Source organism: Tetrao urogallus, assembly GCF_951394365.1.
Source record: "Tetrao urogallus genome assembly, chromosome: 9".
NCBI lineage: Eukaryota > Metazoa > Chordata > Aves > Galliformes > Phasianidae > Tetrao > Tetrao urogallus.
This window is the reverse complement of record NC_136822.1, coordinates 16,579,640-16,651,728: the sequence shown is the minus strand read 5'-3', so window position 1 is coordinate 16,651,728 and position 72,089 is coordinate 16,579,640. Positions and strand designations below refer to the sequence as shown.

The 72,089-nt window shown below is 39.5% G+C and overlaps 2 protein-coding genes across 2 annotated transcripts; one reads left to right on the top strand and one right to left on the bottom strand.

Moving 5' to 3' along the window:
* Positions 1-23,753: 23,753 nt before the first annotated feature.
* Positions 23,754-32,319, top strand: TTC14 (tetratricopeptide repeat domain 14; the record flags this gene model as incomplete). The annotated part of the gene is made up of 12 exons (XM_079539716.1): positions 23,754-23,917; positions 24,001-24,125; positions 24,736-24,935; positions 25,534-25,618; positions 25,701-25,830; positions 26,356-26,508; positions 27,126-27,197; positions 27,645-27,764; positions 27,848-27,970; positions 28,543-28,660; positions 30,527-30,636; positions 31,347-32,319. The coding sequence occupies 12 exons, from the start codon at positions 23,754-23,756 to the stop codon at positions 32,317-32,319; spliced, it is 2,373 nt and encodes a 790-aa protein (XP_079395842.1).
* A 1,361-nt stretch (positions 32,320-33,680) lies between these two features.
* On the bottom strand, positions 33,681-50,135 carry CCDC39 (coiled-coil domain 39 molecular ruler complex subunit; the record flags this gene model as incomplete). The annotated part of the gene is made up of 20 exons (XM_079539635.1): positions 33,681-33,837; positions 34,427-34,515; positions 34,749-34,928; positions 35,067-35,207; positions 36,463-36,569; positions 37,654-37,813; positions 38,553-38,676; positions 40,055-40,263; positions 40,498-40,635; positions 41,109-41,273; positions 41,999-42,193; positions 43,771-43,903; positions 44,250-44,353; positions 45,155-45,346; positions 45,919-46,047; positions 46,131-46,223; positions 47,175-47,333; positions 48,467-48,613; positions 49,603-49,722; positions 50,025-50,135. 20 exons carry the CDS (start codon positions 50,133-50,135, stop codon positions 33,681-33,683), a joined length of 2,853 nt encoding a protein of 950 aa, XP_079395761.1.
* Positions 50,136-72,089: the final 21,954 nt, after the last annotated feature.

Here is a 72,089-nt window from a genome sequence, read left to right as displayed (position 1 = left end):
TGTTGTAACACAGTGACTAAATAGAATCACAGCAGGTTGAGGTGGTAAGAAATCACCGAGGCATCCAATTCAAGCCCTCTGCTACGTTAAATTTAAGGAGTGAAAGACACAGGCATTTTACTTAAGGATCCACACATTTTCAAAATTGGTGGTATAGAATTTTGATTTTTTTAAATAGTTTCATCACATAGGAAGCAATATCACCTTTGCTGATGATGGGAAATGAGGTTGGACATGTGGTCCAACGTGATTTTGATGGGGTGCAGAAAGTTCTTTGGTCTTTAATTTTGCCAAGACTTATGATCTCTACAACCAGAATTTTCAAAACTTAATGAATGTAGCAGTTGAATAAGCATGAAGTTATTTCATAATGGCTTAGTGAAAATGTTTATTTTAATCCCTGCCAGGGAGCCTACTTTTCAAAATTAAGACTTCTTATGGAGAAACTGTCTCTGAAATGGGATTGGTTAAAAGATAAGACATTACTTATTAGATCACTAATGAACTTATGAAGCTTAAGAAATACAGGCTTAATCTTCTCTTATTTTGTAGAAGGAATAAAATTTGAACTTCATCTCAATGTGTTACTTCTTCCCATTACCCCTGCCAAATAAGTGCAACTACACTGCAGTATTTAGGTGTTGCCAGTGAATCTGACTCAGTTTTCCTCATTGGAACTGTACGTAATGGCCAGATGGCACCTTTTTTTATACTTTTGGGACTTCATTGTCACCAATTTGAAACAATTGGCTTAAATTTGGGAAACAAATCTGATGAGAAAGCAAATTTGGATCAGCAATCGGCTCCCTGTCTGTCAGCTGCAAGTAAAAGCTTGGTTTGGTCAGAGCAGAAACAAGCCATGATCTGGAAAACCTGCAGCAGCAAATCATGGTGTGCAAAGTTACCGTTTTTAAATATCTAATTTTAGAGTAGAATTATATGAATTTATTTTGGTAGCATTTGAATGTGAAGATAATCAGTGATATAACAAGCAAGCAGTGATGAACCTGTGAAAAGGCCCAGGGGCTGCATATAATCATGTCTTTGGGAATGTGCTCAAGGCAATATAAAATAGAGTTATGCAAAGACACGGTTTTCTGAAAATGTTTCCAACTCAAAGCTTTCAGAGGAGCTGCTCACCTAAACTGTTGTCTCCAAATAGTCTCATTCTCTACGCCATGTAAACGAAATGCAGCAACCAATGCTGGACGAGGTAATGTGTTTTCACAAGAATCCAAGACTGAGAGAGATAATAAACCATGGGAAGTATTGATCATGTTTGCCTTTTCCATCTGGGATTTAAAAAGTGAGAAAGACACGTGGTCCGTTTCTATGGCCTGACTACTACTCATTACAACAGTCCTGCCTCATTTGCACGAAGGTCCAGAATGAGACAAGCCTGTGCACTGTGAAGCAAAAAGTAATCGTGGGCTATTTCCATATGGACTCTGAATAAATATTCAATTTCAATTCAAATTCATGTTCTGGCACAGCAGCATCCCAAATGTGCCAGTCACAACAGGAGCAAACAAGAAGTTACCAAGTTGTTATGTAGAATTTCACTCCTAAGAGCAGACAGTCAGAGCAAGCCTCGTAACTTCTCTTGTTATGCAGCTCGGATACATTTCCCTCTTCCTCAAGGGAAGAATCAGCTGTGCTTCTGAATGATATTAGTGGGTAGTGGGTTTTGAGCTAATCCTGGCCATTATCCGCTTACTGTTATCTCTGCAGGTTCCTACACTCAAAGCAGAGCTGTATTTTCCTACACTGTTGCACAGCTCCATGCCTGTTTTCAGTCTCGCTTTCAAGCTTGGTTGGGTCTTTGTGGAAATTCTGATGGATGCGCTAAATAATTTTGCTCGGGGAAGTGAGCCTGCTTTGGCTATTAGCTGCAATTAGCATTCACCCTTGCTGTTTCAAATGGGCACGCTGATTTGGGCTCCTTTAAAAAAAAACATTTTGCTCACTCTAGGTCTTGCTTTTCTTTTTTGTAAATAGGTACCTTGAGAATTCTTCAACAATACTTTCTATCATAGCTCATCATTCCTCAAGACTGGGAGCTTATGATAAATTTGTGCAATATTTATATAAACAGTGTCTTGCAGCTATGTAAATGACTGTCTTTTGTACTGGGATTATTTATGTGAACTTACAATTTGTTAGTGTTTTGTTGTGATGCTTTTGTAAGTATGATGGTAAGTGGTTTCCAACCATGTTACCTTGGCTTTGCACAGTGCTAAGGAGAAGCTTACAAAACCCTGGGAAACAAAACCCCCAGAGGTAGATAATGACCATTTAGAAAGGGTCCATTCTGCCACTCCAAAATTATCTTCGGAATTTCTTCATAGTGAGTGGGAATTTGAGATGGGAGAGTGCCAAAGCAGCAGCACAATTTTAGCCTTCTTCTGGATTCTGTCCTTGAAAAATGATCAGGGAAATGCCTGTCCGCCACAGTGTATTCTTTTCTACAAGAATATCCCTTTGGAGCTGTGCCAGCTCATGATGTACCAGAGCAACTTCTATCAGATGGCCTAGTGCCATGAAATCCCGCCAATCCCTAGCTGGAGACAGAAGGCAGAGTGCACAGCGATAGTTTATGGCCATTTTACTTTACCCTGAGCTGTACATGCTTGAGTGCAGCTTGGAGTGCTGAGTTGCTATAGGAACCCGTGGAAGGACCCAAGATTTCCTTTCATTCAAGTGTCATTTTCAAGTCTGTAACAAATACACATATTTACACAGAAAAATGGTAAGTGGGCTAAAAGTCTGCTGCAGTCCATCCCTGTGGGAGAATCCACTGAAATGGATTCAGAAAAGAATTAGCCAAAAGGAAGAGGGAGAAAATTTTGAGGTAGAAGAGGATATAAGAACGCGGGTATTCTCTTCTTAGGTGTTTGAAGGCAAGATAAGCTTAGTTAAACTAAAAAGAGTTTGTAAAGTGAAAAAATGTAACTTGGAGCGAAAAAGAAAGGCTGTATAGGACATGCAGTGAGCAGCAGGAAGCCAAAGTGCCTCATGACAGGTCAGGCAAATGTAAGTCATTGTTTTACTCTGAAACAGATACGCAGTGCTCAGTCGATCCATTTTGCTCCTTTGCTGTCGCAAAGTCCAACAGAGGGCAAAGCACAGAGCTGGGAGCAGTAACCTTTTAAGCGGCTTCAGAGACACAAACAAAAATACATCTGGCCACCATCAGCTGCATGCCCTTCACTCTGCCCATTGCCACCTCCACTCATTTCTGACCAGGGCACTAACATCTGCACCCTGCGCTGTTTTGGTCAGCATCAAACAGGCCTGCTTTGGATTAAAAGTTTCCCTGACTGCTCGCAGATGAAGGCTGTCTGTTGACCCTTTGGTGTTTGCACTGTAAGTCATGCACGCTCCCAGCTGTCCTCTAGGTGCTCTCAGAGCATAAGGGTAGGAAGTCTTCACATATTTTGGTAGGCTGCACATTAAGCATTTGAAACATACTTAGATTGAAATTGCTTTACATGGAAAAAACTATGCAGTTGGCAGATTATACTGGATGGAAATGCCATATAAAACATCTGGCTTGGAAGTTTTTCTCTTCTTTCAAAGCTGAAAGCACACCAGGATCAACAGGTGAAACAGATTTTGCGAATGGCCACAATCCCGCAGACTCAAGCACTGCATTCTGTTCACATAGTGGCTCTCTGCCAAGGGCTGTGGCCTACTCATCTCACGGCAAGCACTAAAGTAGGAGTAGCAGAACCACTCAGATCAGCTCGTTAGCACTTGAAGCTCTATTTAAAAGCATGTCCTCAATCCTCAAGTATATATCCAGCTATGTCTGATCTGTGTCCTGAGCCAGAATTTTGCCCTGAAACAGCTATTGTGACTAAGCTGAGGGTGGTATTAGAAGGTATTAAATATTTATTTGGGGATTCTGATGATGCTAAACATTTTTTCCCATGGAAGCTCCTATACCAGTGACCGTGAATGAAGAACAGGACTTGGGTGAAGCAGATGGCTCAGCAGATGGTGGCTTGCTCCTTTTTTTAACCAGGCTTTTGTGTAAATGGAGTGTGGCATGGATCACTGCATGCTTTTTGACTTTGAGAGTCTGTATGTGTGCTTTTAGGTTTTAATAAGTGTTTAATTATGAAACCATGTGTCACGATGATAACATGGATTTTACTGAATGTTTAAAGATTTGGGAAGCTCTTGAAAATATCATTTGTTTGCAGATTTCTGGAACAAATGCTATCTTTTGTAAAAGGCTTTCTTTGGTGCTGATTTTTAATTAAATGGGAGCAGCAGCAATCAGTGAATGTAGGACTGGACAAAGCAGGGTTTCATGATAGTTCTTAATTTTTTTGCCTTCTAGTCTATTAGACCTAACTTTTCTTTCTGCCCAGAAGCAGTAAGATTTCAGTAAAACTGACAAAAAGCCAAGAGGTAACTGAAGAAGAGTGAGATGTGAGGTTCACTCTGCAAACAGCTCTGCTGAGCTGAGCACATCTCCCAGCGCCTACTTACCATTCCTGGGCTGAAGGTACAGCCTTCTCACACCTGCCAGCATGACGGCTGGTGCATGTGCTTCCTAACCCAGTTATTCAAAATTAGATGTATTAGTGGAAAAGAACATACTGTGCAAATATTTCAGCTTATGTGCCTCATTTAGGCTTATGCAGGTTAAGGAAAAGTCATGTGAGCAGCTTTGGCAGCATATCTGAAGCAGCATAATTTCTACCACAGGAAACGATGATTTGCACTGTGGATTAGATGGAGGGTAGGAGAATATTGCATGAGCACAACTGGAACCAGAACAGAATGTTCTTTGGCTGCCTAAGAATGGTTAACCTGATGCAGTGTCTTCTGCCTCATCTTCTTGTAACTCACCTGCTTCTACTTTCATGTTATTTCATGAGACCACTGAGTGGTCTTCTGTGGTCCAGCTGTGTAAGCTGGAATGTAATCACAGAGAGTCTTCTCCATTCTCACTTTATTTAAATTCTCCTATTGCCAGGAGTTGGACTCAGTGATTGTTATGGGGCCCTTCCGACTTGGGACAGTCTCTGATTCTATGATGATTCTATGATTTTTGTGATTCTGTTATCCAACTGCCTTATAACCTTTCCCTGGGAGGTGCAACCTGATAACTTTGGAGATCTGTTCATTCCCTCACTGTTTTCACAGGTAGGAGATGATGTAGGCAGAGCAGTGGGTTTGCTGGCAGAGCTCACAGGTTTAGCAGATTGCTGTAAATTACACAAAAATATGTTTTGTTTTCTAAGCCAAAGACAACCTATTGCAGAATTGTCCAGCTTAACTTCACCTCCTGCTTGAAGGGTTTCTAAGCTGAATGTAATGCAGATCTATTCTAGGATTCCTAAGGGATTTCTTCTCAGTATCTGGAACCAATCCACGGGCTTCCACACTTTAATCAATGCAAACTCTAATATTGATTTCCTTCACAAGCCAGTAATTTGTTTCCCTTCCCAGGGGACTTTGGGTTGTTACCTTTGGCTGCAGTCCTTGAATTAATATGGAAATTGAGAATATCACTTAAGCCCAGTCTCACACTTCAGCAAGATACACATTTGCATGAAGCCTGGTAGCCCAGGCAGGGTCAGACACTGGAGAAGGCTCTGTCTCCTCTGGCAACTCAACAACCCATGCAGTTCTGTGCCCATCTCTTTAAATTTCTGTTTGTCTGAGGAGCAGAATAGCAAGTCACTTATTACTGATCAAAATATTGCCCATGTGAGGTTTCCTGTCATTATTTGGCAGTGTCAGAGTAGAGTGGCTCTCACTTGCTTTATATCACATAAAATTGGAAATGAAATAGTGGGGAATGAGATGTCAGCATCAGGGTGTTCCATGTCAGAATGACTCGAGTCAATACACAGAGGATGGGTCTCATGCTCTCTCCTTCCTGATCGCTGCATGCATGCTCTGTGCTGTACAAATGCAGGTGTGACTGACCACAAAGAAATGCATCAAAAGATCAAGATCAGTAAAATTATTCTTCTAAATGACATATGTGATTTTGTGAATTTGTCACAGTGCTAAGAGAGTTGAAACAGTTTCTCCTAGAAACAAAGACATGAGCTCAGGCAGTGATGGCAACAGGGTCACATCCAGCCTGATTTGAAGGGTAAGGTTCTTGGTGGTGTTAAATGACAATCTGTCCTGAATTTGTTGTGCCCATATGTCATCAGTAACAACTTACAAAACACACCTCTCATTGTAGATCCCAGTTTGCATCTGTTCCAAGCAAAACACGTGCTGTCTCCCTGTATATTCCTAGCAAGGCTATATTAAACACACATGAGAAAGCTGAAAGTGAGACAGGAGAAAGAACTTTCTATATTATGGAGAAATTAATAGCAAATCACTCTTACTTTTGCTTGAGAAAACCTCAGTGGAGAGAATAGCTCAAAACACTTGACTGCATTTCAATAACACATCAGTTTTGTAGCCCATGTACTATCCCTTTGGAGAAATACCTTCATAGGATTTCCAGAACATGATGGTAAACAATATATATTTGTTCTGGGGCAAATCAATTAAAAAGCTACAGAAACTGACTTTTTATGATTTGTCCTGTGTTTCACTAGTCCATCATATAGATAAAGGGCATCTTTAAATTAGGATCCAGGCTGAGAGCAATCCATTTCAGGATACTGAGATGCCAGATAGCATCAAAGGACTTGATTTATAAATGTTTTCTATTTTTAAATATGCAGCTGGACATCTAGTGGGATTTACAGAAGCATCTGACTGGCTTCAATACTTAATTTTCATTGACTAACAAGCAACGTTGAGGTGCTTCTATAAATCTCCCTAGACATTTCTCTTCATCTTTAAACACATAAATGCTCTGCAGAGCTCAAGTAGTGCCAAATTCTCAGCTATCCCGTGACAGCAGTGTCCAGATTTCAATGCTCTTTCCTGAGCATCCTGAATACATACAGCTTCTGAAAATTCACCATCATCATATGATGTGTACTTTTTCAGGAATTTTGAATTTCTAATATAATAATAATAATAATAATAAAGTAAAGTGATATTGCAGAGAAATCTGCAAATCTTGGTTATCAGCATTTTAACACTGTAATGTCCTACAGGAATTCCGTTATAAATTCTGTTATATAATTGTTATAAATGTGGAGATATCCCAAGTGTTGCCTTTGTAATTAATATTTTTCTTTTTCCTTGTATTTACAGTTCAGTGGTACAGGGTCCCACCGTACGCTAGCATGATGTTTGGAATTGTTGTTGGTGTGAATATTCACATCTTGCATGGCCTCCTTTCTCATTTTACTCTCCCCATCGTCTCTGCTTCCTGTTAGTATGTCAGCATGAATCAAAATTGGGCCAAAAGGATTCAAGGTGGTAAAACCGTGAGATTAATTACAATTAAAATAATGGGAATAAGCTCTGTGTTCTTTGAAACATTCTGGTAACTGATTGCAATCAGGTGAAATGTGCTGTGCCAAGTGATTTGCTTTCTAGTTGTTCCACAAGGCTATAGTTAGGGCTGCAAACTCCTATTTTTGGATATGTTGGTGACTACTGTAAAAGTCTGTGTGATAAGTAAGACTGGGAAGGCAAATTCACATCTTCCCAAATTAGCAACCTCAATGCACCCATTTTTCTGCTCTCTGTGCCATTTTGTGCAAGACCAGCTGCCCTTGCAAGGCTATAAAGGAAGGTACTATCTGTACACATGCAGTGTTATGGATTGTAGAATCTCTAAGCATCCAGATGGAATCCTTCAGCACATCTAATAGGATCAGGGTTACATTTAAGCCTTTTTTTGCTTTTACTAGTTTACTGTTTTTCTGTTGTTTCTTAAAAACCAGCATAAATACTCCAAAACCAAACTATATTTCTAGAAAGTTTTGGGGGAGAACTTTCTATATCAAGAGACAGTAAGAACATGGCTAAAAACCAATATTCTAACAGCAAGTTTAGATTTTTAAACCACCATAATTCAATTTCATTTTAATGAAATTCAGGAATGTTTCAAAAATTAGTAACAACTTAGTTGGCTTCTTATTGATACACCACAAATACAAATCTGACCTGATCCAGTACAAGATTTCTTAATTTAGTATAAGCCAAAAGCAAGCTAAACTCAATCAAATACATGAAAATGACTCAAAAAATGCACAGTTTAAAAATTTTCATTAAATTATATATGAAGTCATTCCAGCAGTTTGTTGTCACAGATACAACATGTAAAGGATACTACATTTAAAAAAATTGGGTGAATATGGAAAAGGCAAAATATAACTGAGACAGCTCTTAGACTCTCATTTTTTCTGTCTGATTCAAATTTAACCCAAATAAATGAAAAATAATTGAAAAAAATCTCTCAGCAAATTGAACCTCTTCCTAAGCCTTGTGCACTTGCTGAAGTTTTCTTCCTGCAGTTGGGTTTTCTCCCAACAGCTGTATTTGCTTGCTGTGGTTCTCCTTGGTGCAGTGAGAGGAAAAGAGTTTTGGGGCTGAAACAAAACTTCCCACACAAGAACGAGCCATAGCCTAATTAAACGTAACTGTCCCCAAGTGCTTCCTTGAGAATAGTTGCTCAAAGTTATGTAAGCCACTTTCTTAACAGTTCCCCCACCAAGGCTTTGTTTTCATCTCGCTTATTGGCATTTTATGTTTCTAATCCCTGACTGTGGCAGTGCCACTTTTGATTTATGTGGGAGGAATCTGCAGTCAGAATTTGGCCACTGGTCATTAAGATGAAAGCACTTTTCAGCATAGAGCTCTTCAGCCTGAGTTCTGGGCTCAGCCCTGGCCCACTGAATTCACCCGAGCACTCCATCTACCAGTGAATGAATTGCAATCTCTGCTGTTTACTAAAACTTTTTGAGAAACACCGTAGTTAGGCACTGAAAACAAAAGTTCTCAAGGACTGGAACAGCAGAATCATGACCCCAGGGAGAAGATGAAGAAACACTCTTATTAATGAGAAAATATAAGCTGCTATTTATATAAGTCCTTTTTGTTCTTGAGAACCTCATCAGTTCGGGTATGACCTTATCTTTCTCCCCATTTGTTCACCAGTTATATATTTTCTATACAGTTTCACACAATTACAGGGAGTGTAAAAGCAGAATGAGCCCCTTTATAAGTGAGCAGCTATCTGTGTGTAAATGAATAATAATCTACCTCTTGGCAAAGCATTGGAGAGGGCAGTAGAGCTCTGCAGTGTTGTGTAATAACTGTCACAGCAGAGTTCAGGACAGGAAGAGGAGATCCAAATGGAAAAGGGAGAATGTAGGTGCCTGGACAAAATGAAATTTGAACACTGCTTGGCTGTTCAGGCATTGCAATCTGGGCACTTAACAGGAGTTCAACAGAATTTTACAAAAATGTCAGAGATTTTTACCATGCATGTGCTTTCTTTAGGAACAGATCAGGGGTTTTATGAGGCCTGATAGATTCACAACCTTTCCTCATGACCACGTATTTCACGTCATTTTTATTCCTTTCAGTTTGCTGTGTCTTTAATGAGCATACTTATGTACATCCATACCTTTACATCAGAACTGCACTGGTATCATTTGAAGTCTGAGTTTAATCTAAGATGTCTGAGCTAGTGCAGAAAAAAATAGGTTTCTTTTATTTCAACTTGATTGATTTCTTTTTTCCATTTTACATTACATTTTTAGAAACAAATTACTCTGCTTTTAGAAACTTCTTACTCTAGTTAGCAACAAACTACACATTAAAATAATGAGATATGGAAAATCTTTTGTGTCAGTCTAATTGCACTGATCCGGAATCTGACTTCAATTAAATGAATGCTACTTTCTCATACAAAGTTCCTATGTATACCAAATAATTTAAAGATATGTAAAGATTTCCTTGCTTCTCTGGTATACAAAGGCTGTTTTTTCCTGTCTCATATATACACAACACTGGCCCTCTGGACCCTTTCCTAAGCAAGGCAGAATATCTGTAGCACTGCATTCTGCCTTCAAAGCTGTGGATCTGTGCATAGGGGCAATACTGCTTCTCACAAAAGCAAAGCCTGGGGCTATCTGAAGTAACAATCGCCCTCCAATATTTGCTGAGGACCTCTGATGCAGCTCATTACTGTGCTGCTGTTCCAGCTCTGCCTTGTGGGTGGCAGTTTGGCAATCGAGAACATAACGGAGAAGATTAAGTTCAGGCAGTCGTGACCCCAGACTCTCGCATTGAACACCACTGAATCATTCAGTTCACACATATATAATGAATACTATGTGGGAAAAAATGAAGATGAGAGACAGAAAGGATAAACACAGACTTCTGTATCCAATAAATTAGAAGAGATTATTTTTCCATTTGTCAGCTGAATATAGATGCATCCCACTGAATTCAATCTCCTCTTAATGTGATTCTCTTCCCACTTTGATCAAACCCCCATGAATGTATTAAGGTGAATGCAACTCCTTCCCTGCACCCCCTCTTAGGTCGTTCAGCTTTGATCTCTGAGGCAGCTGTTCTTTGAAAACTTGAAGAAAGAGATATGTAATTAACAGCAAGGGAGCCAAAATTGTGAAACTCTTAACATGTAACGAAGAGTGCTTGATAACCGAAGGATTATAATTTTAGCTCTTCAAGGCAGATGCTAATTCTTACTGATTTTGTATAACATACCTAGCACAGTAGGTTCCTCTACCTAGTTAAGGAGGATAACATGCAGTGAGAACATCAGGTGCTTGTTTTGAGTACTTGGGAACTTCAAGAACTTTTAACTTTTAGGCTATGAGTTGACCTGAATAGAAGGTCTTTCCTCTAGAATTCTTTACACATAAATCTATTGCAAAAGTTTTGAGATCTGCTTTCAGCGCAAAAACTTCAGACCCACAGGAGGATTCCAGGCAAGTGACCTCACCTCTGTACGCCTCAATTTTCCCATCCAGAAATTGCAGATAATCACACTGTTCTTTTTTATAGATTACTTTGAGATCTCAGTGATACTCAAAAGAGTACAGATCTCGCAAGTGCGAGAGAACAATATGACTTTTATCAGAATTTGCTTTGTGCACTGCATCCATCTTAACAATGAGGAAAATTTGGTTTTAATTGAAAACGATAAGCAGAGTTTTAGACAAACATAGGGCAGTTGGTGGATATACAAGATTCATTCTTTGCTGTAGTTAATTATTTTATCAATAGAACAAGATGTAATGGCTTTTAGTTGTGCCAGGGGAGGTTCGGGTTGGATATTAGGGAAAATTTCTTATCAGAAACAGTGGAAATGCAATGGCACAGCTCCCTAGGGAGTGGTGGTCACTGTCCCTGGAGGTGTTTGAGATCTGTGGAGATGTGGCACTGAGGGATGTGGTCAGTGGCCGTGGTGGGGCTGGGTTAGAGTTGGACTTCATTATGAGGTCTTTTCCAACCTCAATGATTCTGTGATTGTATGATTTCCCATATGGATGTATAGATTTATTTTGGGATTTATTGTATACAAAATCTTCTTGTAAAGTTCTCACCGCCCTTGATTGTAAATTATTGCTATCTGCAATAGGTCAGACTGTGTGTTACCCTGAGAAACTTCCAGTGATTTTCTTAGTAGCCTGTTTTTAATCATTTCAGAGCATTAATGATACTTTTAATATTTTAAAAGCTGCAGACAAACAAACAAACAAAAAATCCACAAAATGAAAATAGAGATTAAAGTATCTTAAGAAAAATATTATTGTGTGTCTCCAGCAGGCAGTAATTTCAGTCCAGCTGTAGCTCTGAGTCAGGTAAGATTTACTCCGTCCCTCTTCACAGTCAGCAGAGAGGGAACTTTTGGCTATAATTAGATCTGAGGAGCTGAGTTAAGGGTTTGCTCATGAGCAAGAGAGGTGAGCTTTTGTTGTTGCATCCTTGCTCGCATTTCCCAGCTGGGGAGCCCGCACTAACAAGGCTGTGCTGAAGATATATAGTGCCCTGTGACACTGGGGGGGTAGAAAACAGGACCACATCACTGCCAGGAACACTTCTGAGCTCAGGGCTGTGCAGCAGAGCACAGAGGGCTGGCAGCCAGGAGAGGGTCTGGCCCTTCATCCCTACATGATGATTCCCTACTCCTCCTCAGCTCTGCATGCTTTAGCTTCGGCCTCATTAGATGTGTGAGTTAAAGCATTACAGCCCAGACAGCCAGGCATGTGCAATTAGCAGTACCTTTACAGCAGTCACTGGTCAGCTACTTCATTATTGTGGCACACAGAAGGTTGTTGTGAACTCCATTCCTTGAGGCACAAAATCAGCAAGTAAAGTTGTACAAAAAATACATCTGTAGGGTTTGAGGTCCACATGCTTCTCTTTGGAGTAACATGCATTAGTTCCCCAGGGAACTGAGCGAAATTACAACTGCTAGGTTGATTTTCTTCATAGAAGACATTTAAATGCAAGCATAGAAAAAATGGCATGTTGCATTTGATGCTCAATCATATTGAAAATGTTTAGTCAGTGGCAAAATAGCTCTACATGAACATATGGAGGGCTTTTATACAGATTATTTCCACTCAAACTTTTTCCACACGTAGGCCTGTCAATCACTTGAAAGACATTTTCCTAAAACCTTTCCAAAAAGTACAGTGAATCCCTTCCCTCCCCTCCCATTTCCCCTTCTCCTTCTTTTTCTTCTCCTCCTCATCCTCCTCCTCTTCCTCTTCCCTTCTCTTTTCATGACAGCTGTTTCCATTTTGACATTTGAAAGTAGTTCAGATGTGCCATTAATGGTTTGCAAAGATGAACCGACCGGTGACTCACAAATGGCCCATGACTCTGCCGTTCTGGGAAGCAGCAGGTGAAGGGGAGCTGCAGAGGCTGTCAGGAGTTTGGCTGTTTGCTCTGCTGCCTGGCAAAATCTCCAGGCACTGTGCCTTGCTCTAACCTGTGTCTTGTTACTTGTAGCCAGAGCTATTTTTGAGTCAGTCAGCAATTATATTTTGTGTTTTCTCTTTGCTACTGATCTAATTAAAGCAACGCTGGTATGGGATCTATTGTTAACTATTTGTTTTTCTTGGAAAAATGCTTGCCCTAACTGAAATAGGAGTAAAGTGGAGGCCACGGTGTGATAGATTTCAGTCCTGCTTTGTCATCTAACACTGTGCTTCTGAGACTGCCGTTTTGCAAATGTTTCTTTTCCTCTAAGCTCCAGGTCTCAGATCCAGAGATGAGCTGAAAGAGTTGCTAACAAAAAATGTTACAGCTGGTACAGATATCCATTGGAAGTGGATTTTAGAGAGAACATTCAGGTTCTACAGAAAGAAATACTGAATAATCTTTCTTGGGTGTGAAAACAGTTTCCTGAAAAAGTTTTGGAAAATATAATTGTGGACTACAGCATTTGGACTAAATTGATGATTCTGTCAGTGTTGTGCTATCATGGAATGCTGACCTTCCGGTATCAGTATTACCAGAAAGGGAGGGAGGGACAGAGGTTCAGAATCTGTGGGGCTTTCATCATGTTTCAGAAGCCCTGGAACATGACAGAATACGTTCAGAGGATGGTCACAGGAGAATGCAGAGGCCATTCCTTATCAGTACAGCTCTGTTAAGATATCACTTAAATATAAGTCTGACTCGGAGGCTTGTGATTATACCGCCATATATTCTGATCTCTCCTTTGTTGCATACCTGATGCAGTCAGTTCTGTTTCAGCCAACAGAAGCTTGATAGCAGCAGAGGGCGCCAGCCAGCAGAGCCCTTCCCATGCCCGGTGTTATGAAGGGCACATCTCCCCCTCACAATGAAACGGAGCGCACTGTAACTTCTTTAATGCAATGTTCCTGAACTAATGCGTCTCCTCCCGTGAAGCTGTATAATGACCTCAGCCTTGGCACCACATCAGAGCAGCCACGCTGCTGTCAGGGCCTCAGCACTGCGCAGAATGTGAATGTGCTGCTGCTGGTCAGCACTGCTGATGGACTCTCCCCATGCTGCCGTGCCAAGCTGCCTGCAGGATTTACATGTAAAAGGCGTTTCAGCATTGAGAGACACATCACAGATCAGGCTGTGCGTTTTGAGTTATGTCAGAGCCCAGGGAACTCGTCAAACATCAGCTAAATCAAGCCCTAAGTCAAGGCAGGTGTTCCCAAGGGGACAGAACAGCAGGAACCCACCACGGGTGTCAGCCAGTGTGCTCACGTCCTGGGAGCAGCTGCACAGTCCTCCAGCATCGCCGCAGCTGCCTCCAGCACTGTTGAAGCCATCTGGGCGTGCTGTGCTACGGGCTGGGATTTCTGTGCTGCATCCCTGAGGCACAGCACCGGAGTTCATCGTTCGTTATTCACCCCCGCGGTTTGGCACAAATAAATGATAGCTGGAACTAAAATGGTTAGCATTAGGCTTATAAACTTTGAGAGAAAATAGTCATAAGTAGGCAAATTGAAATTAACTGAGCTGAACAACAGGCAAACCAATAGGATTATACAGGGATCACAAAAAGGGACGACTTCATTCTGTTCCATGACCTTTTATGAGGACGAGCGCGGGGAAACACATGAGGCAGAAAAGAAAAGGATCTGAGCTCTAGTTAAATAGCGATAACCAGATGTTGTTAGCAGGTGCTGTAAGCCCAAACAGTGAGATTTTGCTACATGATGTCTCATTTGTCAGAATCAAAACAGCGACTCAGTCTGAGGCCAGAGAGATGCAGGTGGCTGTGCTTCCCAACACTCAGTGCTTTCTCATATGCTCTGGCTGGGATGCAGAAGGAAAGAATTTCTTATCAGCAGACAACTGATCTAAAAATAACTCCCTCAAAAGGGCTTTCAAGCTTCTTTTGTATATAGATATTAAGCAGAAGTAATTCTATGGCTACTAAGACAAATTCTGTTATTAGACATTTGTGGAAGGTTCTTGCTTCACTGTCCAGGGTAGTTTATATTATGGCTGCAACTTACAACAATACTCAAGGCTGCAAACTTGCATGAGCTATTGCTGCTGGAGCAGCAGCTGCAGTACCTGCTGTATTAGTAGAAACAAAATGAAATGGTTTTGAGTATGAAATATAAAATTGTAATCTTTGCAGTGAATGATAGGGATTTTCATGTGTATCTGTGCATATATAACACCAAAATTGCAGATGTCTCTATTTCTGGAAGACTCCCAACTGGTACGGCAACTTTTAAATAAGCCAGGCAGTTGTTTGTTTCCTAAAGCTAGTGATGAATCAAGAGTGAAATCTAGATCCAGGTTGATAAATGGACAAATGTTGACTTGGAATAATGCGACTGACTGTAGAGATCACTGGTGTGTCCTCCCAGAATATTTCCCTGATAATCTAGGGAAAGAAGTAACTCACATATTAATGAAACCTTCTGATTGTGCTTTGGCTGTACTCTGGATGAGTTGTGACAAAAAAAGGAAAGCAAGCAACTGGGAATCAATCTGTTTCTTGGAGTTCTTAAAAAATTCATTAAATACGAGAAAAATTAAATTCAACTGGAGAAAATGACAGCAATTCTATCTAAAAGAAAATAACATTCAAGATTTACGTATTTGCTTTTTTGAGGGGCAAATCTGTAGAGCAGTGATGTGAAGGGCAGAGAAATGGTTGGATTGCCTGTGCTCACACAGCATCAGACAGGAGGTAATTTTTAATCTCTGTACGACTGCTAGGAGAACGTGTGCTTGTCCAGGTAGCACATTACTACAAACAAGCTGAAGGTCATTCAGTGCAGGGCAGAAAGAATAGTGAGGGATTTTTGAATAGACATAGAGGGGAAGATTGAAGTGGATCTATATAGCTTGGTGAAAGGAGGATCAAGTGGCTGAGAACTTCAGAACTTGCCAACGGTCTATCGGTGGGATGAGCAATAAGAAGGAAGAGGAATTATTTGGGATGTTCTGGGGCAGATGAGTGCTGAAAAGAAGAGATGAAAATATTCTGAACTCAAAGATTAAAACTCTGATACAGAAATGAACTAGACAGTGTAAAATTCTCCCAGGAAACTATTTAAGCCTCTTTGTTTGAAGACTTGGACAGTGTCTTGATTAAATGTATTTCAGCAAGTAATTTATTTCTATTAGCATCAGGACATGACCTTCACACAAACTCCCATTAATTTTGTATTTACCTTATGAAGCGACAGCAGGGACTGGGCTGCCTGTCACTGCCTGGCTTGGGGCTCAGCAAACCCCAAACAACTGCCATTCAGACCCATGACAGGACCTCATACCAGCCCACCCTTCATATGAGTTGTGAGTATCCCCAGAGTCCTTTAAACTCATAGATCAGCTCGAATTAGAATATGAACTAACTCAATTCACTTTATCAATAGCCAACTCTAAATGAGCACAAATCTGAAAGGTAATCTGTCATCCTTTGCTGTTTGTGCATTTGCAGAGCGTGACTTTCTTTCCAGATTTAATTTTTTCCAACTCAATTACTGTCTGCTCTGGTAGGAATCTCCTTCGTGGGAGCACCCTAATGCTATGTATTTATAACCCAAATCATTTGGGTTGAGTACCAGGAGGTAGCACAAAGCTACACCACCTTTCTGTTGGTTTTGTGTCCTGGGGCAGGTGAGGAGATGATTTACACTGACAGGATCCTTTTAAATTTCCAGTGTGTTTTGCCCTGTAGAAATGTCCTGTTTGTTGTTTCTCTCTAGTGGATCCTTTTTTAATGTCAGTATGGGAGTACAGTGTGCCTGAGAGTGAATGATGACTCTAAGATGATTAACATGTTATTATTAAACTATGGGACAATCACCATCCTGTCAAGTGTCAGCGCGTGCCTTTCATCAGCCCCCATCTGACTGCTGCACCCGTGGAGCTGTCTCTGATCTATGGAGAATATCCTTCATGGTCAGCTGCCAAATGTGACTGAGCTACAAGCAGTGTGAGGAAAACAAAGGTGGATAAACACTGCTAACTCACCAAAACATGTTACTGTTTTGTACCATTTGGAACAAATCTAAGGTGACTTTTCAGATGGTGAAGTTCTGCCCCTCCTGTTCCTTTGGTGCTACTTTGAGCCATGGCTTTTCATGGAGCCACATGAGACTGAAGGTAGATAGAGGCAGACTGTGAAGTTCAGATTGCAGTTCACCTGCTGATAGCATTTAATTTCTGCCATCCTGCCACTGTGCCTTTACAGCTGTGAGAGCTGAGGTGCAGGATTAGAGAACAGCGGCTTTTTCCACTGAAAAATTTGTTTGTTTTGTTTTTTGGGTTTTGCCATGGAGCTGGCATTTAATCACTAAGATGTGTCATGCTGCTAAGCTGCATGAGAGCTTGATATACCAAAGGATGCTCCCCTCTGAAAATGCAAAATATTTATGCTGTATATTTTTCCGTTTTAAGATTTTCTCCAGTGATGGCTTTCCTTTTCTCAAGCTAAATAACGCAGTTCCACTAGCAGTGAAGCTCAGTAACTTTTGTACTCTTATCTTTCTTTATAATATTTTTTCCTCTCTCTGATAGTTATTTCAAAGTATGAAGGCAATAAGATGTCGATGTTAAAAGAAAAGGATTTGTAAATGGCACAATGCAAGCTGCCATTATTCCCCATTTTTTGTGGCTTCTAACATACCCACTAAAGAGACCAAATGTCCGTTTCATCTCTCAGCTGTGTGAGACACAACTTCTGAAGCAGAATAGAAAGGATTATGGCCCGTTTTAGCTACTAACAGGAATATGCTACGGCTCCAAGTCTGCAATTACAGACTATCTTAGACTTCTCACTATAGCCCTCTTGTTTTATTTTAGTAAGTTGTTTTTATTTTAATACCTCGTTATTTTTTAATATTTCCATTTGGCCCTACTGTAGACACTATGTATTTTAACCTCTCTTTTCCCTGTCCTACATCCCACCCTTGTTTGTTTTTTGGCTTGGTTTATCTTATTGTTGTCTTGGACAGCAGTTTATTACAAGTGATTTCTCAGACTGTAGGGAGTTTCTGAGCACGTGATGCTGTAACTGTTTCTCTGCAGCCCATCACTCACAAGCAGGAACTGTTGGCTTCAGCTCGGGAAGACTTTCCCCTTCTTATTGGAGCCCAGTTTCTAAAGGAGAAATGTATGGGAGAAACCCTTCTCACACTTTGAAATGTCCAAACCTGTTCTGGGTTGCAGGGACCCAAAGGGCTTTTTGGATGCATTTGAATTTGCTGCTTTTGTAGAAAAAATTGTTCCTCGTGTTTTTGAGAGCTGACATGGCAATTCAACCACATGGGCTTGAGATGCTTGCAGGGCCAACCTGCTCCTGGATTACTGAGCTTTTGTTTAAACTGTAGTTGTAGTTGTGCTGTCCAGCATAAACCAAGTCCTACTGCATTTTTTGAAAGCACCATTTTCTTCTAAATTTTCAACTAAATGAAACGTTGTGCTGAAGTTCTCATTAACTCTCGTTGTCAGTGAAGATGCAAATTAGAACTTGACCAGACTGAATTCTGCTTATCAAGATTTTGGTGATGGCTTTTTATAGAGAGTGTGTTGACATTTTGTGCAGATGGGAAATTTAGATTCCTTTCTCCCACTTGCTGTGCTCCTACACATGTACCCACAGTCCCTCATGTATAGAGTTGTCAGTTTCAGGAAGATCGCATCACCACCAATACAAGAGGGGAGTTTTAAAGCCCAGTGTTTTACATTTGTATGTTTATTCTGCACTCACAATCAACCAAGCACAGAGTTACATCTGTAATTAGCTGTGACAGCAAACAATGCCATTTACATATGTAGGAACTTTGTGGCTCGAATTATCATTCTTTCTTAGGGCAGAATTTTCAAAGGTATTTACAAGCTTAACCTACTTGTTTGTTTTTGGAAACAGTGCTTGGCACCATCCTGTGCCTTTAGCTGCCAAATACCTTAAAAACAATTTATTTTTTTTTTCAGTTTCACAGAAAATATAACAAATAGGAGGAAAAAAGATGAACAGAACACATGATTTTCATTTCAATATCTTGTCTCAATATCCTGTCATTAGATTTGGAATATATATTAAAAAAAAAAAAAAAGATGAATTCTGCCTCTTGCTGTACTTCAACGTAGATCTCTTACTTCAGTGATTTTACCTGCTTGTGCATACAGCTTTCTTTCACATTTGTTGTTTATATTGTTCATTTTTTGTTGTTGTTTCCTTGTTTCTCCATTAGATTTCATTTGTTGAAGACCTTCTGTTTTCTGTGAATATGTATTTGAGTTGAACTGCCTTAATAAGACACATAGCTGGAGAAAATCAGCAGATGTATATTATTTACATTTCAGCAGCTCCAGCCAAAGTGCTGCACACTGACACCCAATTGCACGGATGTGTTGTGATTAATGCTTTCCTAATTGCAGACAGCAATGCAAGCACAGACGTTTTAATGATAGATTTCTGACTTCCATGGCTGACCCGAAACCTGCTGCAGTCAAAGCCAGCCCTCAAAATCTTCATCCAAAATCCATCAGAAGCACAAAACTTCCTATTAAAATCAGTGGCAGTTGTGGCTGTCACAGCCTTTCTAAATTCTCCCATGAGCAAAACGACAACAGACTTCATTTGCTGCCTGCTTTTAAAACTGTTGATGTTTTAAAATGCTGATACAAATTGGAAACCTCTCCTTAAGTTACAAACCAAATGATATTTCTAAATTTCAGAGCAGATACGCCTTTTCTTTTTAATGGAATGTGAATTTACTTGCAAATCAATTCAGCTTTCTGGATTTAATGCTGTGAGGGATTTGCCACGTGTTTAAAGAAACAAACATAATATGCATACATCATTTTGGCAGTTTGATCTTCTGTGTTGTGGGTTTGGTCTCAGCTTTTCCCAGGTGAGGGGAACACCAAACCTTCTGTCAGAAGACCAATGGATGTCTTTGCTGCACATGAAACTCACTGTTCATGGCTGTTAATTTTGGAATTACATCATCCAGAATACAAGGGAATTAACTTCTCTTTCTTTTTGCAAAGCTATTTGTTAGTCATTCTATCTTCAAACAATTCTTATAGGAAATGAAAATTAATTGGACATCATATCAAACCAACTCAGCTTATCAATTTCAATCAAAGTTTCACCTATGTATGACAACATTCAATTTTAGGTACATTTTGTTTGTTTGCTTTAAATAAAGCTATGCTCATGCATTAAATGCGAGCAAACATGGAGATAATTAATCTGTGGTGAGAAGCTGCTGACTGCTTAACTTTTCATGAGTTGAAACAGTTAATTTATTTTTAAATTTAGTGTATTTTAAATAGTGAGAAATACGAGTGACAATGTAAAGAGGCTGCTGATTAGTTTGCAGCAATGGTACAACTCCCTTCATTGTGAGCAATTAAGAACATAACTTCCAACATTTGTCAGTTGCTCTTTAGCCAGAATTACAGATGCTGCACACATGGAAGGTTAGGGCAACCGCCTGTGAGATACAAAAAGAAATGGGTAGTTTCAAGAGGAACAGGAAAATTCCATGGGATTCACATTTTCAGAATACTTCATGGACTTTTCTTGAACTTCTTTGAAAAATTCAGATATGGCATACAGCAATTTTGAAAGATGAGAACTGCTGGTGGAACAACTTTACAATGAAAATATGAACACTGCTCTACTGTGGATGAGAGGAGGATAAGAATTGAGAGTTGTATGCTTGAAGTTAAAAGTCTTGTAGTGATTGCTGACTGGAAGTCAAATATTGGCACTGTATTTTGCTATGTGCTGGAACTAAAGTTGTGGGTTTGTAAGGAATGATCTACTCTGCTGAGTGGAAAGCTGCAGAGCTGTAATGATTTACTCTAAAACTCTGAAGCCAGAATGACTCCCTTGCCTCAAAGCAGCAGATACCACCAGCGTGCGGACTCTGAGAGGCTGGGGAGTTCATAGGAAGCACAGTGATCAGCCTGCTCATCTTGCCTTCCGCCGAGTCCCTCATGTACTCGTGTTCCTCATGTACCATGGGAATTTGCTCTGTAGGCAGTATTTCCAGATACACTGCAGACTGCACAGGTGGGTGTGCACATATTGTCTGTGTCATGGTTATCACTAAATTGCTTAATTGGCGTTCCCGTTAAATAAGTAAATCTTCACTCACGACAGCCTGCTTTTCCACATGCAAGTGAAAAAATATCAGTGTCGGTGTTTCCTTCAGCAACATTTTCAGTTTCACCTGAAGCCTGCCAACGCTCCTCAGTGATCTGCAGGCACAGTGCTGCACCAACAGCACGAGCAGTACTCCCTGCAGCCTCACAAAGGCTCAGCAGTGCCTCTGCCTGCAAGTTTGACAGAAATTGCTGAAAGTCGCAGGGGGTGCTCAGTTGACATTTCTTAACTATTATTTCTTCTGTACTCCAGCAGCGCCTAATTGCTCATTCAGAGCCTGGGCAGTTTTCAGGGTCCATCTCTGCATAATTGCGACATGTGACCAAGTATTCTTTGCCTGCACAGTTCCACACATCTGAGATGTGCAAAGACCGGGACACCACAGCCAGGTGCCCAGCATACCTCCATGAGTCTTCACTGAAACCTTACTATCTCTCACAGACCATGCCAAAGTTGGATTTAGGATGAACATATTAAAAAGGGAAATGCTTGAATGTGCACAGCCTGGGTTGCACAGCCATTCAGTGTGGTGTTGTTTTCACACCGCCTCCATCATAATTTGGTGGTTCTGTCTGCAGACATCGTGTTTTTCACAAAGGAGAGCTGCTAGCTGGCTAGCAATTATTTTGCACTGAACATCCCTCCCCCATTCTTGAACTAAAATAGTATCTCGGCTATCACATCAGCTTTGAACAAACCCTTTGCTGTCTCATAAATGATCAGAAAGGTTGGGCAGCAGGACTACTTCAGGCAGAGCCTTCCCAAAAACAACTCCAAGAAAACATTTGGGAAAATAGCTCTTCATGTTAGTTGTCATCAATAACATTAATTTCATCTTCTTTAGTCGAAAGAATAAATTTAGCTGCACATTTCACTCCCATTTGGAGAAGGCTAAAATTTACCTTAAATCTGCTCAAACTTTGCAGAAAATAACACTTTGAAAAGCATGATCTTGGGAGATCTTTCTGTCATGATAAAATGTGCTTCTTGACACAAAATCCTTTCTTCTCTGCAATTTTCTTGTAAGGTTTACCACTGATATACCTGGGAACACGAAAAAGCAGCTTGACCTTGTTGCATTCAAGCTGTGCTTACTGGAGTTTGATGAAAATCTGCTTAGTGTTTCACATATCCGCTTTAAAATTCTTTCATGCTGATCAGGTTTTGGGTTGTTCACTGTAAGCTGGACCCTAGGTTCAAAGGTAGCCTGGTGTGAAAATATAAGCTTTGTGTTGAAAGAGCTGCAGGGTACATGATCTTAGAAGCAGCCTTTTACCGTGCAGTGAGCTAAGCTGACAGAAAATTTACATCTAACTCGTTTGGCCAAGGCTGGTTTCTGAGTGCCTGGAATGCTGCTCTGTCAAGTCTGTAACTTGTTCCTCCAGGAGCAGGGATGTTGTGCACAACTCTGCCTTTGTTCAGCAAGGGAGGAAGCACTACTTATTCAGGCAGTTCTAGAAGTCAACAGAACTGAGGATTGCATGCCCCAGCCCTGGGCCCTGGAATCTCTTACAGCTGTGTGCATACCCACCTTTGTTCCATACTGTCCCATTTAATGTTAACCTAACTGAAATGCGATGGCTGCTGTATCCTTCTATCCCAAGCATTTCCTATCAGCTAACTGAAGAAAAACAAGCAAAATATGGGGGGAAAAAGACCCACCTCTAAGAACATACAGAGATTTTTAATAGCACAGCAAATATCCAGGCAATAGCCCATGACAAGAAAGGACAGCACGGGCTTGTGTACATCCTGAGTGTGACGGAACTGCGCACAGAAGGTTCTTGGTAGCCATGCTTTGCTTTGGATTTCATTCCCATAATCTGAAAATGAAGAAAGAAAATGATGAGTTCATGCTCCTACAGCCTGCTATTGCAAAGCTATTTCCGAAGGTGGAATTATACAGTGTGTGTTTTGCACATCTGATTAAGGTAATTTAAGAATTTGTTGGGCCCAGGTAAAATCTAGTATAGCTAATTATACACTGGGCTGCGTTGTTGTTTTGTTGACACGCTGTCTCTAAGGCAGATGTCCCTGTGCAATGATGGTAGCATGGAGACAAAATGGTCTGCTTAAATATGAAATTAACCCTCACGTTGAGGGGCAACCAGATGCAGTCTGTGGATCGGCAGAGTTTGAATTGCTCAATTTCCTAAACTGCAATTGATTTCTGCTCACAGAAGAAAAGGTCTGTAGGAAAAGTCCGTAACACATGGGGTTCAGCTCTAGCCGTGCTTTTACACCTATGTGTATCTGCATACCGCACAGGAGAAACGCTTACGAAAGCAAAGTTTGTGCTGCAAACAGTTTGCTAAGAAGCACAGATCGACTTCCCGGACAGCGGAGCTCAGCCCCGCCCCGACAGCAGCCCCGCTCAGGCTGCAGCCCACGTGCAGCAGCTGTTCCCATGCAGCCCCCCGAGCCCGGCCCGGGAGCGGCCCCTGGCGGCCCGCCGCTGCTGCCGCCGCTCCCTGAGCGCTGCCGGCTCGGGCGGAGCGCACGAAGCCCCTGCCTTTTTGGCACGTTTGTTTCTATTTTCCGTCCTGCTGCCGGGGCACCCAACGTAGGGCCCCCGGCCCGCCGCACCGCTTCGCTCAGAGCGGCCCCCGGAGTCCTCCCGCCAGCCAGGGGGCGCTGATGCTGCCCCGTCCCGCTCTTCGCCCCGGCCTCTCCTACCCGGCACTACGCGTGCGCATTGCCCTGCGCTCTCCCTTCCGCTTCCGGTCCTGGCGGAGGCGGCGCTATGGAGCGGGAGCTGCTGCGCCAGGTGCTGAGCTACCATGGCCCCTCGCTCCTCGCCTTACTTCGCTCCGAGCAGCACGACAACCCCGACTTCCGCGGGCTGCTGCCGCCCCCGGGGACCGTCTTCGAGCCGCCCCGCGGGGCCCCCCGCTCTCCGTCCGCCTGGTGAGGGATCGCAGGGGCGGTTAGGGGCGGCGGGAGAGCCTGGAGGGGCGCGGGGCCGTTCTCAGCTCGCTCTCCTCCCTCAGGGCCGAGGAAGACGCGGAGCTCGACGCCGAGATACAGCGCTTCATCGCTAAAAAGGCGGACCTACTCTTTGCTCAGTCGTGGAAACCCAATGGTCCTATTGCCGACAACATTGAAGAAAATGAAGGTGAGGGCCAGTTCCTGGCACCACGCAGCACCACCCGAACCTTACATCTGCGAGCGTTGTCCAAACACCTGCTGAACTGCAGCAGCTCGGGGCTGTGCCCCTGCCCTGGCAGTCTGTTCTGTGCCCACCACCCTCCGGTGAGGAACCTTCCCTTAATTCCCCCTCCCCTCACACAGCTCATTGCTGTTCCCTCGGGTTCTGTTGCTGTCACCAGACAGCAGAGTTCAGCACTGCTCCTCCACACCCTTTCAGGAACTGTGGGCTGCATTGAGGCCTTTCTTCTGCTCTGGGCCGAAAAACGCAAGGCACCTCAGTCATTCGTTATACATCTTGTTCTCTAGGCCCTTCCTCCTCTTTGTAGTCCTTACTTGAACTCTCTCTAACAGATTTATGCCCTTCCTGTATTGTGGTGCCCTAAACTGCTCACTGTGCTCCAGGTATATTTAGAAGCCCAGATAAAATTTTTTGCTTTTACATTTTCTGGTCTGTGCGTAAACTTTTGCTGCTATAAATGAATCAGGTTTTAAAGCATTCTGCTGTTTTGAAGCATTTTGTGCTTTCAGGCTGTAATTTGGTCATTTTGGAACTGTGAATGTCTCCTGTGTTGCAGAGTATTACGCTGTGATGCCTCCGCTGGAGCAGTTCATGGAGGTTCCTGGGGAAATCAGGAGAGAGTTATTTTTTCGAGACATCGAGCGTGGAGACATCGTGATTGGGAGGATTACGTCCATTCGTGAATTTGGCTTTTTCATGGTGTTGATGTGTCTGGGAAGTGGTTTCATACGGCAGATTGATGACTTACAAATCAGTGTAAGATTTGACTGTGATCGTTTTACGGGTTTGCATTGTATCTCATAATGCAGTGGTACAAGTAAAGGTGAATCTGAGCTTTGGGACAGGGAGTGGTAATTGAATTTGTGGACAACTCATGATTTTATGATGCTTTGGCTGAGGCAGCAAGCACTTTCATTATACTCCATGCTCAAAATGTGTTACTTGAGAGTGGAAATGTTCATTATCTATGGATTCATAAATTGTAATTTGAGCCAAGCCATGCATTCAATTATTATGACTTTCATGTGTGGGAAGATTAAACTTACATTCCTCCATCTTAATTTTGCGGAGCTAAAAAGCCTGGTTTTGTTCAAATGCTTTTATGTAAGCGTGTGCAGTGGCTTTGATGTTGTTAGCACATGTTTTACTTCAGGGAGATAAGAGTTTCCATTTTTAAAAAAGTTCATGTACACATGGAGTATTCTTACTTTATATATAATGTCTGTTGAAAGATTGTTGAGCAGATGAAGTTGTGAGTCAATGGCAGTAACATGGAAAGTTCTGTAATGCAGCCAATTTAGCTCTGTAATTAAACCTCTTTTTTTTATGTTATTCCTGCTTTCCTGTATTGTAGGCTCTTTGTCCACTGAGAGATGTGCCTTCTCAAACCAACCATGGAGATCCTTTATCTTATTATCAAGCTGGAGATCTTATTCGAGGCAAGTAGCTGCGAGTGTAATTAGGAATCAGTTTCACTTTTGGGATCTTTGTGCTTTGTCCTAACTTGAATTGTTTCTGTAGCGGCTGTTAAGGATGTCGATCGATACCACGAGAAGATCACGTTGTCACTCTACAGCTCAGCTCTTCCACCCAATCTTTCTAGTACAAAACTAGGAGTAATTGCCACTGAGGACTTGCCCTTACATTATAGGTAAGAATATGCTGTCCAGGCTTTCTAACTAAAGATATTCAGCTTGTCTGAAGAATGTCTTTGATAGACTGTCCTTGAAACTTGTCAGGATTGTTTCCAATTTAATTTGGTAACTGCAGTCTTTTTGTTGGTCTTTGCTGTCACTTACATTTTTCTAGATTTATCAGCTGTAGTTGATTTTTCACAGTCTGTCCCAGAATGCAAGAAAAGCAAAAAGCAAATGAAGTTACGTTTGCTAAATGCAGAACTGAAGGTATCTGCCATTGTAAAACTGCTTTACTTTTTACTGTTTTTGTTGTTATTGTGACTCTGGGACTGAAATATTAAACTCCTTAAAATTTACTTTGGCGGGAAGCTCCTTGCTGTCTCTGCCACTTTCAGTATAGCTGAACAGTAGGAAAACTTATGCCTGTAGAAATAAGTGGCTTGTACGCCCATACTGACAGTGCTGCTTACATCTTCTGAGCATAACATTCAGTGTCGTGTGCATCCGTGTTGTTCTGTGTATGCTGGTGCTTTCTGAAGGCGAAGCTTGGAAGTTGCAAAAACAGGAGAGACATTTGAAGAGGTGTTGCATCGTTCCCCGGGATTTGCAAATCCGTCATTAATTGAATATTTAACAGAAAAACTAGGAATAAGTGAATCAAATCCACCATCTTTGATGAGAAGTCTACAAATGTAAGTGATTTTTACGTTGTTCCTACCCTGTCACTTTGTTATTCTAATCCCAACATAGACTTGAGTGGAAGTCATAGACACTGGTACTTCAACCATTCTTATTTCAGTTTCCATGACTGCAGCTTCTGTGTCCTTTAATATTTTAAAGGCAAACTCCTCTGGAGTAAGAAATTAGTATTTAAAATTGTTTGAGTGAGACATGTCCCCAAGCATGTTTGATGCCAAGGCTGTAGCGGGTTATTATTTCAATCTCGTTAATGTCTTTGGATTGAAATGCATGATGATTGTTAGTAAGTAAAATAAACTTAAGACATGTGTATGTATGTATTGGTATCATACACCCAAGGTAGATGTGAATATGATATATATATATATATATATATATATATATATATATATATATATATAATTATTTTTTTTAAATGTGCTGTAGCCATGTTGCAGTGTTAGAACAGTTTGGGAAAAGTGGATCCAGAAAAAATAAGTCCTGACTGAGGGAGGGAAGCAATGCATTGTAAAAGTAATATTTTAGCTTATTTCAAATGCACTACGTATTATAATTTCAATGTTACAGAGTTAAAAGGCAACTTTAACTTTTATTTTTGTTATTTTTAAAGGAAAAATATTGATGAAGAAGATTTTGCCCCTGCATTGAGGAAAAAGCAGTCTGAATCTTGGGCCCTGAATTGGTATGCAGTATGCTGATTTCTTTTCAGAGGTTACTGTAAGATTAGGTTAGGCTACAGCTCTATTTCCTGAAGGAAAACACCCATTGAACCAGTTTTTCCACAGCACACACTTCAATTTTTTGTTGAAATACTTCTTTTGAATTACTAGGTGTGAGGGGGAAAATGGGGATGAGTATTTACTATTTCTGAATTCTATGCTAGCAAAACATTTTTTCTTAAAACAATAGTGTGTAGCAGCTTCAATTAAATACATGAAAGATTATTTATGATGACAAATCTTATCTTAAATGACAAATAATAGTGTCTAAAGAAAGTTCTGAAATTTAATTCATGTAATTTACCTTTTAATAAGTTAACTGCTTGCGTGGAGCACTAATTCCTGAATTATTGGCAGTAAAAAATTTGTAGCCTTACCATCATAATGTTTTTATAAATACTTTTCTCTAGTGTGAAGGCAGGGGTTGATTGCTTCAAGGATGGGCGCCACGTGGAAGCCATGAATGAGTACAACAAGGCTTTGGAAATAGATCCACAGAATGTTGAAGCTTTGGTAGCTCGTGGGGCTCTGTAAGTCTGCTTGTCTCATTGGATTTCCTACTTTGTGAAAGAAAAACATTGTTAAAGCCTGTGCAACTTTTGTGTTGCTGTAGGTACGCAACTAAAGGAAGTCTGAACAAAGCCATAAGTGATTTTGAAATTGCTTTAGAAAACTGCCCTACACACAGGAATGCAAGGAAATACCTCTGTCAGACACTTGTGGAAAGAGGCGAGCAGTAAGTGTAGTTAGCATTATATTTCTGTTTGGCTGAGATAATTTTCTTACAGTATTTTTTAATATGGCCCTAGCTGGGGCACAGATTGGCACCTGACCTTCCTGGGTATTTATACGTTGGAAATACATCTGCTGTGGGTTTACATTTTCTGCTCTGTCCTAGTTACAACTTTTGCAAAATAGTTAATATTTAATTCTTGATATCTTTCCACAGGCAGGGTGCCAAGCTCGTTTAAAGTGCTGTGAAATGGCTGAAGACATTCCCATGTGTATAGGAATGTTGACTCTCTTATGTATAGAGGAATATATATTCTCATATATGTCTGTATATATTTTTATGAAATTATTTGTATCAAAATCATGTTTTGTCACTTATGTGAAATGTTTGTTAGCCTCTGCAACAGAAGAATTAACTTTGGAGTACTCGGGAATAGGTTTCTTAGCATCTGCATTAAGAAGAGACACCTTATTTTTGAAACTGGAATAGAAATTATGCAGAGTATTATTTCTAACGATGACCAGGACACGAGGAGATACAAATTAACTGTATATACTTCATCATTTAAATGTTAGGTTGGAAGAGGAAGACAAACTAATAAATGCTGAGAGTTACTATAAAAAAGCCTTAAGTTTGGATGAGACTTTTCAAGAAGCAGAAGAGGCCTTAACAAAAGTCCGTAAGCGTATACAGGTGATTCTTTACTTTCTCTTCATATAACTCAATTAAAATAAATATTATAAATAGCAATATAATAAATCATCATAATAATTATAAATAAAAATCATTTTAAGTCTTCTGAACAGAGAGGCTCGACAGTGATGCTTTGTCTTGCTCTCTGCTTCCCTTCTCCATAGTAAATCTTTCATAGTGAGCATTATGGCTGTACCTACCAGAAGAGAGGTACCTCTTGATGACTCCACTGTTTTGAACAGAGTAGTGAAAAAATGCCAAACAGTGGAGATGGGAAAAGAGGATAAAACCATTAACCTTAGGTAAAACCAGCCAAAGTGCAGGAAGACTTCAAGGGGGGCAATCTGTAGGTGATTTAAAGGAAAAGAGTGGGCTGGGAGGATGGGCAGATGATTTTGAAAATCTTAGCCATCTTTTTCCTCCCTTCCCTTGCACACAGCATGTTTCCCAGGTGAGCCCTGGTTAATCTTTTTGCTAATCTGTTGTCTTTTTTTTTTTTTTTTTTTCTTCCCCATTTTCCTTTTATTTATCTCCTTTACCTGTATTGTCTTCCAGGGAGGATCATAGTAAGATAAAGCACTGAGGGGCAGGCTTGGTGTGTTCTATGCTTTGCTTTGCATGTTATGAAGTAAAGAGACTAAGGCAGGTGGCCTCAGTTGACGCTTCTTCAGTTGGTGAAGCCATAATGCTGACAGGTTGCTTTGAGAGAAGGGAAAGAGGATCTACGACAACCTTTTTAATAAAACTGAACTGCATTATAGATAAACTGTTGTATGGTATTTGAGCACTATCTATGTTTGGCTGCAGTAGAAAGATCTTAAAGCCTTGGTTAAAATGAAGAATATTTGTAGCAAGTAGGAAATACTTCATTTTCTTTCAGCATTTTGTAATTCTGGTATTATGGTCATTGATGCAGCAGGTAAACATAACGTGGGCTGTTTCTTTGGTTTGCATAGCCGTATCTTCTATTAAGGGTTTCCTTTATTGTATCTGTTATGACTACTGCTAAGTTTTGAAAATCACCAGACTTGCTTCTGTTTCTGAATAGAGCTGCTCTTTAGGGGTGTAGATGGCAGAAGCCTGATCCTTACTAGATTTTAATAGGCTTGTCTTATTCGTCTGATAATCACAATCTTGCATTTATCTGCATTTGAATATGCAAGTCTGGTACTGTCACTGTTGTGTTAGAATGGCTGAAACAACACCCAAGTGTGTTTTCCTGTAATACTGATTATGTGTTTTTCTTCAATGCATTTTCTTCTGAATTGGACCATTGTTGCTGTATCTGACATCTGGTGCTGCTCATCACCAACAAACCCTTGGAACATGATTTCTTACGTAAACTATGCATCAAACTGGTCTGTGAAATTGTTACAAAATGGTTTGTATGCAAACATGGCCAACTTCAACACATTTTACAATGGGCTCTGCCATACTTTACTTGTAAACTGCAATAACAATATTTCCCCTCCAATTTTTTTTTTTTTAATTTTTTTTTTTTTTTTTTTTTTTTTTTTAACATTTTCCTGCTCTCTTCCTCCACACTGCTAACACTGTGTTCTTCTTGCATATGCTCTCTATACCCTTTGGACCACGTGTTTCGTGGTGTGCTGGATCACGGGTCCACTGCAATGGTTGGTCAAATACATTCCCAATGGATAAAAAACTGCGATATGGTCATTAACAAAAACCTGATCATAACAATGGCCAATGCCAAACTTCTTATTAACTGTCAATCTGGGAATCCTGGTAAAACATCCGTGCTGTAACTATATATTTGAATGGCGTTGGGGGCATGGGGAAAACTTTAACTTTTAATTAACACTTTTAATGAATTTTTTTTTATGATGTTTGGGTTCAAAAAAGAAATCTTTGGAATTGAGGGAGAAACAAGCTGCAAAAGAAGAGAGAGAGAAAGAAAAGCAAGTAGAAACAAGTGCAGAAAAATTGCGTAAGCTTTTAAAAGAGGAAAAAAGGTAACCTTTGTTGATTCAGTACTGATTCTTGAGCATATTAAGCCAGAATGTGAGCTTTTTTTTCCTATTAGAGAAAGCATCCCAAACCAGTAAGTTACAAACTGTTAAGGGGCCCACTGTAAATTCTAGAGTTTCTGACAGCTAACGCACGAGCTAAATGAAGAAAAATCACAATACATAAAGCAACACAGCTCCATGGTTGTGTCCCAACCGCATGCTTTTAACATGGGCTGATGAAAAATGAGCTCTGATGTGAGCAGTCTACTAAATTTGAGTCATTACCTGCATCCTGTTATTATTTCAACATTAGCCATTGAATAGGCCTTATGATTTTAAAAAGAGAAGGGCAGCAAGTGCATGTAAGTCCATGTATAATCGATTTTCAAATGAACTATGTAATGGTAGCATTTGTTAGTTACACAGCCTTTTATTGAACAGACGTTTACAAATACTTTGTAAGACTTTGTGAAGTATTGAAGCGCAGTGCTGTGTTGAACAGGACACACTTTGTGATACATTGTTCAGTGGATTTAATCTTAATTCTTTTGGTAAAGAAATGACGTTTTAAAGTGTCTTGCTAAGACAGGCCCAGTTTCTGTTCATGCCTTACAGTCCAATCTCAGCCCGACTATGGGGAGTGCAGAACTGTTTTCTAGATAAAATCTTTGCCTAATGCTGAAGATTACCTCACAGGTTAATTGTATTTTTAGGTTGAAGAAGAAAAGGAAAAGATCAGCTTCTTCCTCCTCCTCCTCCTCCTCTTCATCCTCTTCTTCATCCTCAACCGATTCTTCATCCGATGCATCAATTTCTTCCTCCTCTTCCTCTGATCACAAGAAACGCAAGAAAAAGCATCGGAATAGATCAGAGTCATCCCATAGCTCCAAAAAACGCTCTTCCAGAGCTTCCTCACATTATAAAGATCAGATTAGGAAAGAGGAGTGGTATTCACCTCCAGCTGATACCTCCGCCTCCTTCCTTAACCAAAATTTTGAAATGGAGAAACTGCTGGAAAGGCAGGACAGCTTAGTATGTCCAAAAACAGAGGTAAGAGAGAAAGACAGACACTGTTCTCTGTCGAGGACTTCAGGTGATGATGAAGACACTTTTGGAGGTAGGTCTGAAGATTCAAGAGATTCTTGTAGTTCCAAAACTCAGGCAAGTACTAGCAAAACCGAAAGATACCATAAAACAGACAGATTTTTCTCCAGTAGAAGGGGATACTCAGGTTCATGTTATAAGTCAGATGATAAAAGCAGGATGCATTACTTTAGGAGGTCGGAATGGGATGCAGAAGGGAGAAGAGAACACTATAAAAAGCACGGCTGGGGTCAGGACAGGTATTACACGTCACCAGCAGGGTCTGACTATTCTGGCAAGTCAATGGGAAAGTACAGATCATATTCTGGCACTCCTTTACACGAAGGTGATAAACGTTATGACAGTGATAGGCAGGAGTTAACTCAGCATAGAAATGAAAGTGGGCGTAAGAACAGGGAAAGAAGTTATGAGGAGATGAATAAAACAAAGGAACCAGACAGGGAGTCTACTTTAAATGATACAGGACAAACAGAAGGCGGCACAAAAAGAAACCTGCCCCAGAACTTAGTTAACATATTCAATCAGATTGCTGAGTTTGAGCGGGAAAAAGGAAGTAAGCAGAAGAAACAGCAAAATACATAAGAAAATGCTTTCTGTTGAATGTAGTTATGCATTTTTATCTGGGCTTCTTTGAAGGGAACACACACATGAAAAATGACAAGCAGAATCTCTTGTCTTGCAGAATGTCAAAGAGTTCTTAAGGTAAAGATTTTTGTGGTGGAAAGAGATGCAATGATACCTTACATAAGATATTGATTATTATTTAGAATCAAATTTTCTTATCCTCTCAAGATGTTCCTGTACGGTATGCTTTGTGTGATGGAATGAAATCATTTGATTCTCTTGGACTGTGGCTGTGGAACTTCCATCAAATACACTTTAACAGCAGGAATTTGTTTTTTGTTTTTCTTCCCCTTGGATACAACTGACTATTGCTTCAAGCTTTAACTTCCAGCCATTGAAGGTGGAATACTAAATTAAATTCATATGCCATCAACATATATAACTCGTTTGATCAATAAATTTTCTTAATTTTGTGTCTTGGTTTTTTGTTACTGTTGCTGGGCTGTTTGATAGAGGTGCAGTGGTTATTTTATGTGCAGCTCTAGTGAATTGAACCCTCCAGTGTCTGGGAGAAGACAAATGCCTTGTGCTCTTTAGGTATATCAAACACATTCTCTAATGTTTCTGTAAAAAGAAATTTATTATTATTTATTAGTACTGTAGTACTAGCTAACATCTGGCTAATGATATGTATAATACCAGTTGTATTTCATTTCATCTGTACCTCTGCAGAGTAATTCTTAATATGTCAGTTGCCAAAAGGTAGCATGTAATCTTGCAAAGCAGTGTTTTACTGACTTTGACTACACTATTGTATACCATCATCTCTTGATTATGGTAAGATGGCTGTAAGAAGTCAAGAGTGACCTGGAAACAGTGCACAACTACTAATGTCTGGGTTGTTGCAAATGTTCCGCATTGCTGTTAAGGTAAGAAAGACAGTTACAGAAATATGTGACATCTTTGTAATTAAGATTAAGCTTGATCCTTTTTACAGATTTATTGCCCCTGCTGCAGCTTTTGCAAGCACAGAATAGGCATAATGCAGTCAGCTGACTACCTGGAGTTCTGAGTTGTGCAGACTGCAGTAATTGTGAGATACCAGTTAACTAAAACTGACGTTAGTTATGTTAAAGCTATTTTCATTGAGCATGTGAATTACTGGTTTCTAAAAGGTCTCGCAGGTCTTTTGTTCAACAGCAGAATCAGGAAGATATTTAAAGGTTAACTTATGCAAAACATCCATTATAGTAAATAATATATTGCTTACTTTAAGTTTTATTTTAAAGTTATAGTGGTCTAATTGCCAGCAGACCTGCATAAATTAAGTTTCAGCTTAAACAATTTAGAAGCCTTCATCGTGGCCTTCAAAAGATTATTTAAGAGTAGTGATTTGAACTGTCAGAGTTGCTAGTTCTGCTGGATGGTGGTGAACTGGCAGCAGCTGCTTCTGCAGGAATGTTGACAGATAAGTTCAAGTCTATGACTTTGAGCAACGAAGTCTGACTAGAGGCTGAATTTGTGCTTCTGGAGGACCTGAAAAACAAAAATTTATTCATCAGTGTACAAAATCAGTGTCTGTTCTAGGGAAATGCACTACAGAAGTTTGGCAGACATTGACACTAACGGCTTAAGTAACCTGTGGAAATGCTGTTAGACCACACCTGATTCAGTATGTTTCATGCACTGTTAATCAAATGTCCGTTGGAGAGAGGAGAAAGGTAACAATTAAATAGTATAGGCCTGTCTTTCCTGATTAATTACGAAAGGGAGCTTACAAACTTAACAGCCAAGTCTGGTTGAGCTCAAATTTGTGCTTGTAAGACCACTTTGTATGTGAGACCACTTGTAAGTGACAGCACAATTAGAAGAACAGAACAATAACTGCAGAAAAATTAATTTATTTTCAACTGTGAATTTTAAACTTAATTCTGTGCTAAAAATAATCTAGTAGACCGAAAGGAGGGAGAAACTTTCATAGTAAGTGTAAGCAGAGGCAAGACGGAGAAAACCTGCAAGAGTAAGGAATTTTATCGTGTAGGGAATAATTTTGATGTTTTAGCTTTTAGTTTAAAATAAATGAGCACCTCCCCACCCTCCACAAAAGAACACTGTTAGCACTTACCTGCTAGAAGACAGTGAGCTTTGTGTGGATGGCGATCGAGAACTTTGACTACCTCCAACAGAAACAACTGTTGGCAGCTCTAGATTGAACTAGAAAATTTGGAGGAGAAAAAAAGTTGTGTAATAGGATACAGCACAGCAGGAGAGTTTATAATGCTTTGTATTTAAATGTATATTGAAAGCTGATGAGCACATTTTTTTGCTGTTGTACTGTTAAGTACTGTACTTCATTGCTGAATTAGGCAGTTGCACTTGAAAGACACCTTGTCAGTAGGCCTTGATATAAATCAGGATTTTACTGGCAGGTTAACTGGAAAGCTCACCTGGTGAAAGTACTTCTGAAAGGATGTAGTTAAATCAGGATTTGCATTTAGAACATCAGCTAGCAATTTGTTGATGGTTTTGCTGAAGTTCTTCAGTGCACGGAGATCAATGTCTTTCTCTTCCTGTGTTTCTGTTTTAGTTTTCCTTAGGGACTGAATCTCTCTGGAGAGTCTGGAACACTAACATAAGTAAGTTTAAAACATGCTGTGATGGAGATGCAGTTTCCTTGTAGAAACCTGCTGAGTTCAAGTGCTGGGGTCTTAACACAGAACAGCTGTTGACCACTAATGTTACAAGTTGTTAACCAACATACAGACCTGTTTGATAACCCTTTCTAGCTTTGGCTTCTGTTCTTCTATGTCTTTGTTCAGCTGCAATATAACAGTTTGTTTTTCCTTATTTTGCTCTTGAAAGATGGCCTCCTGCTTCAGTAGTGAATCCAAGTTTTTTTCCATGCTCTGCAAATGCATTTGAAGAGTAGTTCTAAGTTGTAAAGCAGTTCTGATGTCCTTTCAGTTTTTGTCAGAGGATCTGTTATTGCTACTACTTGTTTCTAAATGTTGCTCAAGCAAATAGTAGTAATGGTACTGCAGCTCTCTCGGACTATTCAATGGATGAATACTTGCACAAAGGACCACTAATTAATTTAGTAAATTCCCACTGACTTTAAAGGTATGAATAATGAAATTACAGGCATGTGTTTCTAGATGTGGCTGTGAGTTGCATCTACAAATGATTTATGCAGTGTAGTACCAAACATTGCAGAGCCATACTTTCCCTTGCGAGCTGTCCCAAGAAAAATAACATTCTTCATTTGTTTCCCAAGAAAAGAGATGGGATGCAGCAGCTGGAGTGAGCAAAACCAGCTCTATAAGGGTGGCTCTGTTTTCAGTTAACTAATAAAAAGGCAGGAAAGTATATTCTTTAAGAGCTCCCTAGAATTTAATGTCCAATGAAGACAAACCTAGCTTAAGAAAACATTTCTGACATCAAAGAAGAGGGACGACAGCTATGTTATGTGGAGGTAAAATAAGCAAAAAGAATGTTGACCTACAGGCTTGGAACAGTTGTGTAGGGTATAACAGCATGCCTTAGGTTTCTTCTGTTTGAGGATATATTAATTTCAATGTGTGAAATCTTAATTAAGTTATGCTATTTCTTAAGGGCCTGGCATGCTTTCTAATTATAAGTGGAACCAAGAGAAGTCTCCGTTGTGGAGCCTGAACACAGATTATCCTTCTCCTTATAAGAATCACATAGAGCTTCCTCGAGCTAAACTGTAATACTGTGTAGACAAACTGGAGCACCTTTAATACTGATAGACAAAAAAGTGCCAGGGGAGGCAAGATGGGTCGATTTTAAAACCTGCAATACTGGACAAGTTGATACAATGTGCTACAAAGATGTAACTGCTTTCTTGGATGTCAGTGCAGAGCATTATTCACCGTGGATTTGGGATTTTGGATCTGTAAGGCATACGTGACTAAAAAGCCTGCTGTTCAGTTGTGACTCAAGGAAATGCAGATAAGCAGTTTTTAAAGGATATGTAGAGCCTTACATAAAAATTTGCATATATTGATACAAAGTATAAGTTGTAAAAGAGAATGAGGCAAAAGTTGTTCCAGAATTTCCTATTCTTTTGATGAGATGGTTTGTATGGATTGAACTACGTGCTGCAGCCATGTCTGACTGGAACTTTTGCTTGTACTTTACCTTCAGATATTCCTGAAGTTCCCGGACTTGTCTTCGTTTGTATCTGTATTTTTCATCAGCAACCCTTTTCTCTTCTTCTAGTTTCAGTTTTTCCTCATACTCCTCACCTGTGATCCCAAACAATGAGGCAGAGTTGTACACAACACAATTTCCATTTCAAAATAAGTTGTACTTGAATATAGTTGCACTGCAGAATATGACTTTGTTAGTTAAAGTGTTACAGATACCTCAAGATTTAAGATATTTTTGTTACATTCCCTTACTTGTTCCAAATCACTTACTAGCTTTATGGAAGATAATGATTTTAAATCCAGTGTTCTTAGAGCTAGGAGAAGACACACAAGTTAAATATCTTCTAGGATTAAATTTATATAATCGCTCATAGTGATGCTTTTTATAAGCTAAATAAAGGAAGTTCCACTGAAAATAATACAAGATTATGACAGAAATCATAGGTGAAGATAAGTTCCAGAATTCTGAGATTTCCAATATCCAAAAGAGTTTATAGTTCATTATTTTAGCTGACACTACCTTAAAACAGTGCAGTTTCTCTTGCTTTTCTTAATCATTTTCCTGGATGAGAGGTTACTACTTTTTCCTCTCCCCTTCCACGTGAGAACCATATATGATAGCTTAGCTAAAGGATCTGCATTCACTAGGAGTGCGTGTACCTAAGCTGGCTGTAACTGAGCTAGAGTTGCAGTCCAGTTGCTCTGGGTATTTTGTGACCCAGCTAGTTCAGTTGACACCAGAAGCTGATCAGTGGCATAGTTTGTTTTGTACCTGCAATTTGAGCTGGTTACAGTGTGAGATGCAGCACTGCAGGGAAAGTAGTGCTTCTTATGTTGTGCAACTCTATCTACATACTTCATTTGTCATTCCTTTCTCCCATTAATGATTTTCCCAGTAATTATCTTTATGCTCTGCTTCTTCCAAATGTTCCTTTGCAGTATTTATATAGGCCTAGAGGATGTTCACATAAATCAGATGGAAGAATGTGAACGTTTTCTGTGGTTACTCTGCTCAGCCTTGCTGAACTAATAATAGTAGTGTGTCAATTTCACTCCCTTTTGCTACTACAAGTTTAGTCTGGCTGTGATTCATTCTTTTGTGCCACTGCATTTCCCCACTGTATAGCAGTTATACCATCATCTGTAACTCACAGCAAACAGTAATTTACATTTTACATACTTGTCTCAGTGACTTCCTTGAAAGAGTTTCGGTAATTGCTGTTGCAGTTATTAAGTATTTGCAGGGTGTTTTCAAGAGCAACAATTTCATTTTCAGCTTTACTGATCTTTGAATCTAAATCATCACCTTCACGCTTAAGTGCTTCCTTTTCCTGTGCAGCCTGAAAATAAAACTGGTATCTTAGGTGACTGAATGCATACTAAAAACATTAGGACAATTACACAGAGAAGAATATGTTGGATATTTAGGGGGTTAAAATCCTAGGTAAATCCAGAGGTTGTCTTTGTGAGGATTGGACTGAAATTTGAGTTACTGGAAGAAGTAGGTATTTACAACACTAGAAGCTGGATGCACATAAGTCAGTGGGACCCAATGGATTCATTCCAAGTTACTGAAAGAAGGGTTGATGTTTTTGTGAGAACTCTCACAATCATTTTTCAACAGTCTTGGGAATCAGGAGGGGTCCCAGCTGATGGGAAGCTGGGAAGAGTCTTAATTTTCAAGAAAAGAAAGAAGATCCTGGTAACTACAGGCCTGACAGTCTCACTTTGCTGCCTGATAAAATTATGGAGATTATTTTGGGAGTTAGTGAAAAACACATCACAAACAACATAGTCATTGGTTACAGCCAACAGATTCACAAAGGAAAAGTTCTGCTTAACTAACTTAATTTCCTTTTGTGACAAGGTCACCTATCTAGTTCACCGAGAGAGGCCAGCAGATAAAATCTTTTTGGATTTCAGCTAAGAAATCAAGAAATGCATAGATGTTGTACTGAGGGATGTGGTTTAGTGGGAAATATTGGTGATAGGTGGGCGGTTGGAGTGGATGATCTTGGAGGTCTTTTCCAGTCTTGGTGATCCTGTGATTCTAAGTTGAACACAAGCATAATAAAATACCTTTATTACATAGTAGGCCTGAGTTTTCTCCTCTTCTCCTTCAGGTGGCATCATGATAACAGTAAGAATTTCATATCTGCATCTCAGTTTATCAATTTTATTTAGGCAATCTTGAAATTCAGCACTAAAGTATTTGGGGGAAAAATAAATGAGATGAGCAAATGTTTGTCTAGCAGCATTCTGTGTGCAGTTTGCTGCAGCAGCTTAAATTATTGTTAGACCTGCAGCCTGCCTCTCTATGAGGATGCGGGTAAGGCAGCATTTGTGCTGCTCCTGGTTTTTGATGCTTTCTGTATCCTCCCAGCCACAGTCACCTGTTTTTCTGCTTATTTACTGTTTTTAGTTCTAAAATGAGTCAGATTTATTTTCACATTTCAGATCATAACATTATGAAGGGCTGTGCCACAGTCCTCCCTGAAAACGTTTAAAGGTTTGGCATTTAAATCCTGCAGCTGCGCAAGCTGCCCCCTGCTGATCCTATCTTAATATTGCCACTTTGAGATGAGAGCAAGCAACAGCAAGCAAACACCTCAAATCAAATTACATGGAAGTATCAATTAGCTGCGTAATTACCAAAGGAAAAAGACACCCATTCTGTGCTCTTGGTGAGCAGTTAAGTTTTAGTCACACCAATTCATTCTAATTTCCTATTGTGGGGTGGGGTTAGCAGAGGAGTGAATAAAAACCCTGCCACACTTCAGAGTTCAGCTGCTAAAGCATTGATTTTTTACTAGATACAGACACTGGCATTTAAGAGTTAAAGCTTGTTCCAAATGCTTCAGAGTGATTATTGTAGAAGGGAAAAGGTTTTTTTATGTGGTTGCTTTGTCAGATGGCATCTTCTGTATTACAGTACATTGGCAAGAAGTAAGATCCACATAGCTGAGCAGATTTTATTTTTTGCTATATAGAGCAGATAACTAAGTACAGTTTTTTTAATGTAAAAATAAAAGAACACCCATACTGTACGAGTTTTAAACTCTTTGAGTACTTTCTCGTGCTCCAGCCACTGACTGCACATTTCCTGATTATTTTGAAAAATGAAGAGTTGCACACACAACATGTGCTTCAGACAAAATGCCTGCGACTGAGGCTTCTCAATACTGTAGGGGATCTTCAGTAACAGAATAAGTTGTAGTCTCTCACTGATCAGTGAGAATGGACAGCAAAGACAGAGATCTGTCTAGTGGTTAATGCTCCAGTTTTCAGAGAAGATTGCTTGTTAGCCTCAGCTGTTGCAGTACATGACTAACAGCAAGATTTACTTCGTTCTCACTTCCTCCAACCGGTAAAATTGGTTAAAATGCCTTTTTTTCAAGCAAGCTCATATGGAAAAGGTACTTGAGAAAATCTTTTTACTTTGTTTTTTTTCTCAGTTTCAGATGAAAGAACTGAATGAACTGAAGGATGATCGGTTAGGACTTTTATATTTTTAAATGAAGTTTTAAATTGTAATGTTGTTTTGGAGTTGCTGCACCGGGGATTTTGAAAATCAGCATTACCTTATGCGCTGCCGTTCCTGATCCACGAGTCTGATCTGGGAATCCAGCATTGCCTTGTGGATCTTAATTTCCTCAGTCCTTTCTGCTATGGCTTTCTTTAACTCCAACTTCTGCTTTTCCAGTGTTAAAACCTTCTCTGTCTTATTACAGAGTGTATCTTGAAGACGCTTCAATTCCAGTTTTAGGAGATTATCTTCAATCATCATCTCCTATCAAATGCCAGAAAGGTCTCAAACTAAGAAAGTATCATTTTTAGGTAAGATTACAGTGATGAAAATGACTTCAAATAAAAATTGGGGATGGAAGATGTAACATTATAAAATAGGGGTTTGTTATGGATAAAATGTAGTTCCAGGCAAGACAACCAACCTTCACATGAATTTCTGTACATTAGGGGGAAAAATAGTGCCTTGTATTAGAAAAAATGCAAAATAATACAGTACCTGCTTAATGGCTTTAGCTTTTTTTAACTCTTGATCTGATTTCTCATTGAAAAGATTTAGTTCGTTTATCTTGATCATCAGACCACTTGCTTCTTCTCCTGTCTTATCCATTGCTCTTTTGATGAAATGGACATCACTCTGTTTAATTCAATTTTATGTAATTATATGTAGTTATACGTAATTAAGTTATATTTAATTTATTTCTGTTAATGAAAGTTGCACAAAAAGCTACTGGTATATTTAAATGAAAAGAATTAAGTGCTGGAGCCAGGTGCCATAACCATCTTTTGTCCATGTGTCTGTATTCTGCCACATAAGCAGTGCCTAGAGCACTGCAGTCCTGATGGAGAGTGCTGTTGCAATATTGATGTCATTGCTTCATTTGAAGTCTGGTACTTAATTCTTATTTAAACAACATACATACTTCAGCCAATAAGGCAGCATTAATATAATCTTGTATTTTGGTCCATTAAAAAAAATTAAAACATCTGCAGTCATGTCTGGCCACGACTTTGATATTCTTAGTTCATCTTCATAAAACTATCCGACTCCAATAATACTGCAGGCTATAAACATATAACACAGTCAACCTCATGTTCTAAGGAAGATACCTGAAGTTTCTTGTGCTGTGCATTTAAAAGATCATATGCACTTTTCTTTTCTTCCAAGGCTTTCTTAAGTTCAGCAACTTTTTCTTCCAAAACTTGTTTTTCATCTGCATTAACCTCCCCTTCTAACCGTGACAGACGTCTCTGTACTTGCTGAATATAAAAATCCTGTTAAAATATTTGAAAGTGAATTCATAGTCTGAGATAAGCAATTCTAGCCTTCCTATAAAGCTAGAATGCTGGATCTAAATGTTGCTTTAGGATAGTCACCTAATTAAGCTATTGTTTTACAGTAATTTATGGCTTATAGACCTCATAAATGTAAAACATCAGAATATTCTTAGATGACTGATGTGCAGAGATGGCTCAGAAGTAATCTGCTAGAAGAATAACAAAGCACGCTCAGCAGTCTGCTCTAAGGGAGGCTTACAGCATAGCTGCCATCTTGCTGTTACCAGTGGATGCCAATATAAAAGAGCAAATTTTCAAAGTAGTGCATAAGAAATTTGCACAAAATCCAATTAGTAAATAAAAGGATTTTGGCATGTACCTCTTGTATTGCTTTAAAAATTTACCCTGAGGTGTCCATGGTTCACAGGGATCAAAGAAAAGAACTGATTTGAGAAATTAGTGGGAAAAGTATCAGATCCAAAAAGTAACAAGATACATATGAACATAACATAGGTGATACACAGCAAGTTTCAGTTATTTCAATTTTACTGATACATTTAGAGACAGAAATGCAGACTTCAGATTAACACTGCACAGCATTGCAAGAATTTCAAAAGACAGACAGGGATTACAGAACTTGAGCAACTTATTCTCATTATACCTGGGAACAATCAGAATAGAAAAGTGTGTTGACATTTTGCCTGGTTATATATCAGTTTTACCTGGTTATATATCAATTCCTGTTGTTTTAATGCATCTGCATCAAGTCTGCGCAGACGGCTGTTAAGATTTTTAAGTGATGCTCGACTTCCCTCAACTTCTGCCAGAACACATTTCTCCTTATCCATCTGCACCTTTAGCTCCTGAGTTTTCTTGAAAAATACTTCTTTTAGGTGGTCCAGTTCTGCTTCTTTTTCCTAGTGGCAAATTAATCATTAAGTAAGTTGGGAAGATTTATTAATCATATGTAGGGAGCTAAAAAATTTCAATACTATATCCATTAATAAGAATATGGAATTTCACAGGTCTTCAAAATGGCTGTCAATGAAAAAAACTGACTCAAGAGAAAAGGTTTTTTGCCTTAACTTTGATCTTATCCTATTATATGAACTTAAGTACACATTTGTACATCACTTCCTTATCCACAGAGGTAAGTTACCACTGACACAGGAATCGGTCCAGTAAATGAGGTCTGAGGAGGGTTTGCTAGGACAAAGACAGTGCTGAACATTTCAGGGAACCAGGAATGTTATGGAACAGAATAGAATTTGTTTTTTGAGTAACCCTAACAAGAAGGCAGCTCTCTTCCTTCCCATCCTTCCACTACTCCCCGCCACGACCCCAAATGACAAAAGACCTTCCAAAGCTCAGGCAGCTCTGTATACTTGTTTCTTGTAAGGTACACTGCAAAAATGAGATAAGTGGCATTGCTGCCTTTGAGAGTCCTGTTCTGAAAGGCTCAATTATCTTTACTACAGCTCCAGTACAGAGTCTGAATATGCACATTCTAATTAATAAAGCAAAACACTACAGAATTCACTCTTCAAATTGATTAAAAGTGCACTTATTTTTGATTTTATAAGTATGCATTGTGAATTTTGCTTGTGAATGATCTTGCTGGCTTTAGTAACGTTGTAAGATGAATTAGATCCTTTAGAAGTTCATTACCAGATTCACCCATCAGATTTTTTTGTAGCTGAACTTGACAGCAAGTGTAATTCCTAATCAAAAACTCAGGATGGAAAAAGCAAGGTGAGTTTAGTATTGAATCTATTAAGGACTATAGAATTTTGCACTGACTTCAGCAGACCCTGGATCATACTCAAGCAGAGGAACTGAAGAAGTAAGCTTTTTAATTTCCTGTGTCCAATTTTGAGGTATATTTCTGAACCTAGTGGAAATAATTACTGATTCATCAACTGAAACTGGATCAAGATTTGACCTTATTTTCATAGTCTCTCTTGCATATCTAAATGATTTAGTAGAATTTTTCCCCCCTCTCTTTAAATGTGGTTGTCAATAGCACAAGGATATTCAGTAAGCTTGGTGGCACAACAGTGTATTGGCAGAGATAGAAGAAGTATCAGAGCACTAAAGCGTAAAATGGCGAGATTTCATCCACATTGTTCCTGTAAGTATCTCTTCACAGCAAATTAATAGATGCCACAAAAAGTCATGTGTAGCTAATGTTGATGGAAAGCATCTTTCTGACTAATACATTAAAATACTCTTCAAGAATAGCGCATCCAAGTTAAAATACTACCCTGAAGCTCCAGAGCTGCCAAGCTCAGTGTCATCTTAGGTTATCCGCCACAGACGCGAGTAGAGAAACCCTGCTAATGGTTTAGCCACCCTGGTAATAGTTTTAAGTAGCAGTAAGTAGGTTTTTCATTTTAATGGAGTGTTTTATTATTCCAACTTAAGTGTTTGTTCTAGAAAGAGCTTGCAAATTCAAATGAACCTTCATTTATAGAAGCCATAAAAACATTTTTACCTTGAATGTTTTCTCTTCTTCCTTTAGCATTTCTTCCATTCTCAAAGCATTGTCTTCTGCACTGAGCGTCTTCTCAGTTACAAGCTTCAACTTGTTGGAAAGACCTGCATTTCTTTCTTTAAGGAAGCTCAGTCTAAACAAAAATAGATGATTTAACAAGTTGCATGCATGTTGCACTTAAAACACCTCTAAAATCAAATATCAAGTATCTTACTGAGCAGCTGCCTAATAACACAGACTGAACTGGAAGCTGTGATAACCACGGTCCTAGCTGGCTGTTTCACTCCCTTTAATAAACAGTGGTTACCAGGAATATTTTCTAACTAAGAAATTGCTGTACACAGTAGTAAAGTAGACATGAAATAACCAGAAGCTGGGAGGCTTTAATAATTAACGTTATTTAAGATTCTTCGCTAGAAGAAGGATCTGATTATATCTGTAATTCTTACAAACTGTATTTTTAAAAGTCTGTTTCTTACCTGGCTTTTTTTTCCTCAGTTTCTTTCTTCATATTAGTTACCTGTATTCTTAAAGACTCCAGATGAGAAGCAGTTCTGTTCACAGTGGATTTCAAAATGTCCAGCTAATAAATTAATTAGGAAATCAGTACATGAACCACCTGGTATGGAAAACCTGTCCAACTTAATTCAACTGTATTTTATTAAATTTTTAAATTATTAAACTTTTAAATTGCCAAGATTGCAGAGTAGCCCAGTAAAACCATTTTCTTGAGAAAACTTACTCAGGTAATCTAAGTGTATCCCTCCTGCACAGATTCATGAACTACCTCCTGGAACAACTACTACAGATATTTAAGTAATGAAGCAATGTGGCTCATTTCTGGCTCTAAATGCAGATTAAATATAAGTATAAACAACATCAAACATTTCTTATTCACAGGAGAGTTGCCTTTGATTAGAAAGCTATGAGAAAATGTTTTTCAAGAATTTTAATCTGACTCCCTGGGCAATCAACGCTCATTTCTGGCAGTACAGGACAGGAATTGTTCGAAAGACATTTCTCTGATCTGTATACAGTACTGGAGTCTAGGTACAGTAAAAGCCAGACCCATCTGAAGCATCTAATAGTGTTATATCATTTAAGAGCAAATGAATTCATTTAATTCCATCACCACAGAGAACACAAGCTCATTTCAGTGGCTGTATGCTTGCTTTTCTTCAGTGCTGTCGATGAAGGGTTTAAATTCAGGCTTAAGATCTAAATAATCAAGAGTAAACTGGGAAGAACAGATGTTTTGTTGAACTATTGAAGAGTGTAGTATGTGAACAGAAAAGGAAATGCTATTCATGTATTTCCTCCATCTAATCAAAATTAAGAAATTATAGCTTCAGTTTGGTTTTCTGCACTGACTGGACATCCTCACCTCGTTCTCCAGCTGAACTCTGTAAGCATCCTGAGTTTGATACTCTCTCCGGAGACTGGTTGCTTCTCGCTCAGCAACAGAAATTCGTTTTTCATATTCCATATTATTAATAGTTTCATTCACTAAAAAGGAAGCCTTCTCTTTCAGCACACTTTCTTTCTTTCGCATCTCCTGTTTTAACTCTGCTAGTAGCTATTGGGAGAAAAACACTTTAGGTTTTCTTACATTATGTAACGTGTTAGATTAGAGCAAAACCAAAAGACAGATTACTGTTAAGACTTCTTGTACATTTGTTCACAGATTGTAGAAATGCTAACTCCTTCCAATTCTAAAGGTTCACCGTTTTCTTTTCTTTTCTTTATATCACAGCCCAGACATAATCCCCTCACTGCTGCTGTCTTTGCACTCTAAGAAATAAATAACACTCCATCTTGTCGCTTCTTAGATTCTTAGGTCATACAAAAGAGCAGTACTGAAACTGGCATGCATTGCATTTTCAGACTGAAAATTAAACCTGATACAGCATCAAGCAGAGCACTATTATTTACACTGAGAGAGAATGCTTTCAAAATAAATTCTGACTATGTTTCACAAATAGATGGACTTTGAAAACACCTTCATAAAATAGAGGTCAACAAAAAGAACACTAAGCATCTAAAAAAACCAAACAATTGTTCTCATGAGTAAGTGGCAAAATTTCTCTCAATCTCACAGATAGAAAAGTAGGCTGACATAGTGATACAAATCAGGCAAAGCAGTTTTACCAAAGCACAGTGATCGATCTGTTGATCTCTTTTTTGCATCTGCTGTATTGCGTTCTCCCACTGCCTGATGACTTCTTGCCTTTCATGGTGAACTCTGCGAAAATCTTCAGCTGTCTTGTCGAGCTCCATCTGCTTAGTAAAAGCATTCCTGTGATTTCTTGTTTTAAAAAAATTGTACATAAAAAGATACTTCAAGAACTTCATGGACAAACCTGAGCAGTTATGGTTTCTGTAAGCTCATTATCAAGAGCTCTGCGTTTCTGATTTGCTTGCACGGTCAACTTTTCTACCTGAAGGATTAGTGCCTGAAATGAAATGATATGAAAATAGTCTGTATTTAAAAGTAAATATATTTAAAATCTTAAATTTCTAAAACTCTGCAGCAACTGAGGATGGAGTTATTGAGGCATCCATTTTATTGTATTTTACAGAACAAAGAACTAAGAACCCAAATTTTTCTTCGTACAAGAGGCCATAATCTTATGTCCCTAGGCCCAGACTGGAGCAAGGCCAAAGGAACCTTTTCACCACGTACATAATGTGCGTGTGGACTCCTTGCCACCAGCTGTTTCACCCAACTCTTCTTAGCATACCATGTGACTTGCTAATGGAGATGTTATCAGTGAGACTATGAGTCTAAATTAAAGTTTTGTGGTTAAATATTTAATGACTAAAAAGCAGGTTTCTCCCCACTGTATTTCAAAGCTAAAAAGAAGGGATACTTATAAATTAATGTTGTAGTTGGGAACGAACCATTAGGAAGTCTGAACTTGTGATGGGAGTGTCTATTTATATGCATGTATAATATTCATTACTCTTGCATGAAATAGCAATCTTTTATACTAAGTAATATTAAAAATTTTAGTTCTAATGAGAAAATCTACGTTACTTTTCCAAATTTGACTCACATTATTGAACAAACTTCCTGCTGAATTAAGTGTAATTGTCAGCTATCTAATTTTTTTTTACTAGCTATTTGTACATTTTCTCAGAAAATTTCAAACTTAAATGTTACCCTTACAGAGAAAGAAGTTATTGTCTTCAGTAATGCATTTCATCTTTTGTCAAACATGTTCTCTCTTATCTTTGAAATGAGCCTTCTTCAAGCACTCTTGTGCTAATTAGAAATCATGAGTTTAAACTGTACAAAATCTCAGTCTTACCTGATCTGACAACATAACAAAGTCTTTAGCTGCTAAAAAAAGAAATATGTTTTCCTGGTTTTGTTTCTGAAAATCGCAGTCATTTCTACTTACTCCTAGTTTCCCTTCATCTTGTTGTGCATATTTCTGGATTGTGATAATATCATTATCTTTGCGATTTGATTCCTTTATCCAACTCTCCAAAACTTCCTCATCGCAGTTCATCTGTTGTTTTAAGCTTTCCAACTTCTTCGTGGTTTTATTTATAGTATTCTAATAAAACGTGAAATAAATTTAAGGGTTGATATTAAATAGCTAATAATTAATAATTAAATAATAATATTAATTAATATTATATATTTATATATATAATTATATAATTATTAATATAATAATAATTAACAAATATTAATTAAATAATAATTAATAATAAAAAGTAATTGAAACAACTGCTTCAAGCACTGTAGCAAGTTTACACACATATTGTTGTCAACAGAATCCATAAGTAGTTTGAGTTGGTTTTGTTTGTTTTTTGTGTCCAATAATTGAGAAGTGCTAATATATGTCCTAAAGAAGAAACAAGGCAATAAGTTATCAGAAACCTAAAATGCAAACGATTTTAACCAGAAAAGTCAGTTCTTTGCAAGTGACACCCATGTGCAAGATGTTTGCACCACATAATAAACTGATCTGAGGCAACACAGGGAAGTTTCTCTCTCACACATTCAGCGCCTCGTTCTTAGATCCTTATCCTGTGTATGAATTTACAGATGGTCCCGGATGACTGTGAAGAGACTTCCTGATATAAATATGATAGTATCTGGATGCAGCTGAATAGCAACGATATCTTCATTCTGCTACCTTGTCTTGAGAGAGTGGAGAGTACAAAGTGACATAACAAGAAGAAAGAGATTGTGGAAAGTAAAAATGTAAATAATTTGTAGAAAAATAAGAGACTGTTCCGTAAAATATGAAGATGCTGTAGTTATACAGCATTCAATTTTAATCTTTTTTTTTCCTTTATGTAAAGCACCCTTTGCATTTCAAAATCATACCCTGAATTTACTGTAGGGGGGAAAGAAGACTTGACACCAACAATCTAATCTGTGAACCATAAAGAAAAACAACTTCCAGAGTTATCAAGATAGGGGCATAGATGTGTGGCTGTGTATCTGGCATTAAGAATTGAAATCTTTCAATATCTAGTTAATATTTGCTAAGTTTCGACCAGTTTGTGCAAGGAGAACCTAAGTGTCATTCTATGTACCTTATTATGGTTTAAAAATTTTAATTATAGACAGATCTCTCGAATCTCATAATATTATTTCTGTAACTGCAAGTGAGGACAAAAGTAATAAAATTTAACTGCAATACTGAAGTTCTTCTACAAAAGTTTTGAAACTTACTTCTTGATTGTTTTTCTTTTCTCTTAAGGAAACGGTCTCATCTTCCAGACGTTTGATCTCACTTTTAAGACGTCCATGTTCTCTTTCAGCAAGGGCTTTAAAGTGTTGTTCAGTTTCAATTTCATTCTCTCTGGCTTTGTAAAGAGACTAGAGAATAACAGAGTTCAGCATTTTACAACAGACAACAGGCCCTCATCACCAATCAACCAAAAGAGAGGACATGATTTTGTCATGTAAATGCATTTTTATGTAAATATTGTATTTATACACACATTGTATCAGATACCCCAGATCAACCATGTATAGCCCTAGGAACCCAAGTCAAAGATATTTCACCCTAAATTCAGGATACTGATCTTCCAAAGTCTAAATAGTCTAAATCTTAGTGTCTTAGAATAAAAATCTTAATCTCACAGCAGCTTTAAGTAAGATTCAGAAGGTACAGGGAATTAAATGCTTTGATTGTTCTGTGCTGAGAGAGACCACCAGGCTGGCCTACAGCAGTATCATGTCTAATCTTTCTGACAAAGTGATTTGACAGGATTTTTCACCTACATAATACAAATCTGTCACTTTCTAGAGGCTTCTCTTGCGTGGTATGTGCTGCCTCTTTCCTCACTCGCCAATTAAAGTGTGCAGCTAGCACAGTGGCAGGAAAGTTGTTCAGCTGCAGGACAGTTTCTCAACTTTAGAGGTGTGCAGCTGTGACTTGGAAGTCTTTAGAAAGCTAAGCAGCCCATTTTAGCCAATTGACTCACAACAAAAGTGCACTCTTGCACCTTTACCATCTCATTCTTCTTTAGAATCTGACAATTAACTCTTGACTGTTAAAAAGGTTAGAAATGGTTTTCCCTAACACTCATTTTCTTCTTTGACTTTTTTTTTTACATCTAAACTGTGTCCTTTTTGGCTTTTTTTCCAGGTACCATCATTTGATCCAGGAAGGATCTTTTTATGGACCATCAACTGCCATCACTGGGGGCCACAGTTTGAGTTGTGTTTCTTGTGAAAGTCCCAGATGAAAGGCCAGAGGAACTCCTGCAAAGCTGCTACGCAGGGACTCCGACCACAGACAGGCGCTCAGATCGCAGCGCTGCCTGAGCGTCAGTGACAGGCCTGCCGGGTGGCCAGTTTACCTGGGTGAAGCTGAACTCCTGCCTCACGTTCTTCAAGTGAGATGTCATCGCTTCCACGCGCTCTTCAAAGTCGGTCAGCTGATTTTGCAGGTTCGTTTTTTCTCTCTCCATCTTCTGTAGCTGTTTAAGAGTTAGAACTGTCAATAAAACCGTTGGAGGGCAGTGCTTTTTACCTGCAACTTCTTGCTCAAAGAAGCCAAGTGAAATGTTGAAACATTTTTAACAAGCGGCAAAAGCAGCCGTTAAGTGCTGCTGCGGATCAAGGTAACCGAGGCTGCCGGCACCCAGCAGCGGCCAGCACACAGACGTGTCCCAGGCGCTCCCGAGCTCCGCGGGCCGACCTGCCGGAGCCTCCCTCGCCCCTCCGCCGTGTGTGAACCTCGGCTCCGCCCCACAGCCCCGCGGCCGCAGCCCGCGCTCACGTCGTCCTCCAGCGCCCTGTTCTCCGCGTCGGCCACGGGCACGGCGTAGCCATCGTCCCACTGGAGCTCGGCCAGCACCGAGGCGGTGGAGCGGCCGCCGGTGCTCTGCATGGCCTCAGGTACGAGGAGGAGGGCGGCCGAGCGCCTTAGCAACCGCGGCCCCGGTAACCAAACGGGAAGTGCGGAGCCGGGAGCCGCCTCCCGCCCCGCCCCGCCCCGCCCCGCGGGGAGAGCGACTGTGCGCGCGGCGCTCCTCGCGCCTCCCTGGCAGAGAGCGTCGGCTCGTCCGCACCGAAGCTTATGTTCTGTGTAATGAGACCTCAAAAACACAGCAGGTCTTTCTCAATTTCACGTTTATTTATTTATTTTGCAGTTCTTTCTGCCTCCTTGGCTCTAACAGGCAGAGCGGGCTGCTTTTTACTGAGCGGAGGGATTCTGGTTGCTCACCAGGGGTTCTTGCTGCACGGTACCACAGGCAGCCCGACTCCTAAGAGGAAAAGAGCTGTTTAGCTCATTAGATTGGTGAGCAAAAATCCGCCTGCCTCTTAACGCAGCAGTTCAGCATTTCCCCTCGCCTTGGGTGAGCTCTGATACCAGAAGCGCCTCCAGGCTGTTCCTCCCTCCTTTGTCCCCTTTTATGCCCCTCTGGCTCCCGGTGCCCTTTATTCCTGCGCTTCCAGGCATCACAAGGCTGTGGCCGCGGTACCTCCTGGGCAGCACGAGGTGAAGTGAGTGTAGGTGGAGAGCAAAGGTTTATGTTCTGGTTTGAGCTTGTATGTTTGTGGTGTGAGAAAAGCGAGGGCTGCAATGTGAGTCCTTCCTTGGTCGGTAGGAAGGTAAGGGAGAAGCTTGCTGTCCACTGGTGCGAAATCCAGAAAGTTCTAAGAGCTTGCAGCAAGGCACGAGCAGGGCTGTTTGTAGAATTATTTGAAGGCAACTTTACCTGTAACTGCTTGTAACCTCACTGAACTTGAACTCCTCAGGCTGAAATGCCTTCAGCAGACAGGCTGCTCACAGCCCATCAGAATCCCACCTGGTTCAGTGCTCTGTGCCCCAGCATGCTCCATCACAGCTGGGCCGGTGTGAGTGCTCAGCTCACCTGTTACTGGTAATGCCAAATAATAGATTGCCATAGAGCGCCTGCTGCACGCACTGTTTCTGAACCGGCTGCTAGTGTTATCTCTTAACAGGTGTCTTGAACCTGAATTTATTTATATTTCTGGGTTGGGAAGCATCCCCTACCACTGAATTTGGTTGTTCCTGGATGAAGAAAGGCATTCTAGACTTTGAAGGAAATATAATCTTGCTGCAGAAACCTTCTGTTGGTAACTGTCTTGTTGTCTGCTTGAAGCATTAACTCATCTTCTCCTGCAGCAGCATAACATTTACTCTCAAAAAGGAGAGATGAAACTATGTAGAAGTAGCTGCTAGGAGTCCAGCTTAAAGAAAGATGACTTTGTATCCTTAGGAAAAGATATACTTAGAAGGTTAAATAAGTACTGTTAGGTCTTTGAAGGCTTAATAGGTGAAAAAGCATGAAATAAATTAATCAGAGCACAATTAAAATGTGCTTGTTGGAGAAGGTTTGGGGAAGGGGTTTGCAGTGAGTTTGAATACAGAACATGGTTCTGTGGCATGGTAGCAACAGTGACTGTATTGAGAAACAATGATGTTAGTAGACAGCTGTATATAATGCTTCTGGAGAAGAAAAGATCACTGAAAAACAGTGGAAGTCAGGCCTGATGTGAATATATTAAAATGGCAACGTGCTATTTTTGGGGGATTATTGTGGGTATTCCGTTGTTGGTTACTTCACCCCTGAGAAAAGTCACTCAAGTTCTTTACAGCACCAGAAGAAAACAGAAAAGCAGTGCTAGGAGGCAACTTGGGTTTTTACAAAGAGGAATGCTGCAAGAAATCTAGCATGCAAGCTAACTGAAACAAATATGCCACTAGGAGGATCTCTGTTGTCTTATGTGGCACAGTGAGTGGTTCTGAGTTGTGCTGAAACGTGTTTTTGAAGAAGCAAGCTTAGCAGCACCGATGTGCAGCAGGCAAAGGTTGTCTGTGGCTTGGGACAGAAATTAACTGCACACAGCTTCCTGTCACAGTTCTGTCTGCCCTCTGGATGTATGTTTTGAACTCAGGCTTCTTAAGGCCTTGCATTCTTGGTTCTAGCATATGTGGAAAAGACTTGAAAAATGATGTGAAGGCAGCTGGCTTTTCAGAATAAATTCTTAGGACAAACAAGTGTCAGTTCTGTATCAGAAATGAAGATGATCAGAAAACAAATCAGTATAAAGTGTGATTTGCTGCTGTGAACAAAAGGCAGAATCCACACCTGTTGGGAAGGTGCTGGGTGAAAGGAGTGCCAGCTGAGGGCTGTACTTTTTTACCTGCTGCAAGTAGTGCACCAAGAGCTGGATTCACAGACTGCAGTTAGATGGCCTGGTAGAAGGGAAGGGTTGATGGTAGAAGCTATGAAAGAGCTTTGCTGTGGTATGTGATATGCTTAAGGGCCCCTTCTCCCCATACCCAGGATCAATTCATCTCACAACTTGTCTCGCAGGGATTTTAAATCAACATCTGTGATGAAATGTGATATTGTTGTGATGATCTGCTGTCATCCTAAAAGAGCTTCTGTACTACTAATGTGAGACCACACAGCGCTTGACCACAGGAAAGCAAATTACTGGATTATCGTTAGGGGAGCAGTTCTGTTCACAAACATTCAGCGGAGAAACGTTAATTTATAAGCATGTAATGTGACGTGTACAGTTAAGAAGCCAGACCAAAATCATCTTAATGCAGTTAAAATGCATCCCAAACTTCTGAATTCTTGTACCCACGTGTGGTCTGTTTATATTTAAGCACAGCACTTTATAAATAGTGTTTGAGATGTAGAAAGCGCTGTATGAGTAGAGTATTATTTTGCAGTTTTCATGGAAATTCCGTGTTCCTTCCCTTTGCTTGCTGGTTACTGGCTAAATTAGTGTCTGTGATGTACTACATACTTTTGTTTGTATGGCTTTTTTTCTTTTTAGCCCGTGGAATTATCTTCTGCTAAGTGCAGAAATTTTTGGCAGGGATGCTGATCCAGCAGATGGTGCTGCACGTCTGTGTATTTCAGGGTGATGGTTTTGTGTTTGGTTTGTGTTTGTTGTTTGTTTTTTTTTTAACAGTTATCAAACTCTTTAGTTATAAAGGGAAATGTAATTTCTGTTCTAAAAAAAAAATAAATCAGTAAGTACACCAAGGTTTTTCTTTTCTTTTAAAATGTATAGGTGTTAAGGCTGTCTGGAAAAACAAAAACAATTGCAATGTGGCCCACTATTTTCCTGTTTCAGCATTCCTTTTGGATTGAGTTTTCAGTGATGTAGACCACTACACCTATTTCTTCAAAAGATATAAGTGTAAAATCACTGTTTTACTTCATTTAAAATGTGTTGTTCCTCTCTTATGTCTTATGGAGGGAGAAAAAAAGTTTCATTTTTTGTTTGTTCCTAAGGTTTTTTTTAAATTCTCAAGTTCTTATGATTTGTTTTCTAGCAAGGCATTTCTGTTATCTAAAATACAGGAAGGTCTGTTGGCTGAGTGTCTCCTGGAAAAAAAGAAAAAGACCCATTTAAAGGTCTGTTAGATTGTTTAAAACTTCAACACAGCCAGCTACTGTCATTTAGACAGTGCTTATACTAAATTTCACATTGAAGTCCTTTCATCTGTAAGTCTCAAGATGTTTTCAATGGGATGTATTGGATCTCTTCTTTCAGATGGATATCCCAAGACTGGTAACACAAGGGAAGAAGCAAAAATGGGAAGAGATTGAGGAAACAGCAGTGGTGAGTAGAAGACGGAACGTGTTGAAAGCATGAAGGATGGGGAATCTGGCATGACAGTGTCTTGCATGTTGACTAAAAATGTTATGTCTGTATTGACACTTGGATCTTCTAACTTGGATAGGCGAAACACAGATATATAAAAAGCTGAATTGCTCATAATTCAAGACAGATGTGTTATCAGTTATGTATAGTCCTTTCCTAACCTGTGAATGAGATGAATTGACAGCAGCTTTAATTTGTTGATCTTAAGGAAAGAAAGACAAGTGTAAGCCAAATGCCTCTGAAATTTGAAGTTCAGATCAGTCAGGAGTAGATTCTCTTTGACCTGCTCCATACTTTTTGCATAACTACGCTGGTAAAGAGTGACTTTGCTGTTACAGTGCTGTAGTTGTGGACTTTCATATTGTGGATATGGGTGCAGAGGAGAAATCAATATTCCAGCACAGTTTTTACCCAGTGGCATAGGGTAATTTTCCCTTTACAAGTGGAGTTTTCTACTGGGAGACATTACGAGTGTAGCTGGGACAACAAATCCTTGCAAGTGTCGGCAAAACTTGTTCTACGGCAGCGAAGGGTACGCACGGCCCCCGTGAGCGCCCGCCAGCAGAGGGCGCTGCAGCCGGTAATCTGGTCAGTGCCCAGTGGTTTGGACATAGGTTTTCAAAACACTGTTCAGAAAATGTCCATGTAAAACCATTACTAGGTTTTATTTAATAACCTCCTAACCTCTCTCTCTCTCTCCTCCTCCTCCTCCCCTGTGTTCCTCTAATGCCTTTTACAGCTCTTGCTGCACAGCGTGAAGCCTTAGAGCTGCATTCATCAATGACTCACACCCTTGCTTAGGGGCCAATTTTCATGGAAGCTATATAGGAAAATCTTGAAGTGCACCTATCTCATGCAGGGCACAAGATGATTTCTCTATTCATTACTATTCCAAAGGGACTTGTTGCCTTTGGAAATGTTCAGATCTTACTTAAATTTGTGTGCGCATGCATACATGTGCAGTGCTAACTTGCATTTAGATTCAAGTGTATAAAAAAGGTATTGTTATTATTGTTGACGCTGGTCAGCTGAAAGGCAGCTAAGGAACTGCTCAAACTGGGTGGAAGTCAGCAAATGTCAAAGAATAAGCAGCACTCTGCTTTAGATAAGCACAAAACTAATTAAAAAATCACCCTTTTGTTTGATGCTGTGATTAGAGTAGCCTTCTCAGGAATCTGGGAGTAAAGCCAAAGACTTGCTTTAGGAGACTACATTTTATTTCTTCTCCCAGAAGTTATTCCTGTAGGTCAGAGTTATAGCATGCTTCTCAGTCCAAAGAAGACAGGATGTTCCTTCCCCTTAAAGACATCATATGTTAACTCAAGCTTTCAACTTTATGGAGGATGGGGAGAAAAGGTCATAGAAATTATTAGCCAAAGTGACCTTTCTGATTAAAAGACCTTAACCTTCCCCATCTGAGGGGAAGGGAAGCTTTACTGCAGAATTGTCTGTCAGAATAATTACATTTGGAGGGGTGGCTAATTATACCAAAATTACTTTAGACAGTTTGGAGAAGAGACTGAGGCTTTGCTGCTTAGACTAAAACGGTTTTATTTACACATTCATAAAGTAGCTTACATCACTACAGGATTAGACTAATTGCAACATTTCCCTGCAAATTATTGTAGAAATGGTGTCATGCAATGGTAAATCAGAACTGGTAATTCCAGAAATAGCATTTCTTTATTTTTGTTTCTTGGACAGAATGGAAAAAGTCCATTTCTGCAGATCAGGCCTGTCCAGCAGCATTCATTTCTACTTTCAGTCTGCTCAAGTGAGTTTCTCAAGAGTGCAGGAAAGATCAGGTTTGGGTATTGTTTTGCCTGTGAGTTTTGCTAACGTAACTTTTTGCTTAGTAGAAGAGTTTTCTCTATGTTAAGATGGCCAAACAAGGGAGCAATGTTTTACAGTAGCATGTAGAATTGCTAAACATACATGTATGTTACACATGACAGGAAAGTTAACTCTGTTAGAGCCAAAAACAGTGAATCTCACAAAGGCAGTTGTATGATAATTAATACAAAGATGGAGAAACAGAGGCACAAAGAGGCCAACTAACTTGCCTCAGATTGCCTGCAACGCCAAGCAGGGGATGGGAATTATTTCCTCGCTGTGCTGGTTTCACTCTCAAACTACCCCACAACCACTTTCTCACTCCTCGTCTTCAAAGAAAGATGAGGGGAAAAAAAAACGATGGAAAAGATTTCAAGATTTGAGATAAGGGCAGGAAGATCCCTCACCAATAACTGTCATGGACAAAACAGACTCAAGGCAGGGAGATTAATATAATTTACTTCCTATTGCAGACAGTTTCTCACTGCTCTAAGTCTAAAAGCGAACTAAAATCACCTTTCTCCTCCATCCACCCTGTTCTACCTCCTCTCCCTGAGCAGTGCAAGGGAATGGGGACTGTGGTCAGTCTGCAACATTTCCTCCCCCCTGCTCCTCCTTGGTCACTCCCTGTTCCAGCATGGGGTCCCTCCCATGGGATGCTGTCCTTCTCAAACTGATCCTGCATGGGTTTCCCACAGGCTGAAACTCTTCAAGAACTGCCTGGAGCACCTCCTGCCCTCCTTCTCCACTGCCCTGCATAGCTGTTTCTCGCTCATTTTCTCATTCTGCTGTCCTCAGCTGCTGTTGCACAGTAGTGTTTTTTTTCCCCTAAATCTGCTTTCCCAGAGGCACAGCCAGCACTGCTCATTGGCTCAGCTCTGCCCATTGCTGTGTTCCTTTAGGAGCTGGCTCTGATCTGACATGGGGCAGTTCCTGGGCTCTTCTCACAAATGGTGTCCCTGCAGCCCCCTGCTACCAAAATCTTGCCACATAGACCCAGGATGTTTGCATTTTGTTTTCAGACACAAATATAACATCCTGTATAAAAGTAATTGCTATTCTGGTTACTTGGGATAGCCTGTATCCAGTTCTTCCATTCCAAAGTCCATTTGTGCTGTAGAGAATATGTAGGGATTGTGAATGTACCCGTAAGTACCATTCCGCAGTTGAACTAATTGCCAGGCCAAGCAAGGGACCACAGTAAATGGGTGAATAATTTGATCCAAGATGGATTTGTACTCTACCACACAGCCTGAAATCTTCTAATGCTTTTGGATTTGACTGTGAGCTGTTCATTGTTGTTTGAGCCTGTTATTTTCTATTACCGTATTTTCTCTGGATATCGTTTGTGTACCTTATCTTTGTATAAAAGGCCACATCTTTACCGTATTTCTGGGGAGTAGTCTGTAGAAGCATACAGAATTTACTGCTGTAGACCAAAATATGACAGATAAAGGTAGTGCATTACCAAGTCCTTGCCCTCAATCATGCAGAAGGCTGCCTATGCTTCTGTGAGCACTGGTACATATGTGACTATCCTGTAAGGGGAGAAGGGTTAATGGCAAGCTAAGACGTTTTCTGCAGCAAAAGCAGAGGGAATCTTTACTAAGCAATTGCCTCTTATGTAATAAACAGTGTCATGTGTTCAATGGTCAATAAAGGATGTTTTCTTGCCCTAATCCCTTTCCATTTAACTTAAAATAAAAATGCTATTAGTTTGACTAGCAGGCTGATGTATTCTGAATCCTGACTATAAATGTTTGCATGTTGAATTTATGCTGCTAGCAGAGGTGTTACTGCAACAGCCTTTGTCTTTCCTTTCATGGAATAAAATGCAGTAAATAAACTTAGACTAGAACTTCAGTGGTGTTAGGTACATTTGGCAGATTTGTCTCTTGATATACTGCAGTTTCTGTGCAATACAGAGTACACTGCTTTTTATTACAGGCAATTTTAGCTTCTTTTGACTGAAAATTGAGCTCTAATTACTAATGAGTACTTTCCAAAATAATTTAATCTTAGGAAAGAATGCATGTAATGTAATTGTTAAATATCTACTGGCAAGATAGGTAGCTTGTGTTTTCACTAACCCTTTAAGGAGGTTAAGGTTTGATAACTCAAGAGAAATGGCAAAAGCCATGATACATGATTAAAGCAGTTAAGAATTTAAAGATTATGACAGCATATCTGTGTTTCTTTGTAGAAGCCTTGACTTTCAAGGCATGTGTTTTTTTTCCTCATGGATGTGTTGAATTTTTTGGTACAAAACAGCCACATAAATGAATGTTCCATAGCTGAAAATCTCCATGTCAGTTAAAGGAAACAGAAAGGGCCAGAGCTTCAAGGCAGCACACTGATAGTTGTTTCTGTGCTGCAAATAAATTGTGTCCATCTCCTGTTCTTTCTAGTGAAATGCAGAGACTGTCATCTCTTTACTCTTCTTTTTGCTTTAGAGACGCGTTAAGCAAAGAACACTTGCACTCAGAAAAACGAGGCACAGAATTCAAGATAAAGTTAATTGTATTTAGTATTCTCAAAGGCTGTATGCAGAAGTAGTGGAAATTACAAACAGATCCTTTCCATATATATGTGTAGTATCACTTCTGTTTTTTATAAACAGAGTTACAGTAAAGCCAGGGCAATGCCATGGAAGGCCAGTGGCATTACAGTTGCAGCAATCTGGTCAAAGAGAAGAACTGAGCCCTGACCTTAGCCACAACTATTCCCAGCACTGCTAGAATCTCAAGTAATTGCTATTTCTTCAATTCCCCACTTTCATCTATGAGTCCCTCAGTGCTTGAATATTTTTTCTTCTGACTTAAAAACCTACATCTAATAAAATTCCTTCTTTTCTTCCTCATTTTTTAATATTGAGGGAACTGGAACAGTTATTGTTTATTTCTTATCAGTTCTGTTTTTTTTTGTAGTTTGTTTGTTTGTTTTTTGTGGGAAGAAATTGGCCTTCTTCCCACCAGCATACATAGAGCCAGAAAATGCCCCACAGTTGTCAAGGCAACAAGGCAGCTTTTGATGGAGAACAGCAGAAGGAAATGTGGCAGGAACATCCTCCAGAGAACCAAGGTCTTTTGTTGTTCATCCTATAAACGTGTGTGGTCCCTTTTCTTCAAATGGTACCAATTTATGCATTAGGGATAATAAGTTATACACAGTGCAACATAATGAGATGGAGCTCATGCTTCAGACAAAAACATCCTAATATTTTCTCAGGTATATACTTACAGGCCCAAAGTGATCTTCTCTTCAATGTATCTGTTCTGTTGCGTACATATCCATAGAAAATATTGGCATAAATCACATATTTTCGAATGTTGGGACAGAAAGTGAGCGTGGCTTTCTTTAGTACATAGAACTTTTAGCAACTGGAACTTTCTGATTAATATTTTTGATACTATTCAATACTCCAGAAGGACTTCCTTGGGTCTAAGCTACCAGCTGGGTTCTTATGGTAGTAGTCTTCACTGGGAGATTTTGTTTCTCACTCTGGACAAACTTACTAAAAATAGTCAAACAGATCCTCAGTATCTCATCTGAACCAACAGAACTATGTTAAATTGTATCTGCTGTGGACAGTGGTCTGCATGAATTCAGCATGGAAAACATCATTGCTGGAGTGCTAGAAATGACCATAGCTACGTCATCCATTCTAGCACAAGGGCAGAACACAAGCAATTTTTCTGTGGAGTAGTGTTGGAATTTTGACTGCCTGAACACAGAAAAGTTAAAATATCTTACATCTCTATAACACAGTTGGAATCCTCAAGCCTATTTCCAGGGAAGCATAAAAAAAAGTTACATTTCCCATGAAACCATTGAGAATTTAATTCTTAAATTAAATTAAATTAAACATTAAATTAATAATAATTTAATGTTTTGTATAGGGAGATCAGGTGTCCTAAGTCTTGTTATTGCACTCTTTGTCATGAAATGTTACAGTCTTTATGCAATAGTTAATTAATATTTCTAAAGTGTATATTTGATGTCATGTTTGCTATATGTACAGTAAAATATTATATAGTATAATATTTTTAATATGATCCTGTAGTTTTCTTTGAAAATAAACCAAATTTTTAGATACTGTAAAGCTGTATTGATAGTTGCAGGAATCTATTTTTTAAGTTTTATGTGACAGCATTATTTATAGGCAGCAATATCTGGCACTTACAGCAAGTTTAAGGTGGTTTTTTTTTCCTGTTTTATTTTCTTCTCTTGGCTAAAAAAACAAACAAAAACCATCAGAAGAAAGATGTTAATGTTTGCTTTTCAAAACAACTTCCATACTATTGCAAGCTGTGATATACCCAGATTTTGGAGCTATTTTAATACTTATTTCTATTTCACGTAGCCAATTGTGTTTCTGGGGAGTAAGGTACACCTACAGATACAAAAGATTGTCTATGATTTAGACACTCTGAAGTACATTTAATTGCAGAATTGGTCATACGCATAAGATTCTGAGCCTAGGAGTACAGATGAGATCCTTTAGAATCTTTTATTTTATTATAACAGTCCCTTTAGAAAGCAGAATATGTGAATTTGAAGTTGCAAGATAGACAGTTGCATGGAGTGATCTCTCCTCACATGTCAGCTGAAATATCAGAAATCCTATTTCTAATCCCTTCCATGTAATATGGCATGGGGAACATAGATGTGTATCAGTCATAAAGAGAAACGCACCGCCTTTCAGACAGACTCAGCAGGCTGCCTGTAATTCAGTCCCCCTGCTGCAGCCTCTCCACCCACTGGTTGAGTCTCATTGCCCTTCCACCACCTCGTGCACCCCTGACACAATGGAGAGGGGGCAGGAGGAGTGTGGTGAAAAATTAGGCACTGTGCACAAAAACTTGACAGCCTGGCCTTCCCCCAGTGTCACAATTTAAGCTGGCAAAGTGAAAAATAATGTCCATTATTGTGTCTCACTGAGTAACATAAATGACTTTCACCTACAGGCAGAGAGTATTCTTTGGACTGCTTTTCCACTTGCTGTGTTTGTGTTTTTATTTGGTTTGCACAGTGAGATGTTCAGGGAAAGTTTTTTACCGTTTAAGCAGCTTCATTTTTCTCAGACTCCTCCGTACAGATAATTTCACTGAACTCGTTGGATGAACTTTGTTGTCAAATGGGTGTTGAGGGAGCACTTGGAGAGTCCTTAGGCAACTTTCCAGGTGTTGCTTCTCAGACTCGCAGTAAGCTTCTGTTTACCTCTCCCTTACACCGAGGTTTCTAGACACGTGCATTCAGCATTCAGACAGCACTGTACCCCTGGCCCTGATGAGAAAGATGGCCCTTGAAATGGTTTTCATGTTGTAAAGGTTGTAGCTTGGATCTTTGTCCAGGACTAGGGTATGTAGCAGTCTCATGCATCCAGGCAGCTTCTTGTCTGGTGACAGTCTGAAGAATGCAGGTATTCCAGAACATACGGTACAACTTTACAAACCCTTCCTTGAATGTGAACTTTGAATGCTCTTTGGCACTTCAAGCTACTACCTATATGTACTATATGGAGGTGCTGATCAAGCTGCTCTTTGTCAGAAATTTTTGACATGAAAGACTTCTCTCTCTAAAAGCTTTGCTAAAATTACTAAATTCCTGTGAGAAGTTCTGGTTCCAAGAAGAGTTTTTTTAAGAAAACTCCTAGCAAATTCTTTACAAGAGTTGTGTTAAAAGCAGCTGTTCTCTGCCCCAGTGTCCAATTACTTCTGCTATTCAAAAGCATAGCTACAGGCCTGAGAGAGTGGCTGTGTCAGGAACAGACAGCCTAAATGTAAGAGGAGAGGAACTGCAAGCTAAGCAGTTCTGTAACTGTTACATGCATATATATATATATATATCACATGAGAATTTGAGTCACAAAAATGAGTGATCCCCTTGTTGCCTGCTGCAGCTTCTGTAGCCTGACCTGACCCATGAACTTTTTAATGACTTAAACTGGGGGTGAACTTCTGACTTGTAGCTATTCACCAGCTTGTAGCTGTTCACCAGCTGCTGTCAGTTGTGTATCTCTTGCACACCTGGAGCAGCCATGAGCATGATGTGCTTTCTGAGCCTTTCATCTTCCATAGCATTGACTGCCTGGAGACAGCTCACACGTGTTTGGAAGGCCTTGCAGTGTGTGAAGTCACTGCTTGTGACTGATCATTCTCTGGATGTACCTGAAGATGGGCTTATAGGAGTAGAATGTCTGCTCTTAGGGGCATGTTGAAGTATCACTTGAGAGGCAATAGAAAATGCAATTTGTCTTTTATTTATTTATTAGTAATAGGGATGAGATACTGTAAAACATGGCAAGCCAAAAAAGTTCAGACTGCTAAAATGCAATGTGCTAGAAATTCCTTTCCCCCTTTTACAGTGTAAATGTGTTTTGTGATCTCTTCCCATGCATTATTTCTGATGGAATCAAAATATTATTGCAGAATTAGCCAGTACTTCATACACCTGGATGCATGTTCAGTCTTCCAGCTGTACCTACATCTCTTTTCCTTTCCCTTTTTGACAGAGCAAGGTGTTATCTCAAACTGCATGGAAAAGAGAGACTTAGATTTGCCTGGCTTTTATATTTGTAAGATGTCCCCGTTTACGTTTAGTAGCAGTGTTATCAGCTCAGGCTGTACTGATTGCAAAGTAGAAGTCTTTAATACCAAACTCTTGCAAACTTTCTCATAAATCTGTGGCATTTTGCCAGCTTTGCTTGCAAAACAGCATAGAGCTGTTGGAACAAAATGCTCCAGCTGCAGGAAGAAGTGAAGCCAAAAATGTAGATACACCAGAGTAGCTAAAGCATTTTGATTGCATACATTCTATCACAGTTTTTGTGTTGTGCTGCAGATGTATCCAACTTTAATGAAAACAGATCGTGTTCTCTGCTGTTGCTTTCAGCTCACTTTTTATGACATAATTTCCATTTTTCTGTAGGTGGACTTTGTTTTTGATGGTGCTTCTGTCTGAGTTGCCATAGGTTTCATTATATTACGTTTCAAATATCAGTTTTTCTTTATGAGATGGAGATTTTACTTGTGAATTTCCTTGACCTACTTAACAGTTCTAGCAGCAAATAGTTCTGAACCCTTTTCTATCTATTGACCATTAAAGTATGAGATAGAGGTTTACTTTACAACATATGTTTTTAATGTAAGAGAAAATGATGGCAGCTATTTGTTTGGAATCTGGACAAGTTTAATAATAGGTGCTTTTACCTGAAACAAACTATTTTAACATTTTCAGCAATTCCTGAATGTGCTGTCTCTCTACCCTTTGCTGTAATATTTTGCATATCCCTGATCTTTCTGGGTCTGTTTCTCACAGTAGTGTTGAGAAAATTTCATGCTTTCCCATTTTTGAGCTGTAATACTATTTACTTCTCAGAGAGCTGAATATCCTCTAGTATTCTGCCAGGTCCCTCTCCACAGTTCCACACTGAGGTAGTTTTATTTGATCTTTTTATGCCAAAGATTTAATTTCCTTGTGTTGTATGGGAAGATACTAGCCCTTATTTTCAGGGAATTGTCTTCTGTTCTGTGTTCCAAACTGATGAAGTGCGGTAGCTTTTGTTTCAGTACCAGAACATTGGTTTTGCTCTCGTACTTCCAGAGAAAGCCCATTTCCGAGTATTTACATACATTCTACATCTCCCATTATGGGACAAATCCCTTGGTTCTTGCTTAGGAAAAATTAGCAGTAATTGAGAATGCAAATATTTTTTAAGTAAATGCATAAGCTTACACTGAGTTGATTGATGAGAAGGATTTAACTGATGGATTTAGGATGTTTGTGGTGTATGAATTTGAACCGTGCTTAACAAGTGCACTCTCAGGGAATTTTCTTCCTTGTCTCTATTCAATTCTGTAACTCCCCAGTTTCTGAAATGTTCATCTGACTTACCATGAAAGTGCCATAGGTGTTTCAGAACTCAGTCGCACTGTCTGTGCTCAGACAAACATCCACTGTCTCCAAAGAGCAATTTTACATTCAAAGAGGTTTTCCCTGTGATGGGAGCTCTGCCTAAAGAAGGAAAGTTGGATCAGTCCCACATGTTGTAGAGACTTAAAATCACGAATTAATATGCAGTAGGGCTGTGACAGTGGTTTTAATTCTACTCACATTAATTTTCACTGTTATTATTAATTAAACCCTGAAAATCGGGGATTTAATGGAAAGTCTGACAGACCTTTAATTATAGCAGTTCAACAGTCTTATAGTATAGAATGTCCTCTACTGGTGCACAGGACACTCTGTACTTGAGAAAGTACAGAAATAAATCATAGTTTTTGGTGTTCTTTATGTGTTTTAAATCGTTTTTTTAATTCATGAAAGGCTTTTACTCATTTCTTCCTGTTGCATCTGGTTAAGTTACATAAAGTGAATATTTGAACTATTCAAGAGCTGCGAACAGATTAATGTGAAAAAACAAAACAAACATAATTGCTCATTATTGCTCAAAATTACCTGTCATTGGCATTAGGAGAATGTATTTCAGTCTATGGAATTCTCATAAGCTAGTTATATAGTGCATTATAGTATTCAGAGATACATCTACAACTTATGTCTAGATTGCAAACTTTCTGAAGAAAGGGTGGCATTTTTTTCTGTTTGTCTACCATCTGCTGTAGTGGCACAAGGATCCCTGCGTCCTCCCATCATGTAAACGTTACACTGAAGTAATTCATCACAGATTAGTCAGATAGCTTTGTCTAAAACATTTGCATTTGTGCGTGGTAAGACCTCAATACGAAGTTTAGCTGCTCAGGCCTTAACTGCACAGGGTAAGAGTTGTGTCAGAATGCACAGTGTGACCCACAGACAGCGAGTTGCCAGGGGGGACAGGAAACTGAAGGGGAAGACAAGGTGTTGTGGAGAGCACTACGTCCCTACAGCCTTCTGTCATGTTTTGTAGCTTGCATCACTTTTACTGAAGCATACAATCAAATAATATGCATGAAACTCAGTATTACACTCTGGCACTCTACCATACTATTCTTCCCATCCTATCAAAGATTTTGCAACATATACTTTCATTTGGAGAACCTTCCTGCATACACACACCTCTGATAATTTCAGTTGTCATTGAAAAGCAGAGAGAGAAGGATGCAAAGTTGTAATTCTGGACACAGAAAAGGAAATGCAGTCTGAGAGTTTCAAAACCAGAGACAAATTTAACAATATTTGGAGGAGCTGAATGAGTTTTAAAATGTTTTCAGTGTGGGTAAAAGCTGGTACTTAACCTGCAAGTCACCTGTCCTCTTGGTTAGCAAACAGAAGTGTAGGAAATAAGAGAGAATGTGTATGCTCTAAAATGAGTAGAGATGGGAATCTGAGCATTTTCCATATTAGAAAGGCATTCAACTTTTATGTCAGTAGTTCTAAGATTACTTTGGGAAATGGTGAGACCATTGTAGGCCAAGGTCCCTGGGTGAGAAAATGGCAAGATGAGGAACAGACCCCAGAAACAGTTCCTTGCAATTCTTTGCCTGAATTGTACTTTTTGCCTTTTAGAGTTCCTTTATACCAGGTTCACTGGCAGCAGTTGTTATTCCATTAAAAATCAAGTGAGCAACAGTGGCAATGCCAGTTGGCAGTTGGGCTTAAAATGTTTTCCTTTGTGAAATAAAAGATGCACGTGTGCATATTTTGTCATCATCGCTGAAGTGCATACATGATGGATAAATTTTAGTAGTTCAGAGCCCGGTTCTGCTGTTACCCTACATATAGCTTACATGTTAGTTGGGACATTTTCCCTTGGCTTGGAGCGTGGCAGGTGGCTGGCAGGTCTGCACAGCTCCAGTGGGAAGGAGCAGCCCGAGGGTGTGGGCACATCTGTATGGCTCTTGTCATTGCTGAGAACGACATGAAATAAAACAATGCCTATATCTGATAACAAATAAATATGCATTTTATATATACGTAGTCAAAAACTCCTGCAGAATAATTGCTTCAACATCAGAAAAACTGCTTTAGTATAGGAGCTGCAGAGACTTCTTAGCAGTGCCAGCATTGATTGGCTGGGCTTAGCAAAGTGCTGTGGATGTCAGCTATGGACAAAATTGTTGTTAGCATTAGAAAATTGCCTGCTGTGTGGATGGGCTTAATGCACTATTATATGGTATGGATGCAAATTTAATGGGTTTGAAAATGGAGAGATTGAGCCTGAAACCTGTAGGGCACGTCCTTGGCCCAAACAAACCCACATCACCACTAATCAGCAGTCAGTACAGCAGGGGAAGGCATTAAACTAGTAGCTGATTAGAATCAGGACCCAGTTACTTAAAGGGGAGCTTTGGACAGGTGACAACAAAGGCTTTGTGACTGTTTTTGTTTTTTTTTTTTGCATTTGTGTTTTTTCGAGGAGAGGAATAACGAGTAGTTTAAATGCACAAGAATTACAAAGCAGAAATGTTAAAATAACATTTAGAACAGAATGTAGACAATACTGAAGGATGCGGTTTGAGGCGTCCTTCCTCAGCCGGTAATGGGATTGCCACTGCTGCTCAGCACATCACAAGAAAGTTTTATCCTAAGAGAGCAAAATAATATCATTAACAGAAAATTAAACTTAAAGTCACCATGAACTGTGGACTTAAAAGACCCTCAAGAAATGAAAACCAATTGTCTGTTGGAAAATCAGGAGGTCAAGTAGTCATTGACCAACCAAAAGCTGCACCGATTGCTGAAATGTACAGTACTTTCAAATCCAATTAACTGTTTCAAGCAGACAGTCCTCATTTTCTCTTTCATCAGGAAGGGAAATTTGCAATCATATATTCCAATGAAAGTTAAGTTGTTTTGATCTGATAATTGTCAGATGTATTTATCTTAATTTGTAAGTTTCTAATGCTAAAGCTCCAAGCTGTTCAGATATAACAGAAGTACTGGGAAATGAGGTACAAAATGCTGGAATTCAAATTAACCAATAAATATATTTTAATATATATCAGCAAGACTCTAGAGGATTCCATTAATGTTGAAAAATAGAAAGGATTTAGGTTAATTTGGTAAGAAGGCAGGTCAGAACGTTTACAACAGTGGCATAGAATTGTATAGAGATGCAAAATTTTTCAAGAGAGCAGAATTTTTTCAAAAACGCTGACTCTAGCTGTCACAGCCCTGCCTTGGTTAAATCCAGTGGAGAGATATGAGGACTTTCTAATTTGCTTTCCCTCTATTTTAATAATAGCTGTGCATAAGTAATTTATGAAAGGCCAACCAGGCAGTGGGCAACAGAAAATTAAACTCATTTTATCTGAAAGCAGGTGGATTTCTATATATCATTAGCATGCATAGAATTCTCACAATGTTATTTCTCATACTGATGGAATGTAACCAAATAATATATGAGTTTTTTGCTTATGCACGAGTGAAATTTTTAGATAAAAGTGCCAGCCCCAATGGCAATTTTCTGCAAAACGAAAACTAATTCTGCGAAGCTTCTTATTACTGGGAAGACTCATTTGGCTTGCATTAGAGACTGACATAAGTGACTTTAGGATTTTACTAACAGATTAGATGAGATGTGCTATGTGCAGTAATATCATTAGAGAATGTAGCAGCAGAGGCAGAAGAGTTTGTGGCACTTAAGGACACTGGCACAAGTAAATTGTTTTCATTTATGACAAGCATTTAAATGATTTTTTTTCTCCTCATGAGAATATGTTTTAGTTTTAGGTTTCCTTCACAATTCCTCAGTATTTAGAAAAGCTTGTTCAGAAATTGCTCCTCTCACTATTTCACCTACTGATACTGAATCTGTTATATATATCAACTTTATCAGCTGGAGGCTGGATCTTTATGAGGAAAACAATGCTGAAACTAAATAAATGTAGTCTGTTGTTCCAATATAAATGAAGGCAGAGAAGCAAACCACGTATTTCTCTGCTTGCTCTAGTTTCACTGTTCATTAACAAATACATTCATGATCTATAGCTTGTTATTCAAATAGCATCAGATACACTACAGATACACTACAGCCATTTGTATCAGAGCCCTCCTTTTCCTTACTCATAAAACTTGTGAGTTTTTCTTTTAATAATGATACCTAATGGCACATCCTTCACAAGGGCTTTTTTTTCTCTGAGGCAAGAAGAACTAAAAGGCTGAACAGCGTCAAGGTATGCATTTAGCATAGCGTATTATAGTGAGGATGAGGAAACAGTCAGGAAGCTTGTCTCAAAGTGAAACTTTCCATTTTCTTTCATTTTTTAATTCAGAAAGCAATAGTAGTAGCAGCAGGAGTAACCAGTAACTACCTCTTTGCTGGGTTGTATTACTTTGTGCTGATCCTTTGTAGTTGGCAATACATTTTGTTCACATTTGAATTTCAAAAAAGAGGAAAGATGTGGCTTGTTGTTGGAACCAATAATTCTGACCTAAGTCATATGACAGAGATAGTGTCCCTTTGTAACCCTAACCCAGGTCAGGTGATTGCTTCCAGCTGTTCTTCAGCTGTTTATTCAGTTGCTTCTATCAGCACTCATGTATGTCACACTTACATGACTTTTTTTATATTAAGTCACTTTCTTCATGCTTTTTTCTGATAGCAAAGTTTTTATTGTCCTCCATATTCAGCTATCTGTACTACAGATGCCCTAAGAAATAGGAAAATAACATCCTCTGGTAAACTGCATGGGCATAAATGTAGAATGACTATATTTACTTCAGTGAAGCTAATCTGGGTGTATAATGCTCAACTTAAATAGCAGAGTTTGAACCAATACAAGCAATATTGAAAACAGCCCTGATATTAAAGAGAACTGTAAGTTGTCTCCTCAGTTGAGGAGCACCCACCAGAGGATGCTGTTCTCAGCCATACTGAGGTGTATGCAGGACAGTTCTGCTGAAGTCAATAGGTTTCTTTCAGACTTTGCTCAGCCTAAACTGGCTCTGTTGTAACAAGCGCTCAGCTGGTGCATGAAATAGCAATGATCAGAACAGAGATGGTCACGTCCAGTCATGTTGATTGGGGCTCTGTACACAGTTTCTTGAAGTTCTCTCCTGTTGCAGTGTGTAAAGGAGGGAGAAGAGGTAACTGAAGATGCACGATGAAAATCTGAAACTTCAGTACCAAAGCACATGGATATTTTGCAGCCACATCTGTTGAATTCTGGCTCCTGCTTGCATGACAGAACTCAAAGGCAATAAAAAGCACACAGCTTCTCGTTCCAGATTGATTCTTCTCCATTTTACCTCTGTATAAAAAGAGCTGACTGGTGCTAATTTTTATAGGATGCTAAGAGCTTGCGTGGAAACTTAGGACAAGACAATATCTTAGACTGCTAAATCTGTTTATTGCAGCCACAGAAGTGTCATATTAATTCTGATCAGGTCTCAAGCTCCACCCTAAAGGTTAGGTTCTCTGCTCCCACTTTCTCCATTTCCAAGTCCTCTACACGAAAAATTTTCATGGCAAACCAAATGTAACAGCAACTTTCATCCTCTGCCATCTTCTTTATCTTAATTAGACAATCACCTTCTTTTGTTTTCTTTGTTTTAAATTCAATATTAAGAGGACCTGGAGCTCTGTCTTGCTCTTCCACAACCCGCCTGGATACTCCCTGAATCTTGTGGCATTATCCAATCGTACATTCTAACAAGAACCATTTAGAAAAAAGCCAGTTCAACTCCTTCAGTGCTAGGAAATGCTTTTCCCTGTACAATATGTCAGTTTATGCTGATGCTTAATAGATGTGTTTACCAAGCACTCTAGCACTTATGACCTTAACCATAAGATTTCTGTAGTGTGGTATGAAGTATCTGTATCAAGTGTAACAGTGATCAGAGTGTAGACAAAGGACAGAAGTGAGATCAGATGAGGTAGATAACGGGTGGAGGAACATAGAATAGATTTTCATTGCAATGGACCAAAAGGAGGTGTACTTTTTTATAAACTTGTGTCTTGGATTTTGTTTTGCATATTTTATTACCTACTTGGAACGTTAAAGTCAAAGCCGGCGCATGGATGCCTCTTTATTTCCTTCCCCCCTTTTAATTTACATTTGCAACATTTCTACCATCTGCTTTTTATTTGCAGCCAACAATCAAAAAGTATTTTTGCTATATGCTTTAAAACTGAAAAATAAAGAATATGTCTTTAATCTTAAGCGTTTTAAAAATAGAAGGAGATACTTTCCAGTGTCAGTAAGTCTAACTCTAAGTTGCTTGTGTTGACATACTGCTGAAGGCTAAAAACAGCTTATACAGATTTTATTTGTTTTTAGGGCAAATTATAAAATGTTCCACTGAAATAAGTAATGACAATTTTTGTCTGCATAAATGTGCATGTAAATGTAATGATGTTTGTTGTCATTTCAACATGACTACCATTATTGAAATAGAAGAGCCAGTACTAATTCTTGCTGTCATATTTCTTAAAAAATGAACATAAGACATTTACGGAAGCGTCAAGGTTTTCAGTGTTGATCATTCATCTCCTGCATGCTCTTAGAATAACACCCTCAGTAAAACAGACAAAAGCTAACTAGAGTTCTGCTTTCTAATCTCTTTACGAAACATACATTTGAAGATATTTTCCAACTTCAGAATGTTCTGAAACTCAGTGAGGCCTTAATGAATGAGATGTGAGCATTTGTCATTGTCTTTGAGGTTGTATAACTGATCACAGGGTAGAAACCCGAAGAAATCTGCCTTTGTTCACATCAGCCAAAGGAAACTCTTCTCTTTTTTAACTGAATACTTTGAGGTTGCAAACTTTGCCTTTTGAGCTTTCATGGTGCTGCGGTGAGACTGTCCAATGGACAGTGACTTAGAACAGGCCCAAAAGCCCTCACAACTGCACTGACATAATTTCAACACAGCAGTACTTTTTTAAACTTCTTAGAAGTATGTGTTCCTTTCGTCCCCTTTCTGCTAGCTGTATTTGCACCCTTAGACAGCAGGGGTTCAGTTCATGGAGAGGAGGAGAGCAGTGCTAGTGCAGTGCTGCCAGTTGCTTGCACTTGCTTTTGTGTTCTAGAGGATTTTACCACTGCTCACTTGAGAAAAACCAAGCAAGTTTCAACTAATAATACTTGGAGCTTAACAGAAGTCTAACATTTCAGTTTTGTATGATGCTTAAGGATGTCACCAGCCACTCAGTTTGGCCTCATGCTGCCACTGTGCAAATGTGGCTTTGTGAGCATGTCTGTTGGGAGCTTTTGGGTACTTCCAATTCGGTAAACAGCTATTGCATGATCAGGAGTGGTGATGATGACTATTTTAAGTAGGTCTTATGGCTGAAGAGATTTAAGATTTGAGAAGTCATTAATTCCAATCTTGCTGGTACCACCAAAGTGACACAAAGCTGGGAGCCACTTGTTTTTTTGAGGCGATGTCTGATTTCTTGTGCACATTTACATGTTCCTTTAAAAGGTCCAAGCGTTTGCATGCCTTGAATACAAATCCACCTTAACACTGCAGTCTTTGGAATCAGATGGCTTGTGTTCCAGAAAGCAAAAGCTAGTTTTGAAATATTTTAATTTCTCCACGCCTCAGATTTTCCCCACATACATTGAGGATGATCTGAGGGTATGAGGGTTACTAAAGTATTAGTTTCTATGAGATATTTTGATTTTTAATGCTATTGATATATTAATGGTATTAATTTTTACTGTGTTCTTTTTCATTCTGAGGACTTCTAAAGCATTGAGCAATGGGACAGGCAGAAGTCCTATGACACAATCAGTGACTGCAGTCTACAGAGTGGGCTGCCTCCTCCTAGTGACTTTCCAGAGTGGCAGAGAGGGGGCAGGGACATAAGGCTGTTTCACTCGTGGAGCAGACAGGTGGAAAATGGGAGGCTGAAAATGTGGATTGCCCTGAATCTGTGTGTTCTGTGGGGGATTCTGCCAGGCTTTATCCAACAGCCCTTCTGCTAACTATAAAACACACATCTGTGAGAGAAGCAAATGCAGGAAGAACAAACTACACAATGCTATGAGACTATTTTGGGGAAATAACTCTGATACGTGTCCTAGACAGCTCTGATCATAAAAGCCAAGAAAAAAGAGGAAACTTTCCTTCTTCCTTTTTAAATTGATCGAATCCCCAGATAGTGCTTTAATTATTCACGCTGGTGATGCGGTACTTTGTTGAGCCATTTCTGAGAAGCCAGACCCACGGAACGCTCACCGATTGTTACTGTCATCATAAACGTTCCCACCATCTTTCGTCTTATGTAAATTTAATTCCAGGCACACCACTTCATGCTTTATTATCTCACAACAGCAATTGCATTTGGCCCTTTGATTCATCTGTGGAGAATGCATTATGAAGCAAAGCATAAATATCATAAAGTGGTTAGTTCATGGGGCTTCTAATTTCAGGAACACCGCAATATGCTAATTCATAG